The sequence below is a fragment of the Geotrypetes seraphini genome, chromosome 18 (assembly GCF_902459505.1).
Source record: "Geotrypetes seraphini chromosome 18, aGeoSer1.1, whole genome shotgun sequence".
Taxonomy (NCBI): domain Eukaryota; kingdom Metazoa; phylum Chordata; class Amphibia; order Gymnophiona; family Dermophiidae; genus Geotrypetes; species Geotrypetes seraphini.
Genome location: NC_047101.1, coordinates 8,458,871 through 8,519,818, shown reverse-complemented (window position 1 = coordinate 8,519,818; position 60,948 = coordinate 8,458,871). Strand labels below are relative to the sequence as shown.

Here is a 60,948-nt window from a genome sequence, read left to right as displayed (position 1 = left end):
CACTCCATTGCTGAGGGCTTTGCACTGGCTTCCAATTTATTGGAGAGTTCTGTTTAAATGTGTAAATGTGAGTTTTTAAAAGTCTATATGGGATCTTTCCCCCACTTTCGTTTAATTCCAATCGTTCTGATTCTATGAGGTGTTGACATAAATTTAAACTACTATTCCCTCCTATCAAGGTATTCAAAAAAATTAAACAGTCTTTCATACTCTTTAGTTTTTTTCAATGGTGAAGATCTTCCTCCAAATATTACAACTCTTACCTCATTGTCTAGTTTTAGAAAAATCTTAAAAACACACTTATTTACGAAATATCTTACAAATAACTGTTAAAATGTTTAGCTGTTCACTTTATGTCGTTATCTATTAATTCTTTCTGCTTTATTGTTCATAGTTAATATTCTGTTAACCGGCTCGAGTCCCCTAGGGCAGGGGTAGGCAATTCCGGTCCTCGAGAGCCGGAGCCAGGTCAGGTTTTCAGGATCTCCACAATAAATATGCATGAGATAGATTTGCATCTCAAGGAGGCAGTGCATGCAAATCCATCTCGTACATATTAATTGTGAATATCCTGAAAACCTGACCTGGCTCTCGAGGACCGGAATTGCCTACCCCTAGGCTAGGGGAACAATCCGGTGTAGAAGCTCAAGGATTAAAGGACTAAAGCCAACTACCCCAAACAAATAACCTTACCCATTTCTTACTCTTTTTGAAAATGACCAATTTTTTATTTTTTTTTTGTAAGTTCTTGTTGTAATACATCTTGGATAATTATTTTGTATTCCGCCTTGAATTGCAAAGTAATGGCGGAATAGAAATCCCTAATGTAATGTAATATAATGTAATTACATTAGGATTATTCTGTAGCTTTAAGCTGGCATCAGTGATAACAGTGAAAGCTGATCTTATCTGCAGTGAACCCTCTAAAATATGGCAATATTTTATGTTTTATATAGTCTTTATTCCAGTATATATCTGTAATTAGTAGTAAAGAAAGTGAAAAATACTGGATATAGATCGTAACTTCCCAAACTCGTGAATAAGTAAATGAAAAAGCCTCAGCCCCACCACTCCACTGCTGTATTGTCTTATTACTGCGGGAAGAAATTACGTGGTGCAAATCATCCCTGGCGATTTAATTCTTCCATTTTTTTCTTTTTTGTTAGTAATTTTTCATAAATAATCTGTTTAAATAAATAAATTAGTATAAATAATGTGTCTTGCAAGTAGTAAATGTTGCTACTCTGGGATTCTAGAATCTTGTTACCCTCTGGGATTCCGGAATCTTGCTATTGTTTAAGATTGCGTATGGAATGTTGCTATTCTTTAGGATTCTGAATGTTGCTACTCCTTGGATTTTGGCCAGATACTATGGTCCTGGATTGGCCACTATGAGAACGGGCTACTGGGCTGGATGGACCATTGGTCTGACCCAGGAAGGCTATTCTTATGACCATCGGGTGACATCCTCGGGGGGGGGGGGGGCAGCTCCAGTAGTCCGATGCCCCCAAACTTCGGAGAGGCCACCGTTTGTGCTGAATTTTCCGCACTAGCAGATGTCAGGGCAACACAAAGTCAGTCCTAATAACCCCCCAATGAAGCCTCGTCTCCAGCCTTTCAACTCGAAGGGTACGCGAGCGCCACCTGCCCGCACAGCGACGTACTGCAGCCAGGTGCTCCTCCCTAGGTGACGCGAGCGCCCGTCCTCCGCCCCTCCCCTCCCCTCCCCTCCCCTCCCTTCCCGGGCTGGCGCGTGAGGATTCGCACGCGCCTGCAGCGCCGAGGGCGGAAATGACGTCGCCGGGCGAGCGGCTGCTGCCACGCCGTTAGGGCTGAGTGGGGAAGAGTCGCGCGACCCGCTCGAGGTAAGGAGGTCGCTTCTGTGCCTGGTTGCTCGGCGACCGTCAGGCCCTCCCCTTGCGCGCGCTCTTGTGCCTGGCTTGCGTTTGTCTTGGGGGGGGGGCGGACCAGCTCTGCTTCTGTCAGTGCGGGGGACCAGCTCTGCTTCTGTCAGTGCGTTTTGGGGCTCGTGCCTGTCTTTGCATGCAGCTCTGTGTGTCAGAGGAGCTCGAGCACCCCCAACATTGAATGCAGGGGAGAGGTAATTTCCATTGGCTTTTGCAAACCCCCCCCCCAGTTGCTGCTATGCTCTCTGTCCCTGGGACATGCGTGTCTGCTACGTGTCAGGGGTCTCGGAGGGGAGGGGTCGTGTCTGTTTGTGCATCTGTGGCTGTCTATTGCATTGCACCTGGTTCCTGATAATGTCAACAGTGTGAGGCTATGGAAGTTGTTGCATTGCTATTACACCAAAGTGGAAACAGGCAAAGCTCAGGAAATAAGTAACTGCTAACCCATAGATGTATGTGTGACTTAATTGTCTGGTGCTCAGAGGTAAGTCTTTTCTTTAAATAGTTCCAAATGTGAATCATTGAGCATAGATAGGACTGTTGTCACTTGTTTAGGGCAGGATGCACAGAGTTCCAGCTACCTGGTGGAAAACAAAGGCTTGGGAGCAATGGGGGGGGGGGGGTTGCTTGGTGATGCTCAGCCCAAATGATATGCACACTATTTGTACTGAGTACTGCAGCGAAAGGGGAAGGAGCTGTGCCTGGTGCTTGCACACGAGAGCTGAGCAGTAGATGCAGCTATTATGCCCAGGCCCGGCGCAGTGCAGGGTTGCGACTGTGGAGCTCAGGTAAGGAGCAGCGAGAGCAAAACGATAAAACCTCCAAACTTCCAGATACAGCTAAATCCTCTTATGCTACAGCAAGTTTGGAAGTCCTCTTTTTTTTTTTTTTTTTGGTTACACGTCAGTTTTAGATGCATCTATTAAACTAAAGCTTAAAAGTTCAAGCAAACTGCTCAAATTGAGTCAAGTTACTGACAGGTCCAGACCTGATGGAAAAATTTGCATGGTAAGAGCTAGGCATTTCTTGCTTGGCATTACATGGAATGCTCATTTTACACTTCTCCCTCCGTGTTCACGGTTTCAAGCTTGCTGGCTCTTCTTCCCCCCGCCCCCCCCCTCCCCAATTACGTCAGCTTGCATAGAGAAATCGCCGATTCCCAGCACTTTCTTCACCGTGTTTTGCCTCTCCTTCAGGAACAGGCCAGGTCTCTCACCCTGTTATTCGCGGTTTCACCATATTCACGATGGTTTTTAATAGGAAAGCACGAATAACATATGAAAAAGTTATTTGCGGTTTTTCTGTATTCGCAGTTCTGTTAATCCCCTATCACAGCGAATACGGAGGGAGAAGTGTAATACGATTGAGCTCCTTGTAATACATTTGCGTAGGATTCTCAGAGGCTGCTACCAAGATTGGCGACCTGCGAACCCTTTTGTGCATGGGAGGCTGAGCTAACTTGAAAGTAAGATGCATCTCACAGCCTTTAAATACTTCCCCTCCAACAGCTAGTAAAATTTATCATCAACCGCTTTTAAGAAGTGACCCCCACTCCTGATGTTATATCCCCCCCTTCCCTGTTCTTTTAACTTTGTTTTTAATGATGTATTTATCAACTCCCCTCAAGTCCAAGTTTGTATTTGTAAATTGTCTTCTAATGTTTACTCTTCCCCCACCTATAATTATTATTTTTTTTTAGCATTTTAAACCAGCTACATGCACGTTGATGGTCGGTATGTTAAAAATGAATAAAACTTGAAACTTGGCTGCAACCAGCCTTGCTTCCAGGGCAAGCTCTTGAGCATGGCGACCTCAGAGTCATGTTTACCATTGTCCTTTACTGAGTACTGATTTTCAGGCCTCTTTGCCAGCATTGTTATATGCATTGTACATAACCAAATAAATATCGTGAACGCCACATTGATTAAAGAATATCTTGAGGGCTTAAGTGGGAGCACTAATGTATGATAATTAAATGGCGAGGAGGGAGGGGTGTTTCAGGTTTCCAGCCAGTGTTGTTTCACTAGATTGTCGGCTTCAGTTATGTTTTCCGCAGTGCATTACACTTTTTCTAGAAAACCATTATTTGAAATGTAGGCGAGGGTTTTAAAGACCTACATTTCAGGCTCCTGTGCTTAGAAGTCTGGGCCAATCAGGTCTTAGGATTAGTGAGATGGGCGGACCCGCTATGCCTAAGGCCTTATTGGTCCAGGCTTCTAGAGCCTGGGCCAATCAGGCTGTAGACTTAGCGGAGATGGGTCGGGAAGGGGCGGGCCCGCCTCATTTCGACGAGGCGGGCCTGCCAGCTGGACGGCAGCAAGACCCATCCGGCCAGCCAACAATTTAGAGGTTAGCTGGAGGAGAGGTTAGGGGGGAGTCATCAAGGGGTTGTTAGCATGGGGGGTCTGGAGGGGGTCTGGATTTCCAGCAGGAGGGGTTGGGCACCCTCTTGCTGGCGATCAAGAGTTTCGGGGCAGTGGGGGCAGCGTTAGCGTTCCGGCAGGAGGGGTTGGGCACCCTTCTGCCGGCGATTTGGAGTTTGGGGGGATTGTTCCGGCAGGAGGGGTTCGCACCCTCCTGCCGGCGATCGGACAGGCGGCCGCTATACTTATCCCTTGCCGCGATAAGTGTAGCGGCTGTGTCTACTCTAACCCGATTCTCTAACTGGCGTCTGTAACAGGGACGCCGGTTACAGAATCGGGGTTAGTGTAGGCCCGATTCTGTATAGGACACCCCTCCCAGGCATCCTATACAGAATCAGAGCCAGAATGTCCCGCTTAGCGCACAGCTGCTTTTTTTTTTTTTGCTATCCTTAATATCCTCTAATTAGTAGCAGAAGCGCTTAATAATTTTGGCAGTTAAATGGGTGATGCAGGCATGTTTGAGATATGTGTCATTTGAGGCGATTGAGAATTGCCAGACAAGCTAGAAATATAAAAACGCTTTTTGTAGAAGCAAGTTGATGCTCATAGAAACATTGTCATCATACAAGTCAGTAATTAGGGATATTAAAGAGCCGGGGGACCCAGTTTCCTTTCTCAGCATACAGTGTGGTTTTTCAGGCTGTGCCCCACAGCTATATAAATATCATTTAAATGGATATTTAAATTACAGTAGTTCAATTGTGCTTTTAAGCAATATTTTTTTGCGGTAATTTAGGGCTCCGTCCTCCTTAAAATCTTCTATCGTATCCAGCAGCCTTATGGGGCAAAGACCTAGAAAAATTAATTACACACACAAACAAATATGGAGAATTTAGGAAACACCTAAAAACTTACCTTTCTTTAGCACTCTCCAGACCAGTAGAGGTTAACTTTACGAATGGGTATATATCTAATCATGACCAGCAGGTGGAGACTGAAAACAAAACTTTGGGACAGTATATCCTAGCCCCTCCTCTCTATTTCCCTCAGTCTTCTTTCAGTCTCCAGCAGGTGTTGATGTGATCTGTACCCATCTCTCTTGGTAGGGCTGTTGGAATTTGTTTAGGGGGTTTATTGTCCCTGTTTTTAGCCGGACGGAGCTTGGGCGGACTCTGTTTGGGGGTTCGTCCGACCTCGGGGGTGTCAAACCCGGCGGGTCACGAGCGGGGTCCCTCCCCCCACTTCCTCCACCTCCCCACATTTTTTTAGAGGAGCCTCAGCAGTAAGCCTTGCCCCCTAAGTCAAGCAAGGCATATTGCTTCGAGAGCCTGTGGAGTCTGTTCTGTAAAAAAAAAAAAAAAAAAATCCTGAGGTAGTGCTGGTCTGAAGGGTTGTTTCCCTTTAAGAAAACTGTATTTTACTGTATTTTTTCATGTAACCAGCACTTTTTTATAGCTAGGTCGCGTATGGAGCAATTGTGCCCTTCTCCGGGGGAGTAGGCCACAATTTTAGTCCAGCCGCGAGGCACTCGCGGCCGGCCTGAACTCGGCGGTTTGGGTCGGTGAGGTGGTGGAGCTCCGTCGGCAGCGGCTGCAGGCGCCCAGAGCTCCCCGCCGATGGTGCCTCGCGAGTCGGCTTGGAGCAGTGGGGAAGCCCGGTCTTCCACAACCGCCCACGGAGGGATTCCCCGAAGGATTCCCTCTCAGCTGATTTTTTGACAGCTGATGCCGGCTTGCCTGCTTTAGCGGCTGAGACTATTCAGGTTTCTCAGCCGCTTCAGGCTATGGAGGGAGCTTTTTTGGCGGGAAAACCGCCATCTTCTCTGTCTGGCCCCTCCATTTTGTCTTCCACCTCAGGTGACCTTCCCCCTGTTTTGACTATGCAGGGGCAAGGTTCTGCTGGGTCCCCTGCTGTGGCAGGGAGTCCCTTGGGACCCTCGGGGGGTTTTTCTCCTGAATTTTTCTTTTCTTTATGCAGAGCCTATTTTCAGGCGGCTGGGGGTCCCGGTTGCGCCCAGGGGGTTTCGGGGGGTGGGTTTTCCTCCGCGCTCCCTGCGGCTTTGCCTCTTTCGTCTGGCGTGACGTCCCCTCCGCCGCCTCCCTTGTCCAAGCGTCCGCGGGTGTCGTGGGACGAGAATTTGTGGTCGGAGGAACGGGTCGGTCTGGAGGAGGACCTGGACCCTTCTGAGGAGTTCCAGGACTCTCTGGAGGGGACGGAAGCTGGCGGCGGGTTGTCGGATTTCCCGTTCTCCAGTGACGAGGCGTCCGTGGTGCGCCTTTTTCAGAAAGATGAGCTGCCTGACCTTATTCAACAGGTTTCTACGGTTTTGCGTTTTGAGGACGCGCCGCCGGAGACTCCGCGTGTGGGGGACCCCCTGTTACGGGGGATCCGTTCCGTTTCCCGCTCTTTTCCTATGCATCAGGATATTCGGGATATTATTCTGGAGCAGTGGAAAACGCCGGAGGCGCCGTTTCGGCTGGCGCGCAGCATGGCTCGCCTGTATCCCATTCCTGAAGGGGATCGGGCTACGTTAGCTTCGCCAGTCGTGGATGCGGTGGTCTCGGCAATTTCCAAGCGGCATACCGTGCCTGTTGAGGGCGGTTCTGCCTTGCGGGACCCTGAGGAGCGCAAATTGGAGAGCATCCTTAAGCAAAATTTTCAGGTCTCTGCCTTTGGGGTCCAGGCGGCTATTTGTGGGGGACTGGTCGCTCGCGCCGTGTTTCGGTGGGCGGAGCGGGTCTTGGATCGAGAGTCTGACGACTGGTCTCTGGTGGATCAGGAGGTTGCGAAGATTGAGATGGCGGCCTCATTCCTCTCAGATGCTCTATATGACTTGGTGCGGATATCGGCTAAGTCTATGGCTTTTGGCGTGGCCGCAAGGCGTGTGTTGTGGCTGCGCGCTTGGGCGGCGGATGCTGCGTCCAAAGCTAAGCTTACTAAATTTCCCTTTCGGGGGTCGTTTTTGTTTGGAGAGGACTTGGATAAGTTGATTCAGACTCTGTCGGACTCGAAAGTTCCCCGTCTGCCGGAGGACCGTGCCCGCCCGGCGTCTCGGGGGGGTGCGGCCCGGGGGCGTTTGCGGGATTTTCGCAAGTATCGCCCTGGGCGTGGGGCTGCTTCTTTCCAGTCTCCGGGATTTTCCCGGGGTCGGTTCTTCCAGCGCATGCAGCCCTTTCGGGGGGCCCGTCGGGGGGCAGGGAATCCCTCCGCCGGTTCCCCCGCTTCCCGTCCTGCACAATGACGCCTTGCCGGCGCCCCCTTTGGTTCCGGTGGGGGCTCGGCTGCGTGAATTTTTCCCCAAATGGGCCGAGATCACGTCCGATCAGTGGGTCCTGGAGGTGGTGCGGGACGGTTATGCCCTGGAGTTCGCCCGCTCTCTGCCGGATTTTTTCCTCGCTTCTCCGTGTCAGACTCCGGGGAAGACGCAGGCTTTTCGCCAGACCCTTCAGCGCTTGCTAGATCTCAGGGCAGTTGTTCCGGTGCCCCCTCCGGAGTGGGGCACGGGCAGGTACTCCATTTACTTTGTGGTGCCCAAAAAGGAGGGGACTTTTCGGCCCATCCTCGATTTAAAAGGGGTCAACAGGGCTCTCAAGATTCCCTCTTTCCGTATGGAAACTCTGCGGTCGGTCATTCTGGCGGTTCAGCCGGGGGAGTTTCTCACTTCTCTCGATCTGACGGAGGCCTACTTGCATGTTCCCATTCGGGCCTCTCATCAGCGTTTCCTGCGCTTTGCGATCTTGGGTCGGCACTTTCAGTTCTGTGCGCTTCCCTTTGGGCTGGCCACGGCTCCTCGGACGTTCACCAAGGTGATGGTGGTCGTCGCGGCAGCCTTGCGGTCGGAGGGTATCCTGGTACACCCCTACCTGGACGACTGGTTAATTCGGGCAAAGTCGTTGCAGGAAAGCTCCCGGGTTACTGCTCGGGTGGTGGAGTTTCTCCGGTCGCTGGGCTGGGTGGTCAACCTTTCCAAGAGTCGGTTGGTCCCGGCTCAGCATCTGGAGTACCTAGGGGTGCTGTTCGACACCTCCTTGGGGAAGGTCTTCCTCCCAGAGGACCGGGTGAGCAAATTGCAATCTCAGATTCGCCTGCTTTTGGCGTCCCGGTGTCCTCGGGCGCGAGATTTCCTCCAGGTCTTGGGGTCGATGGCGGCGTCCCTGGACGTGGTGAGGTGGGCGCGGGCCCACATGCGTCCTCTCCAGTATGCTCTGCTCCGGAGGTGGTCTCCCCAGAGGCACGGGATGGATGTTCCGGTTCCCCTGATAGGCTTGGCGCGCTGCAGTCTGCGTTGGTGGCTCCAGACCCCTCACCTAGTTCAGGGGGTGGGTCTGGATCTCCCGCAGTGGACGGTGCTCCTGACGGATGCGAGTCTCCTGGGTTGGGGGGCTCAGTGTTTGGGTCACTCAGCTCAGGGCACCTGGTCCGCGGAGGAGGCCGCCTGGTCGATCAACGTGTTGGAGACCAGAGCGGTCCGTCTGGCGCTGTTGGCTTTCCACTCCCTGTTGCTGGGCAAGTCGGTCAGAGTGCTGTCGGACAATGCCACGGCGGTGGCTTATGTCAATCGTCAGGGGGGCACCAAGAGCACTCAGGTGGCGCAGGAGGTGGCTCTGCTCATGGTTTGGGCGGAATCCCATCTGCTGGACCTCTCGGCCTCTCATATAGCCGGGGTAGAAAATGTTCAGGCAGACTTCCTCAGTCGTCACTTCCTAGATCCAGGAGAGTGGTGTATCGGCGCCGAGGCGTTTCAGTTGATAGTGCAGGCTTGGGGGCAGCCCCTGATGGACCTGATGGCCACGGGTGGCAACGCCAAAGTGCCCCGCTTCTTCAGTCGTCGCAGGGACGGTCTGGCCGAGGGTCTGGATGCTCTGGTCCAGCAGTGGCCAATGGAGGGGCTGTTGTATGTGTTCCCTCCTTGGCCGCTGGTGGGCAGGGTGCTTCTTCGCATTGTTCACCATCCGGGTTTGGTGGTGCTGGTGGCGCCGGATTGGCCTCGCCGTCCGTGGTATGCGGATCTGGTGAGGCACCTGGTAGCGGATCCTCTTCCTCTGCCTCTCTCGGACGACCTTCTGATGCAGGGTCCCATTCCCATGTTCGACCCGTCTCCCTTCTGTCTTACGGCGTGGCTCTTGAAAGGGGTCGCCTTAGCAAGAAGGGATATTCAGACAAGGTGATCTCTACACTGTTGGGGTCCCGGAGGCTTTCTACCTCTCGGGCTTATGTGCGGGTTTGGCGTCTCTTTGAGGAATGGTGTCGGGCGCGGGGAGTGACCTCTTTTCGCGCTTCTCTGCCTAACATTCTGGAGTTCTTGCAGGATGGCCTGGATAGAGGCCTGGCTTGGTCTTCTCTCCGGGTTCATCTTGCGGCCCTGTCGGCTTTTCGAGGGTTGGTGTCAGGTCAGCGTTTATCGGCTCTTCCTGATGTGATTCGGTTTTTGCGGGCGGCCAAGTTGCTTAGGCCTCCCCTACGGCCCTCGGTTCCCTCTTGGGATCTTAATCTGGTTCTCTCTGTTTTGGTGCGTCCGCCTTTCGAGCCCTTGGACGACTGTTCTTTGAAGGACCTTACTTTGAAGGCGGTCTTTTTGGTGGCCATTACTTCTGCTAGGCGTGTTTCTGAGCTGCAGGCTTTCTCTTGTAGGGCTCCCTTCTTGGAGTTTTCTAGGGAGCGGGTCGTCTTGCGGCCTGTTCCTTCCTTTCTGCCGAAGGTTGTTTCTCCTTTTCATGTCAATCAATCGGTGGTTCTCCCGGTCTTGGGTGGTCAGGAGGGCTCTTCTGAGCAACGGCAGCTGCGCAAGTTGGATGTCGGTCGGGTCCTTCGCTCTTATGTGCAGCGGACCCAGGAATTCCGGAAGTCCGATCATCTCTTTGTCCTCCTGGCGGGTCCTCGTCGGGGAGCTGGCGCTTCTAAGGCTACTATTGCGCGCTGGATCAAGGAGACGATTGGTTCCGCTTATCTTCTGAAACAGCAGCCTGTTCCGGAGTTTCTCAAGGCTCATTCCACTCGGGGTCAGGCGGCTTCTTGGGCTGAGTCGTCGCTCGTGCCTCCAGTGGATATTTGTAAGGCTGCGGTTTGGTCCTCCTTGCATTCCTTTGTTCGTCATTATCGGGTTGATGTGCAGGCGCGTCGGGACGCGGTGTTCGGTGAGCGTGTACTGGTATCGGCCCTTCGGGGGTCCCGCCCGTGAGAGGGACTGCTTTGGTACGTCCCATTCGTAAAGTTAACCTCTACTGGTCTGGAGAGTGCTAAAGAAGGAGAAATTAGGTTCTTACCTGCTAATTTACTTTCTTTTAGCTTCTCCAGACCAGTAGAGGTCCCCACCCTGTCTGTTGTTGTTGTTGTTGGGGCTGTTGCGCGGGCAGTTTTTGGTTTTTGCTGCGGGTTCTAGTATTTTTCTAGGGCCGGGGAGAAGTGAAGAACAGCGGCTGTGGCTCGGCTGGCTTAGCTGGCGAGCTGTGGGGACATTCTTCCTTCGGGAATTTCTCCTCTGCATTTTCCAACAGCATTTTGGGTATGTTATTTGTTACTCCTTTTGGAGTATTGTTTTTTCTCTCTGTTGTTTTCCAGTTCTTGGTTCTGCTTGGCTATTCGGCAGACTGAGGGAAATAGAGAGGAGGGGCTAGGATATACTGTCCCAAAGTTTTGTTTTCAGTCTCCACCTGCTGGTCATGATTAGATATATACCCATTCGTAAAGTTAACCTCTACTGGTCTGGAGAAGCTAAAAGAAAGTAAATTAGCAGGTAAGAACCTAATTTCTCCGTTCTCGAAATACCTAGGGAACGAACCAGGACAATAGCCCCCCTTCGTAATACCATCCCAAACTGTTAGCCCCTAATCACTAACTATGAATACTCCATTCAATTTACGGAATTTTTCTAATTCTTTGTAAGCCGCATGGCCCTGCAGCATACGAACTGTTGTTATCACGATTAATGTTGTTATAATCAGATGAACACTGCCATACTCTGTAATTCGCTGTCTGTACAGTTTCTCTTTATTGTAAACCGCCTAGAAGTCGCAAGATTGTTGGCGGTATATAAGAATAAAGTTATTATTATTATTATTATTAAAATGTTAATAATTGAGAAATTATGGTGAAATGCCTTGATAGACTAAAGTAGCAAATCCTTGCACAGTATTTCTTCACAGAAAGGGTTGTAGATCACTGGAACAAGCTTCCAGAGCAAGTGATCAAGGCCACCAGCGTTATTGACTTTAAGAATAAATGGGATGCCCTAGTAGGATCCTTACGAGGGTCGAGTTAAGGAACTAGGTCATTAGTACTCAGACTTAATGGGGTGGGTCAGTAGAGTGGGCAGACTTGATGGGCTATAGCCCTTTTCTGCCGTCATCTTTCTATGTTTCTAAGTTGATGCCACGGGATGAAGGGTTGGTATAGGATACACCACTCTGTATGCATGTGTTCTTGCGTGAATACCGACAGTAGAGGTAAGGCCGGTCCTGGTCAGACTTGCACGGTCTGTGTCTGTATATGGCCTTTTGGTGGAGGATGGGCTGGGGAGGGCTTCAAAGGCTGGGAGGGTGTAAGATGGGCTGGAGGGAGGTTTGACGGCGACTTCGGCAGTTTGAACCCAAGCACAGCACCGGGTGGAGCTTTGGATTCTTGCCCAGAAATAGCTAAGAAGAAAACATTTAATTGAATCAGGTTGGGCAGACTGGACGGACCATTCAGGTCTTTATCTGCCGTCATCTACTGGGTTACGTTACTATGACAGAAGTAGCCACAGACTTATGCTTCACCATTTGGAACTTCATAACTCATGTAAATGGAAATTTTAGTGGGAAAGAAACACCCAGTTGTACTTCAAGTAGCTTCTGCCTTTCCAGTTGTAATTCAAGGTCTTGATTCTTGTTGATTCAGCTGTCTGGATGTGCCCCAAAGTTTGGGGTAAGAACCACTAGATTGCCTCTTGTTCCCACAAATAACAGGTTTGAATAAACTTTGAAGAACAGTCACTTACTTTTAAAGGAAACATTATCCTAAAACCAAAAGAACATCAGTGTTTTGTTGTATATATTATTTCTAAATCTGAAGATCAAAGATACAGGTATAGACTGAGTGTTGCACAGAAATGCTACAGGCCGCTCTATAATCCTTCTGAGAGAATATTTCATGTCGTGTGGTCTTATTTTCTTTATCGTACATTGTTTTCCCGGAAGATAGTATAAGATGGTAATTTCAAGCATAAATCTTTTTTCCTGGTAATAGGCCATGCGTGCCTCTGTCCTTCCCACCCACAGAGTCAAATTGAACACCTGAAGGCAACGTGAGATTGAGGTACTTATAGGAATCGTATCTCGCCTTGTCCGATAGCGAGTCACCACATTAACGAAGTAGGCTTTGGTATACATGTCTTTCTCGTCTGAGTAACCAAGAATGTGGCACTGGTGCCCCTTCTGCTCATCCCCTCAGGGGCTGGTAGCAACAACCATAGTAGGGGCAGGCATGTTGCCTCCCTGTCCAAGCAGCAGCATCTTCTCAGGCCTCATTGAGGAGAGTGTGGCGCCGTGGTTAAAGATACAGCCTTGGCACCCTGAGGTTGTGGGTTCAAACCCATGCTTCTCCTTGCGACCCTGGGCAAGTCACTTAATCCCCCCCCCATTGCCCTAGGCATATTAGATAAGAGAGTGAGTCCGCCAGGATAGACAGGGAAAAATACTTGGGTACCTGAATAAATTCATGTAAACCGTTCTGAGCTCCTCTGGGAGAACAGTATAGAAAAAATTGAATAAATAAATAGTATGAAAAGTTTCAGCCTCTGATAACCCGAGCTGGTATTGTGACATCATAATGCCTCATTCCACCAATAAGAGCCAACCTCATCAGTGATGTCACAGTGGCTTGATTGTCCTTTACTTGGCTCACTTTTACTACATTTTGATTTCTAGAGTGGCGCAGTGGTTAAAGCTACAGCTTCAGCACCCTGGGGTTGTGGGTTCAAATCCCACGCTGCTCCTTGTGACCCTGGGCAAGTCACTTGATCCTCCCATTACCCCAGATTGTGAACCTGCCGGGGCAAATGCTTGAGTACCTGAATGTAAACCACTTAGGCTATAAATTGTATATAAATACTAAAATAAATAAATAGCTCCTGATGGACCCAGCCTGAGCCTTAAGAGCGCATAGCTGTAAATGGAGCAGACTTAAGGATTTTCATTGAAACAGTTTGAGTATGTCAAGCTTTTTATCCCCCCAAATATCAAACGGACTGCTATTGTAATTGTACTAAGGGATAATATCAAATGCCTGAAGGAGAGAAGACGTGGACATGTTCTCTGAAACTTGAACTTTTTTTTTTTTTTGTAGGTGCCAAGCCCAGTCGAGGTCATCCGAAAGCCAGTGGGAGGAGAGCTAGTCCTTGATCGTCCGTGCAGTATGTTAAGAGCTCTTTCAAAGGGGGAAATCCTGTTTTCTCTGTGTTTGTTTGTTTTTTAAGAGGCCAAAGCCTGACCCTTTGACCGAGCCCTGGTAGGAATTTGTTCTGCGGCCTAGAGCGCTAAATGCTTCAAAGCTCAAAGAATTCCTATGAGCGTCGGAGCAGTAGAAACTTCTACTGTGGCTTAGTAGAAGGGGGCCTTAAATATAGATTCAGTAAATGGTACCGAAATTTGGGCACGAGGAAAAATCATCCCTCGGTGCTATTCTGTAAAGGGCTCTCTGGGATGGATGCCCTTTGCATAGACTAGCAGGTAGCACTGATTCCTTTGACTAACACCTACCGAAATCTGGTGTAAATCCTGGTGCACGAGCCCCCCGATTCTGTAACACTGTATGTAAGTTTGGGGACTGTCCATGTCCCGTGCAATGACATTACCTTACATTACATTAATGACTTCTATTCCGCCCGTACTTTGCAGTTCTAGGCGGATTACAAAAGAGACTAACTAGACATTTCCTGGAAAAATACAATTTAGGAGTTTTGGATTACAAAAATGATAACTGGACATTTCCAGGGGAATTAAATTTAGGGAGTTGGTTACATGGTTGAGTCTTTGGAGATGAAGAAATAGCAGAATAGGAAGAGACTTTTGGGGAGGGAGGGGTCAGGAGAGCTGTATAAATTTTTTGAAGAGCAGGGTTTTGATTTCTTTTCGGAATGTTTTAAAGCAATGCTATGTCTCCCGTTTGGGTTATGCACCAGAGAATATAGGCATGGTGCTTTATAGAATTATTCAAATCAAAAAACCTCAGACTCAGAGGAGATATGATAGAGACCTTCAAGATCCTGAGGGGCATCGAAAAGGTTGACAAAGACAGATTTTTCAATTTGAAAGAAACCACAAGAACAAGGGGTCACTCGATGAAATTGAAGGGGGACAGGTTTAAAACAAACGCAAGGAAGTACTTTTTCACACAGAGGGTGGTGGACACATGGAACACCCTTCCGGAGGCCGTGATAAGGAATAGCACAGTACAGGGTTTCAAGGATGACCTGGATAGGTTCCTGGAAGACAAAGGGATTGAGGGGTACAGATAAGAGCAGTGGAAGGTTTAGAGATAACTGTAGAGGTAGGCAATAAAATTAGTCAGGGACCGCTGACCAGGCAATATGCCTGATGGGCCGCCGCGTGAGCGGACCGCTGGGCTGGATGGACCTCTGGTCTGCCCCGGCGGAGGCGACTACTTATGTACTTATGTACTTATACCACAACTTTAAAGTTACGTTGATGTTGAGAGGAAAAGTCTCAGATATCCTGCTTCATTCAATGAATGAACATTGGATTAACACATGCAGGGTGGATTATCATTCATCAACCAAACCCTCTCATTCATTCATTTAAAGCTTTTGTACATGTATCAATAAAAATCAGGAAAAAAGAATTACACACACACAGTTGCGTGCATAGTGCCGAATTAGAGCCAATTAACATCAGTAATTGATCATTAGCAGCCACTTACTGAGTATTAATGGCTCACTTAACTCATTTAGTTGTACAAGCAACTTGGGATGCACACAAATTTGGTACCTGTATTTGTAATTTGACTAATTAATGTTTACACCTCCCCTCCCCCCTTTTTCTAATGATTTATTTTTAAGCTTTCATTTTTAACATTGTAAACCGACCAGCTGCCCGTCGATAGTCGGTATATTAAAACTTAATAAACTTGAAACTACCTTTGTAGCATTCAGAGGTAAATGCATTTCTAATTCATCTGAACCTCTTGTATAATTTGATCTAGGCCTTTGGAAAGGATTGCTGGTCAATTCATAACAATATGATGGTTTCCCAGTTTCTATCTTTGCGAATCCTCCAATAGGTCTGATGATTTTTCATGGTACCTATTAGAGAATTTGTCCCCGTCCCTGTGAGCCTTGTCGCTGTCCCTGCCCCATTCCTGTAAGCTCTGCCTTAGCTGCACAAGCCTCGAACACTTATGATTTTAAAGTGTTTGAGGCTTGTGCAGATGAGGACGGAGCTTAGGCATTGGTGGAATGAGGCATTATGACATCACAATCTGAGCTCTAGAATGTTGCTACTTAGGATTTTAAAGGGTCTGAGGCTTGTGCTGATGAGGACGGAGCTTAGGCATTGGTGGAATGAGGCATTATGACATCACAATCTCAGCTCTAGAATGTTGCTACTTAGGATTTTAAAGCGTTTGAGGCTTGTGCAGATGACGGAGCTTAGGCATTGGTGGAATGAAGTATTATGACATCACAATCTCAGCTCTAGAATGTTGCTACTTATGATTTGAAAGTGTTTCAGGCTTGTGCAGACGAGGACGGAGCTCAGGCATTGGCGGAATGAGGCATTATGACATCACAATCTGAGCTCTAGAATGTTGCTACTTAGGACAGGAAAAAATTTGTCCTCGTGCCATTCTCTAGTACCTATAATAAAAATTTGCTTGGATTTGTTTATTTTGAGAACAATTTGGAGATTCTTGAGCATTAGAATTTCTGGATGGATTTTATTAAGAGCGGCAAAATAAAAAAGCGGAAGTGGTGGGTACAAAATTCAATGACAGAATTCAAAAAAGTTTGCGATAAAACCTAGAGAATCCTTGTACAGCAAAAGGATGGAATCAAAGCAAGACTTAAACGACTTTTGCACTTAAAAAAACGAATAAATGGATATAACCTGCGCAGAGCGGCAGGAGCAACTGTAAACATAGAGGGGTTTGCCCTAAACAAGGGCATAGAGCAGTAGTTCCCAAATCTGGCAATGAATAGTCATGAGAAACATTTGCATGCAGTGAAGGAGGGGCATGCGAGTCTCTCTCCAGGGTATTCATTATGAGTATCCTGAAAATTTGATCAGCTGGGGGTTCCCCCAGGACAGGTTTGGGAACCACTGGCGTAGAGGGATGTGGCTTGTACGATTCTAGCCACTTCACTGGACTTTTGCATCATTCACAGTGCTGCTATTTGAAAATGCGTAATGGGTGAACGAATGTAAAACACGAATACTCTTTGTTTTCAGCATCCAAAGGATATAGGCCAGTGGTTCCCAACTCTGTCCTGGAGGACCTCCAGCCAGCCCTAATGAATATACAGGGGACAGATTAGCATGCCTGCCACCTCCATTATATGCAAATGTCTTTCATGCATATTCATTAGGGCTATCCCGAAAACTTGAATGGCTGATGGTCCTCCAGGACAGGGTGAAGCTTTGTGAATCTACCCTTCATTCTAAAAGTGTATGGTGTTATTGTTAACAATGGACTCTTTTCCTAGTTCACTGATTGGTAGTATCTCCAGTGTCATCTTTTTAAAGAGGTGGAGACTTAGCTAGTTAGCATTTAAGCATTGCATATATCTAATGCAGGGATCTCAAAGTCCCTCCTCGAGGGCCGCAATCCAGTCGGGTTTTCAGGATTTCCCCAATGAATATGCATTGAAAGCAGTGCATGCACATAGATCTCATGCATATTCATTGGGGAAATCCTGAAAACCCGACTGGATGGCGGCCCTCGAGGAGGGACTTTGAGACCCCTGATCTAATGTAACATAAAGAATATTTAATGCCTCCTTATTGAGGTGAATCCTATCTTTAAAAATGTTCATCTAACAGCTGGGGTTTGTAAGGGGCTAACCAACAGCCTTGTAATCTCCAAATGACAAAAGTCGAAATAAACAAAGCAAACTGATATCTGCCATTAAAAAAAAGAAAGTACACACACCCAACCAAGTCATTTCTGTTTTGTTTGCCAAATTCTCTTTGCACAGCTGGAAAAACTAAAGAATCATTGAATATGTGCCCTAAAGCTTCAACATTATCTTCCTCTCATTCAGTCATCCTCCACCCTTTCTGTGTCAATCTCATCCGTTCGCACACCTCCTCCCCCCCCCCCACTCCAAAATCTTTCCTTTTCTGTATTCTCTTGCTTCTTCTTTTCCTCTCTGCCTGAGACATTAATCCCAGTCCTGGTCTTCCTAATTAACTCTCACCCATCTCGTGGCTGGATGCGTGCAAATTTTTTCTCGTGTGGGCGACAAGTTCTAAAACCAACAATTTTCTAGATTTTTGCGAGTAACGCTCCTAGAATGTATGAGCGATTGCTCATGTGCTCAGCTTAGGGAGCATAAGTCACACCACAGTGTTTCCAATCTCGTTTCTGTTCTTCTCCTTCCCCCTTGCCCCCTTTCTCTACCGTTCTCATGTGCCCTGTGGAATGCTTGCTCTGTCTTCAACAAGCTTGCCTACATTCACGAGCTCTTTATCTCTTGAACCCTCCATCTGCTTGCACTAACTAAGACTTGGCTCTGCCCTGAAGACTCCTGCTTCAGCCGCTGCCCTGTGCCATGGAGGTTAGAGAATGACATGGAGACAAATTTTTCCCCTTCCCCGCAGGAACTCATTTTCCCTTCCCTTCCCAGAGAGTTATTTTCCTGTCCCTGCCCCATTCCTGCAAGCTCTGCCTCAATATTTATACTTTGGAGGAAAGGCGGGAGAGGGAAGATATAATAGAGACGTTTTAAATACTTACGTGATGTAAATGCACGAGTCGAGTTTCTTTCATTTGAAAGGAAGTTCTGGAACGAGAGGACATAGGATGAAGTTAAAAGTAATCTAAGGAAATACTTTTTTACAGAAAGGCTGGTAAATGGCTTGGAACAGTCTCCCGGAAGAGGTGGTGGAGACAGAGACTGTGTCTGAATTCAAGAAGGCGTGGGATCTCTTAGAGAGAGAAAGAGATAATGGTTACCTCGGATGGGCAGACTGGATGGGCCACTTGGCCTTTATCTGCCATCATGTTTCTGTGTTTCTATAATCATAAAGTTCTATGACCTCACAATGCAAGTATAAAGAGCCTTAGCCAATAGGGAGAGGAGATGCAAATGTTAAGAGCCAATAGAGAGAGGAGTGCGGATGGGCCATTTGGCCTTTATCTGCCATCATGTTTCTATGTTTGTATCTGGGAGAAAGGAGGGTCATAAGAAGCTGCCCAGTTCCTCTGATTCTCAGCCCACTGCACTGACTATTAGGCTAATCATGAATGCATGTAGTTTTAACATGAACGTAAATAGCTGAAGGGCCTCGAGGCTTTAAACTAATCTGTCGGCTTACTTCAGGCTAATGTTTTGGATGTTAAACTGTTTCTAACATTTCACAGGTTTCTGAAGATGAGACTCTTGGCGCTGCCAGTGCTGCTGTTCAGCAGATTCTTTGTCTGGTATGCACGAGCAGAGTTCTTCACCTCCATAGGTATGGGAGAATAACAGATTTCTAACGAATGAGGAATTAACTTGTCCACCGAGTTCTGTCAGATTGATAAAAGGTTCCTAGTTATCTTCAGCTTGCGCTTGCTGCTTTTCAGTGGGGCTTGCAACGTCTGTGTTTGATTTAAAATATGAATTAAATACCTGCCATGGCCTTTTGTTTTCACTCACTTCACTATATATTAGATCTGCTCATGGTAAACATTTCTAGTGAAATATATACACACACATACACAAAAAGCAATTTAATACATGGTAAGTTTATATACAGGCATCATGGGCTCACTTACTGCCTTATATCTGCAACACTGATAGTGCACAGCTGATGGCTCTTCAAATCACTGATTTGGTTCTCACCTTTCCTATAGAGCAGAGGTTTCAACGCGCATACTCCAGGGGTTACGTGTACCATTGTTAGGGGGTACACGGCGCCAGTGCTGTATGTCTCCCAACTTCCTTCTGCCTTCGTGCATCTCCCGCCTTCCTCGTCTTCTCTCCCCAGCCTCCCCCGGACCAGCAGTGGCAGCTCACTGTGTTCTTTTAACTGCCCCACACAGCTACCGCTAGTGTTAGTTTAGCTGGCGATTCCATCAGGCAGCCTCGGGGCCTTTGCTAGGCCGGCCTCCTTCCGATTATGCCACTTTCTCTTTCGTCAAGAGGCAGGCCAGCCTAGCAAAGACCCCGAGGCTGCCCAATAGAATCGTGATTAAACTAACACTAGCGGCAGCTGTGTGGAGAAGTTAAACTCATGCAGTGAGCTGCCACTAGGGAGAGGAGAGATACTGCTGGACTGGAGATGAGGGAAAGGGAAAGGAGAAGAGGGTACTGCTGGACATGGGGATGGGAGAAGGAGTACTGCTGGACCTGGCAGAAGGGGAAGGGAAAAGTGCTCCTGGACTTGAAGGGGAGGGAAAAGAAAGGTGCTGCACTTTGGAGGGGAGGGTGAGTTGGTGCATGCGGAGAGAGCATATTAGTTGTGAATGAGGTTAGGGGGAAGGAAGGAAGGAAGGAAGGAAAATCTGTTGCAGGAGGAGTGAGAGCAATGAGAGAGGGAGAAATGGACATGGGGTGGAGGAGAGGGAGAAATGGTGCATGGTGAGATAGCAGATTGTGAGTGGGTTTGGGGAGCAATAGACTGGGGGTAAGGAGGGATGTCACACTTGAGGAAAGGGGCGAGGAGAAAGAGAGAAAGCGTGCAGTAGGCAGAAAGTGTTGGACTCATGGAGAGATGAATGGGGAGGGCAGAAAGAAAGGAAGGATAAATGTCAATTTTGGGGGGAAGAGGGAGAGGGCAGAGAGTGAAAAGTTGGACTCGTGGAAGGAGAGAGAGATGTTGGTTGGGAAGGGAATGAGGCTCGGAGGAGAGGAAGCATGCAGGAGGCAGAGAAAGAAGTGTTGGACTAGTGGAAGGGAGGGAGAAATGTTGGACTGGGAGGGGGGCAGGAAAAAAGGAAGGGAGGGGAGATGTTGGACTTCAGGGGGCAGAAAGGAAGAAGGGAGAGATAAATTTTACACTGGGGAGAGGAGAAGAGATGTCTCAAGGAAGGGAGAGATGCCAGACTAATAAATGGAAGATGAGGGAAGTCTGGTAGTGCTATAGTAATAATAATAATAATAGTAGTAGAGAGAGATGCCAGACTGTGGGAAGGGGGGGAAGGAGAGAGATGTCAGACCACTGGGAGGAGAGAGGGAAGGGGAGAGATGTCGGACCATGGAAATGGGAAAGGGAGGAGAGAGAGATAGGAAAGGAAGACACGGAAAAGTAGATTTTGAGAAGAAAGCAGAAAAATTGAAAAAACTTGAATGTTAAAAGTTAATGCCAAAGATGGATGCAGGGCAGTAAATGAAGAAGGAGAGAAAAACAGTCGGTGGATAAGAAGGCCCTGGAAACAAAGTTAAGAGCACAGACAGAAGGAAATGCAACCAGAGACTGGGAGAAAATGATCAGAAAAATAAAATCACCAGACAACAAAGGTAGGGAAAATGATTTTAATTTTCAATATAGTGATTGAAATGTGTCAGTTCTGAGATTTTGTATTTGCTGTGTATATTGTGTGTATGTGAAAAAATGAATGGAAGAAATTGCATTACAATTAGTAATGGGATGGGGTCTGGGGCAGAGCTTGGGACAGTCAGTGGTTGGGGTACTCAGTTGATATTTGTTAGACTTAGGGGGTACTTGGCTTGAAGAAGTTGAGAAGCACTACTATAGAGCATAGCATTTCTCTGTAGGGACAACTACTATGAAGTTTGTGAATGTAAAAATGTATTTGGATTATGATTTTTAGAAACATCAGTGGGCTGTGTGGTATTGTTGTCCCCTTGTGTGCAAAGATAGCTCACCAGTAACTTATTATCTTGCTCTCTTTTAGGGCAGATGTCGGATCTGATTTACAAAGAAAAAGATCTGGTCCAGTCTTTAAAAGAGTATATAAGGGCAGAAGAATTTCGGATTTCCAAAATCAAACGGTAATTGTGATTCTTGAAATACTGAGCAGTGAAATATCTTGGTAGGAAGTTTGTAGAATCATGAGCTTTATGCTTTCCCGTATAAATGATGTTTCCCAGACAAGAATATTACCCAAAGAGCACGTTAAGAGGGCTTTCATTGTTTTGAGAAAGCCGACCTGTATAGATTTTGTCTAGCTAAAACTTTGCTCTGATGCACTTTGATAAGTTTTTTTGTGGCGTCCCCTCGTAAAATTATTTCTGAACCCTCCATTAGTAGAAATTCAACTTCATATACAATCCATCCAACAATTTAAAATATTAGGAGTTGTTTTAGATCAGCACCTTAAGAAGGATATGGTGATGCTCGAGAGGGTCCAGAAAAGAGCAACAACAATGATTAAGGGCATGGAAAACCTTGCATATACCGAAAGGCTGGAGAAGCTGGGGCTCTTTACCCTGGAAAAGCGGAGACTTAGAGGGGACATGATAGAGACCTATAAAATCATGAAAAGGTATAGAGAAGGTGGAGAGGGACATATTCTTCAGGCTAGCGGGGACATCAAAAACAAGAGGGAATTCAGAAAAACTGAAAGGAGACAGATTCAAGACGAATGCTAGGAAGTTCTTCTTCACTCAGAGGGTGGTGGATACCTGGAATGCGCTTCCAGGAGAGGTGATAGGACAGAGTACAATAATGGGTTTCAAAAAGGGCCTGGATGACTTCTTGAAGGAGAAAGGGATTACAGGGTATAGATAGAGGGGTACTATACAGGGTGCTTCAGGATTAGGGCATAAACAATTCAAGTGGTGGGAACTTACAGGTCAAGGACCGGGAGGGCCGCCGCGGGAGCGGGCTCCTGGGCACGATGGACCCCTGGTCTGACCCGGCAGAGGCAATACTTATGTTTAATCATTTATCTTATTAAATGCTGTTAACTGCCTCTCCCAACATGATCATGTTTCAATCAACCTTCATCAGGGTCGAGACTCTATAAAAAAAATCATTAAAAAACTATCTTACTGAGATTATCAATTATTTTTTATTTTAAACTGCTAACTCCAGAGTAATTTGAATTATTTTAAACTTTATACATATAAAAAAAAAGGTCCAATGACGATAATGGCCCATGCATATAACATTTATAATGCATGAAGGAGGAGCCAGCTGACGATCGAGTGAATATATATAGTACTTAATTATTAAGGGGTTATTTTGTTTGTAAGTATTTGCACTAATCCCCTTATGGAATAGCCGGAAGTACTGATCTGTGTACGTTTTCTTGATTCCGTGTACTTCTGCAAGTCCCATCTATGTGAGTTATTTGTCTTTCAGTACTGGTGTCCTTCAGATGCCTGAATATAGTTCTTTTAGTCAGAATTGGGAATGGCTAAGTAGGAGTTTCCAGTATGTTACTGAGGGTGTTTTAAGGATGTCACAACTGCTAAATGTAAGCATGTAATTTTGCTCATCCAACCACTTTAAAATTTCAACACGTTTGTGCTTCGATGATTTTCAAGATGGGCGGAAGAAGCAGACGAATTGACCAAGAAATCTACTTCTGATCCAGAGGGGTTTCTTGCCCACCCGGTGAACGCTTACAAGCTGGTAAAACGTCTGAACTCAGAGTGGGCAACACTGGAGAATCTGGTCCTTGAAGATAGCACACATGGTAAGAGTATTATCCAAAGGATAGGTGGAACGCCGTCGTGGTCTTTGGTCTTTCTCCACAGCAAAGAGGACAAAAACCAAACGCCCATGATCACTACAGCAAACAACACTAATGATGATTGTAAACCCATATCAAAATGTCTAAAGTCTACTTATCGCTCAGTCCCTGTTAACTATAAATTTTACTGCACCATTAATTTTGTCATTGCACTCGGCACTAATTCATCTCCAGCACAATTTAAAGTTTTCCATTTTTGTGCCAAATATTCCAAAGTGAAACACAAACGTTTGTACATTTCCACAGCCCACGTATTCCTTTGACCTTCTTTTTCTTCCTCGGTTTATTTTGTATTTGTACTTTCTGTTGAAAAAGAATCGCAGTACTTGGAGTGGTTTCGGATTGAAATTCAGTAAACAAAGCAAGCGAGGAGATTGGCGAGTGTCCTATGTTCATTAGCCCCAATATAACAACTGGGTGAAATTCAAACAAAAAAAGTTCCCAAAGGACTGTGAACTAACAAAAACGAAAAAGGAAACAAAAAACAAAACGAAATTGCTTTTAAACCTCGAAGGTGCTCAGAACCAACATATGGTAAGAAAGTGACCAAACCGGGGCAAAAAACCCCTATAAGGGCTTTCAAAGAGTCTATCATTGCACCATCCTCAAACGGTAGAAAGGTATTTAAATTTTGATGAATATCTTTTTTTTACTTTTTCTATAGTAACATAGTAGATGACGGCAGATAAAGACCCGGATGGTCCATCCAGTCTGCCCAACCCGATTCAATTTAAATTTTTTTTTTTTTTTTCTTCTTAGCTATTTCTGGGCAAGAATCCAAAGCTTTACCCGGTACTGTGCTTGGGTTCCAACTGCCGAAATCTCTGTTAAGACTTACTCCAGCCCATCTACACCCTCCCAGCCATTGAAGCCCTCCCCTGCCCATCCTCCACCAAACGGCCATACCCAGATACAGACTGTGCAAGTCTGCCCAGTACTGGCCTTAGTTCAATTTTTAATCTTATTTTCTGATTCTAAATCTTCTGTGTTCATCCCACACTACTTTGAACTCAGTCACCGTTTTACTCTCCACCACCTCTCTCGGGAGCGCATTCCAGGCATCCACCACCCTCTCCGTAAAGTAGAATTTCCTAACATTGCCCCTGAATCTATCACCCCTCAACCTCAAATTATGTCCTCTGGTTTTACCATTTTCCTTTCTTTGGAAAAGATTTTGTTCTACGTTAATACCCTTCAAGTATTTGAACGTCTGAATCATATCTCCCCTGTCTCTCCTTTCCTCTAGGGTATACATATTCAAAGTAGGCAAAACTTAACTGAGAGTCTTTAGGAAACCAACTTGCCGCCGCACCGCTCTAAATTACAGTTTTTAGGGGCTCCAACGGAGGGTTTTGTTGGGGAACCCCCCCATTTTACTTCATAGACATCGCGCCGGCATTATGGGGGGTTTGGGGGGTTATAACCCTCCACATTTTACTGTAAACTTAATTTTTTCCCTAAAAAGTGAAGTTTTCAGTAAAATGTGGGGGGTTACAACCCCCCAAACCCCTCACAACGCCCCCACAACGCGGCGCGATGTCTATTAAGTAAAGGGGGGGTTCCCCCCACACACACCCCCGTCGGAGCCCTAAAAACAGTAATTTAGAGCAGCGCGCGCTTCCGTGCTGCGCTCAATTGTCTGGGCGCGCCTTTGTCCCGGCGCGCTTTTGACCTGACACCGTGCTGTATACTGTTTATGAACCGTTTTGACAAATGCACTACTTCAGGATTGTACTGAGGGTTAAATGGCCAAACACTTGACAGAATGAACGGAGAATCCGTGTAGATAATTGGAGTACAGAGGATTCAAATTTTACACTGCCCTGAGATTTTTTTGTTTTTTTTTTATATTATAAAGGTTTTATTGCAAATCTCACACTTCAGCGGCAGTTCTTTCCAAGCGAGGAGGATGAGAAAGGGGCAGCCAAAGCTTTAATGCGCCTGCAGGACACATACAGACTTGATTCAGAGACCATTTCCAGAGGCAGGTTCCCAGGTAAGGGTGCAAAGTGGCCAGTTCAGTTCTTCATTTTCCTAAGGCAGCCAGAGACTCTTGAAGCAACAGTGAAACAACCAGAGGGTAAAATGAGTCAGATAACAGAAATGAAAAAGTCCATTTATCGTAAAACCTAACATGGCTGCGTTTCAGCATCAGGGGTGTGATATTATTTCCACTCATTTTACTCCAGCCTGAGATTGTGACCTTGTAAGCATTTATTTGTGGGTTATACCGAGTTACAGTTTTTAAATATTCAGTCTGATGCCTTGCTTCAAACGGTGACTTTAATGAGGGATCTTCAGACTGGAAAACTATCGGCAACTTTTTTTAACTACACTTTGCAAACTGCAATGGATGACGAGACCAGGAAGCCCCAGAATGGGGAAGGGAAAGTGAACATTTAATAACTGTCCGTCATATATGCTTTTTCTCTTTTAACATGAGAGCTTTTTAAAGAATGATATGAAGATTTGAAACTGCTGACAGGCAATCCCCGGGTTAAGAATGAGTTATGTTTTTAAAGCTGTTCTTAAGTCGAATTTATATGTAACTCAGAACTTGTAGATTTTAAGATTCTTGCTGCTTAACCTCTGCTCCCAGGTGACACAAGGGCCAACTGTCCCTACCAGTGTTCCCTCTAAGGTACAGCACGCACAACCACACACTGTTCTTAATGCGGCCATGCATCGTTCCTGGACCTGCTGAGTCTATGCCACTGGAAATGCTGCTCAGTGAAATCAAATGAAGCCACCAGCAACATTCCAGAACTGATATTGTGATGTCATAATGCCTCATTCCACCAATGCCTAAGAGCCAAACTCTTCAGTGATGTCACAAAGGCTTGATTATTCCTACACAGGCAGTCCCCGGGTTAAGAATGAGTTATGTTTTTAAACCAGTTCTTAAGCCGGATTTGTATGTAACTCAGAACTTGTAGATTTTAAGATTCTTGCTGCTTAACCTTTGCTCCCAGCTGACAAAAGGTCCAACTGTCCCTACCAGTGTTCTCTCTAAGGTACAGCACGCACAACCACACACTGTTCTTAATGCGGCCAGGCATCATTCCTGAATCTGCTGCAGGAGAAATGGAGTTTATGCTACTGGAAATGGTGCTCAGTGAAATCAATGAAACCGCAACTGTGTTCTTAAGTATGAGTCGTACTTAACTTCGGCATCTGTAATTCAGGAACTGCCTGTATTTCTTTTTAATTGTATATATAAAAATTGTATTATTTTTCATGGCACATATTAACAGTTCCTGATACGTTCACTGAAATGCATTTGAATTTGTGTGTCTAGATATTCTTATAAATTTTTGCATTTGGAAGCATTGGCACGTTCTCAAAGCACAGAATGCTCATTCCAAGTTACTTCCCTCCTTTATTGGAAAGATATGAGGGGTCTGTGTTACCAGTATTATAAAAAATAAAACAAAAGACCTGCAGAATTGATGTTTGGGCCTTTCATCCTTACATTTTGAGATTCCATAACTTTTTTTGTTTCTTAAATTATTTTGTAAAATAAAACAGCCATGATGTGGCTCACATGATTGAAACATACTTTTCAAGAAATTCCTGAAACAGCCCTAACCTCACGTACTCTCGACAACACTAAAATAGACAAAGGATCTACCCTTTACTATCATAGCAAGGACAATTGTAGTTTATAAATCTTCTGTTAAGCCTCCCTGTTCTTAACTACCAAAGAAATGTCAAAAGATCTACTCTCTACCACTCTAGCAATTCTATTGTTATCCCATTGGAACCCTGTTTATAAATCTTTTGTAAGCCGCCTTGAACCGCAAGGTAATGGCGGAATAGAAATCCCTAATGTAATGTAATGTAACAATACTGCAAGGAGTGATTATGATTGTTTTTATTGGTATTTGCCTAGAAACAATCGCAGTAACGCAGTAAATGATGGCAGAAAAAGACCTTCATTGTCTATCCAGCCCAACAAAGTGATCAGAGGCTCACCCACCCCTCTCTGTAGGCCTGGGCCACCCATTTTTAAATGCTAGTTTTAAAGTCGGCATCATACCAACCAGTCAAAATACCTTCCTCTCCCTCCAAAGCTACACAGTTCCCAATCAAACAAACTAAAAACCATAAAATGATGCGACGGCCTAACAAATACACACAGATGAGTTGTTCTTCAGTCACCAGTCTATAAATCTGTGAATCTAGCCAGCAAAAGCTTTCTCAAATAAAAGTGCCTTTAGTTGTTTACAGAACTGGAAAGTGTTAATGTTTTCAGAAGTCCAATGAAAATGTATTCCGTAACATCAGCCCTGCAATGTAGAGGATGGTAAAACAATATTCTTCCAAACTGACCTGGTGAAAAAATGGTGCATTTTAGCAGTAATTGAAATGGGAACAGCTTGTTTGTTTCCTGCAGAAGGACTGCATTTAATCTGGTCTGCTGATTGTTGGCAAATTTTAATTTTGGCGTGAAACACGAGGCCTGCTTACTTTGAAATTGGAGAAAATCAAAACAGTTTGATTTGAAAGTTTGTAGGTCTCTTTTTTGGGGGGTTGCATTCCTGCCATTTCATTACCAAATTTTGCGTTCTTATTTTTTCAAAGGAACAAAGTACCTTTCTTCCCTGTCAGCCGATGACTGTTTTGACATGGGGAAGATTGCGTACAACGACGGTGATTATTATCACACCGTGCTGTGGATGGAGCAGGCGCTGAAACAGCTCGAGGAGGGGGAGGAAGCAGTCAATAGTAAAGTCTCTGCGCTGGATTACCTCAGTTACGCTGTTTTCCAGTTTGGCGATTTGCGCAGGGCAGTGGAGCTCACCAGGCAGCTCGTCGCACTTGGTAAGAATAGAAAATGTTGAGATCTTTTATTGCTCATTATCTCTAGTCTTTCATTTAGGTTTTGATTTGTTTTTCAGTTATATCTTTATGAAGCCAGGTTGGGCTTTTTTATCGCCGGCTGCGGCGATGATAGCTCCGACGCTCATCGGAATTATATGAGCGTTGGAGCCAGAACCGCCGCGGATTCGTAAAAGGAGCCTTTAGAGCTGTGTCTCTCAAACTGTGTGCCAAGGCACAGTGGTGTGCCCCGAAGAGATTCCAGAATTTTATTTTAATTTTAAAAATACCCTTAAGTATACACTAGAATATTCGCTATGCAGGCAAACTGGGAAAATCCCTTCTCTTCAGAATCGCAGGTCTTTGGAACGACCTTACTACCTCGCTGCGGAACCTGGGCTTCCTCCAATTATTCCGCAAGCAACTGAAAACCTGGCTTTTCACTAAAATGTAATTCTATCCCCCCCTTACTCTTCTCTTCTATATATAAGTTCATGTAAATCTTTTTTTTTCCTTCTCTTCCTATATTTTAAGTTCTTGTAAACCGTGCCGAGCTCCACATCCGTGGAGATGATGCGGTATATAAACTTAAGGTTTAGTTTAGAATAGATGACATGTACGTCACGTACGCAAGAGTCTGTCAATGTTAGGAGCATCTGTGTACCTAAGGATACAACTGCCCAGACAAGCATCACTCTTTGAAGCGATGGGTCCTTGAAAGCTAATGGCAAGTAATTTTATTTTTACTGTTAAGCTGTAGTTATCCTAACTCGAGCAACAAAGCAGTCAAGGCTCGGTTACCGTTTGGATCTTGTTATCTTTGTGAACTTGGATTTTCAGCTCTGACAGAAAGTAAAAGAAAGAGAGCGACTGCAGATGGTGGGTGATGAAATGCATGTTTGCATGTCGACTATCGAGCCGCATTTTGAGTTAATTTGCCCTCAAAAACAAGCACATCCATCGCATTGATTAGCAATTCGATTCTCTCTATTTTAGTTTCACCGTTGTTACAATTACTCATACATAGCTTAAAGAACTTAAAATAAATAACGCTCAAATTTAATATTTTGTTGGTTTTGCAATGTTATAATTTCAATTATAATGTGCCACAAAAATCATTTGCTTCATTTAGTGTGCCAGAGCTAATAAAGTTTGAGAGACATTGCCTTAGACTCTGACCACTTAGTTTAACTTTTAATTTGATCCTTACAGGATTTGTGCAGCATTACAAAAGTAGCTCATATATCTTTCTCTTTGTACTTGCAAAGGTTCTACAGAGGTAAATAAAAGGTTTGTGACTTTTTCCCTAAGTTGGTTTGATGTTCTCTCTCATTTATTTTATTTGAATTATTTAGTATACTTCCATACAAACAGAGGCATCCTAGTAGTTCACAGTACAATTATGAATAGCCACACTAAACAAGCAACTAAACGTCATAACATAGCACAATAAAATGATAAGAGAGGGCTGAATAGCAGATATCCAGGGACACTGGCCAGCCAGTTGGGACAGAAAGGGAGAACAAAGGATGGTAGGGGAGATGGTTTACAGCCAACTATTAGCCCAGAAAAGCGTTGGGAGAAGAGCCAGATCTTTCAAAGCAGATTTTAAATTTTGAATAGAGATCCTCTAAACAGAGGAATACCAGTAACAGGGGCCTAGGCCGCAAAAGAGATGGTAGACTGTGGGAGAAGACCAGTCCTATCTTCATCACAGAATGTGTAACTAGGAGGGGCAGTCAGGGGCCTAGGCCGCAAAAGAGATGGTAGACTGTGGGAGAAGACCAGTCTTATCTTCATCACAGAATGTGTAACTAGGAGGGGGCAGTCAGGGGCCTAGGCCGCAAAAGAGATAGTAGACAGTGGGAGAAGACCAGTCCTATCTTCATCACAGAATGTATAACTAGGAGGGGCAGTCAGGGGCCTAGGCCGCAAAAGAGATGGTAGACTGTGGGAGAAGACCAGTCCTATCTTCATCACAGAATGTGTAACTAGGAGGGGCAGTCAGGGGCCTAGGCCGCAAAAGAGATGGTAGACTGTGGGAGAAGACCAGTCCTATCTTCATCACAGAATGTATAACTAGGAGGGGCAGTCAGGGGCCTAGGCCGCAAAAGAGATGGTAGACTGTGGGAGAAGACCAGTCCTATCTTCATCACAGAATGTGTAACTAGGAGGGGCAGTCAGGGGCCTAGGCCGCAAAAGAGATGGTAGACTGTGGGAGAAGACCAGTCCTATCTTCATCACAGAATGTGTAACTAGGAGGGGCAGTCAGGGGCCTAGGCCGCAAAAGAGATGGTAGACTGTGGGAGAAGACCAGTCCTATCTTCATCACAGAATGTGTAACTAGGAGGGGCAGTCAGGGGTCTAGGCCGCAAAAGAGATGGTAGACTGTGGGAGAAGACCAGTCCTATCTTCATCACAGAATGTGTAACTAGGAGGGGTAGTCAGGGGCCTAGGCCACAAAAGAGATAGTAGACTGTGGGAGAAGACCAGTCTTATCTTCATCACAGAATGTGTAACTAGGAGGGGCAGTCAGGGGCCTAGGCCTCAAAAGAGATGGTAGACTGTGGGAGAAGACCAGTCTTATCTTCATCACAGAATGTGTAACTAGGAGGGGCAGTCAGGGGCCTAGGCCGCAAAAGAGATGGTAGACTGTGGGAGAAGACCAGTCCTATCTTCATCACAGAATGTGTAACTAGGAGGGGTAGTCAGGGGCCTAGGCCGCAAAAGAGATGGTAGACAGTGGGAGAAGACCAGTCTTATCTTCATCACAGAATGTGTAACTAGGAGGGGCAGTCAGGGGCCTAGGCCGCAAAAGAGATAGTAGAAAGTGGGAGAAGACCAGTCCTATCTTCATCACAGAATGTGTAACTAGGAGGGGCAGTGACTAATTTCCTTTGAACTCGGATAAGTTGGAGTTTCACTTACACTGTTTTTTAACAGTTTATTTTTGGGAGGCTTTTTGAATTTGAGCAGCGAAAGAAAACTGAAGATGGCAGTTTTTAAGAAACTTCTATTTGCCACATGAGGAGAGAATATTGTAAAGTTTTTCTCATTATTATTTTCACTTAGCATCACATTAATTTTTCCACGATAGAGGAGACATGATGATGTACGGGGCGAACTCATTTTGGTTACAGCCTCCGAGATAAGTCGACTGTGAGTTCATCTATTGCAGTTCTCCCAGTACTGAGGCCTTTCTCTTAGGGCTCCTTTTCCGAAGGCGCGCTAAGGCCTAACGGGCCCTAAATTGCCCCACGCGCTAGCCGCTGCCCCATCCTTTTGAGCAGGCGGTAGATTTTTGGCTAGCGTGCACTAGTTTTGTGCGTGCGCTAAAAACACTAGCGCACCTTCATAAAAGCAGCCCTTAGTTTATTGTTTCCTGCGTGTTATTGTATTTATTAAACTTTCCAGCACCCTCTCCCATTTTGGCTAATATAATGAGGGTCTACGGCCCTTGCTATATTTGTTGCCAAATTTTTTTGGAATTCTGTTGTCTTGATTTTGGCACTCTTACGTTTATTTTTTTGGCCTTAACTAGGAGGTTGGCGTGAGGAGACAGCATTGAGGATATTAGGGGATGAGAGAGGAAACGGCTGTGTAATAAGCCTGTTGAGCAAGTATTAACCCTTTCAGGACCATAAGGATCGTAGGCCAATTTTTGTGGTTTTGACGACATTTTTATGGTAAAAAGGGCTTGCAGATGCCAAAAAATTGATTTTTTTTGTGAAATATCATTATTTTTATTTAAAAAATCACACTTCTGGCTTATGGACAGTGTGGCAAGTGAATCTTCTCGTCAATCTGGCAACAACGCTAATGAATGAATGTCGGAACCAGTTTGTTTACATAAAGGCAGTATCATATGGAATCCGTACATATCAAATTTAGAACTGTAGACTATCCCAATCAAAATTGATAGGATTTTAAAGTTATGGGACAAATATGTCCCTTGGTCCTGAAAGGGTTAACACGCAAGCCGAAGCCTCTTTTAAATCCTGCCAACGCTGTTTCTTTGTGCTGATGTCGGACCTCCCCGAGCTTTCTGTGGTATCCACGTCTGAAAGTGTTTAAATGGAATTGTAGCTATGTCCCCGAGCTCCCCAGCCATAGGGATGATATGGTATCTGTCCATCCACTCTCCCTTCAGGGCACAAAGGCAGTCGCCATATACACAGTTTTACCACACCACCGCATTGTGTCTTCTTTCAAAACCGACATTTGCTTCTTGTGTAGCTGGCCCTGTGGCACCCTTGTTCTTTCTCTGCACGCCAGCTAAATAATCGGACACAAGCCTCTGCCAGTAATTGGCTTTTCCCACAGTATTGCTATTTGGAAAGCATTCATAGATGACGTTGCACATTTAGCAGTGGACTGACGCTCTCGGAGGCAGCCATGTCCAGTTCACCCAATGTGATGTTTGCTACCTCTTTCCTTCAGATTCCAGTCACGAGAGGGCGGGAAACAATTTGCAATATTTTGAGAAGTTACTTGAAGAGGAAAAGGAAAAAAGCCCCAATAATACGGTTTCGGAACCTGAGCCAGATACGAACTTGGGCGGGACCTACGTAAGACCCCTTGATTATCTACCGGAACGTGATGTCTACGAGGCCCTCTGCAGAGGTGAAGGCGTAAGAATGGTGAGGGCGATAACGGCTTTATTAGCACAGACCAGTGCATTGGAAGATGAAGGGCTTAGGTGAACTCCCGTATTATTATTGCTAAGTTTGAAAAATGACCTTCCATTGAACTTCTGGCTTTCTGGTTTTTTTTCCCCCCTACTTCTCAAAGACTCCTCGGAGGAAGAAGAGATTGTTCTGCAGGTACCATGATGCCAATATGAATCCCCAGCTGCTTATTTCACCTGTTAAGGAAGAAGATGAATGGGACAGCCCTCGCATTGTTAGATACCATGACGTTTTATCCGACGAAGAAATTGATAAAATCAGAGAGCTAGCAAAACCAAAGGTGGGTATCCTTAGACTCATCTTCATAGAGATTGTGTTCCGTTTTACAGAATATTTCATTTTCATGCAATAAATCCTGTTTTCTGAGCGGCGTTGCTTGTGAAGCTTTCCTTCGGTGGATAGTTACCGTATTTTCACGCATATAACGTGCGCGTTATACACGATTTTACAAACCGTGCATAACCTTGCGCGTTATATGCGTGAGCGCGTTTTACAACTTTTTTTTTTCAATCCGATTGGCATCCTCCCCCCCCGCTTGCGTCACCCCCCCTCCCCCGCGATCCTACATCCCCCCAGCACCAAACATCTCTTACCCGATTGGGCACCAGCACCAATGCACAGGACGTGCCAGTGCCCGAAGATCCTCCCTTGTTGGTTTGGGCTGGGCTGGGCGGTGCAGTGCAGGAGAGATCCTCCTTCTTCCTGCGCCAGGCTGGACTAGGCTTTGAGCATTTGCGCATGCTCAAAGCAGAGCGAGACCAAAAGGCTTTGAGCATGCGCAAATGCTCAAAGCCTAGTCCAGCCTGGCGCAGGAAGAAGGAGGATCTCTCCTGCACCGCACCGCCCAGCCCAGCCCAGCCCAAACCAACGAGGGAGGATCTTCGGGCACTGGCACGTCCTGTGCATTGGTGCTGGTGCCGGTGCCCAATCGGGTAAGAAATGTTTGGTGCTGGGGGGATGTAGGATCGCGGGGGAGGGGGGGAGGATGCCGGTTCACAGGGGGGATGCCGGATCAGATTAAAAAAAAAAATTTTGTAAAACGCGGGTAAGCGAGGGGGGGGGGAGGATGCCGGTTCGGAGTAGGCGGGAGGAGGTTTTAGCATGCGCGGTATACGCGTGTGCACGCTATATTAAATTTTTTAAACATAAATTTGTGTTTCCCGCGCGCTATACCCGTGTTAGCATTTTACACGGGTGCGCGTTATCTACGTGAAAATACGGTAATTCTTGTGACAGATGTACATAACCTGGTGTTCTAGGCTGGAAATCCTGCTACGCCATAACTCGGCCATTCATCCTTGCTGAGGGTTTTTTAATTCCGTCTCTAAAAATCAGTATTACATGTAACTACATAAGCCCAGTACCTGTTTAAGGATTTGTTTCAGTTGGAACAAATCTTTTAAAGAGGAAACTGAGCTCTGTGCCAGATTTGCAGAATGACACACAGACTCTGGCTGGGTAGTGTGGGAAGTGTTTCAGAGTCTGCAACACGCCCTCCCCTGCAGCTCTCGGCACTGGACCTTCTGTTGCCCGGAAGGGCGGAATAAAGAAGTTGGAGGATCGGCTTTTGAGTGCTGGTTGATTGCAGAAGATAAGCACGAGATAAAGACCTCCTTTTGTGGTTAGAGATGCTGCCTTCTCAGTGTTTGATTTACACTTTTTTTCCGAGTAGTTACACAAGTTAACCCTTTCTCCAAAGAATTTGCAGTTTTAATGAACTGTTCACTGTTATAAAAGTGTAAGAGGACTGCTTTGTGCTGAGAGGAGTTCCGATTTGTTTAATGTACACCTTATATCACTAGATTAATATCTAAAGGTTGTAGAGAATGACAGCTGGTTGAAGATGTTTTTGATCCAACAGTTAGAAATTTCTCAGGGCTTAAAATATGCCTCTTTTTTTTTTTTTTCTTTTTTTCCAGCTGTGAGCTTTTCAGGGAACTGACTATTAGACAAAGTCCTACCTTGTAGTCATTAATTACTGATTAATAACAATTAACGAGCTGCAGAGTGCTAGTACTACTACTAATCATTTCTATAGCACTGTACATCAAAACAGAGACGAGAGGGTCCCTGCTCAAAAGAGCTTACAATCTAGTTAAGTCGGACAAACTGGACAAGAAGGTGCATCGATACATATTTCTCAGGTGGGGGAACCCAATACAGCTGCATTATGATGTCATCCAGAATTCTGGGTATGACCCAGATGCATTGTGATGTCACTGAGCGTTCAGACAGCTTCTACTAATACTACTAATCATTTCTATAGCGTTATAGACATACGCAGCACTGTACATCAAAACGTAGAAGAGACAGTCCCTGCTCTAAAGAGCTTACAGTCTAGTTAAGACAGACAAACTGGACAAGAAGGTGCATCGATACACAGTGCTCAGGTGGGGAAATTACAGAGGGAATGGTAGTACCAGAAAACTACTCATAGCAACGGCAATCGAATGTGACAATGGAATTTCCCACATAAAATTTTTCAGGGCAAGAGCTAGGCCTTGCTGTTAACATGAAGTATATGGCTGGTATATTTAATGAAAAAGTAGTGCCCACCAGATTTTTACCAGCTTCTTTAGACTTCCTGCTTAATTGGCCTATTGCTGATTGGCTAAAGCAAAATTGCATAAAGCTATCCTGGTTAAATTTATTTATCTAATTATATTCAGTGATACACTTATTTGGGTAAGCTCAGATTAATTTCCTGCTCCACAGCCTTTTAAAAAAATATTTAACCTTATAATTTTAATTCTGCTTTTTATCTGGGTCGCTTTGTTGTCCAGCGATTATTATTATTATTATTTTTTTTCAAACAAAACTTAGCCAGTGATTGATTGCATTTAAATCACCAGCGAATTCTAAAGTTTCCCATACGAACGTTTTGAATATCAACCTCTCTAGGTTGGAGCACTGACCTGAGCATAGGGAAACTAGGGCTCCTTGGGATCTTGGACAAGTCACTTCACCTTCTTAAACTGTGAGCCAGTGTTGGGACAGGGAAACGTTTACTCTAGCAATATGTAAAGGCATGGGCTACCTCCAAATAAATATAGACGAGCTAAGCTTTTCAAACTATTCTGAACTCAGTTTAATGTGACATACTTAAAGGGAAACAGCATGAGAAGCGAAGCTTGAGAAAATTGAACTTGCACTTTGGAAATTTCTGCAAAAAGATGTTTGTGGGTAGACAGCCAGCCTCTTGGCATTTGTGAGAACCACAATATGAATCTATTTTTGAAGTCCTCTCTTGACCGGAAGCTTCACTGCCAAGATCAGTGGAGTCCAACATCCCGTCACAAGTACCCAGCACTTAGATCTGTTTCTTAAAGCTCATCTCAAGTTTCAAGTTTATTATTTCTCTTGATTAATCGCTTAATCAAATTCTAAGCGATGAACAATTTAAAATACATTCAATAAAAGACAAAACAATACAAACTTTAAATAATAACATCGGGTAAATGACTAATACATTGTTCTCATTACACAAGGTAAGATAGGGGTATGAAATACAATTGATTAAAGAAAAGCAAAACAAAGGAAAAGTACAATAGGGAAACAAATAACAATAAAATGTAAAATAATAAAATCACTTGCCTTAAAATTATTAATTAAATATTAAAAGCAATGATTTTTCAAGTATGTCCGAGTAGTAATTTTTTAAAGCACTTTTCCTCCAGGAACTTGTGCAACCCTCTTTTGACCACATTCTCTGGCAGTAGATTCCACAGCTTAACTGTGCACTGTGAAAAAAAACTTTTCTACAATTTGTTTTAAGTCTGTTGGTTGATAAGTTTCGTGGAATGTCCTCTTGTTTTCCTGCTTGAAAGATTAAACAATCTATTTATTATTATTATTTATTGAAACAATAAACCACCTGTTACAATTCACAATACATAGCCCAAAAGCCGTACCATCAGGTCCAGGCTACAAACAAAATGGACCTTAAGTAGTGACTCTTTCCTCTTAATAAATATAACAAAATACTGTCATCCCGCTCTCCCCCATTTAGTGCTCAATTACAAATTTAGCAAAAATCATCTTCTATTTAACTGTTCCATCCCACTCGTGATTTATAAAATCCCTATCACATATCCTTTCAGTTGTTTCTTTTGACGGCTGAAGAGCTCTAACGTAGCCTTTCTTTATAAAGGAAGTATATCCATCTGTTGTATCATGTTTATCACGCTTCTCGGAATCTAGTCCTGCTATATTCCTTACGTGATGGAGTGGCTATAACTGCACACCTTACTCAAATTGCTGTTGCAGTATAGAATATGTTGGCGCAGTGGTTAGAGCCACAGCCTCAGCACCCTGAGGATGTGGGTTCAAATCCCACGCTGCCCCTTGTGATCCTGGGCAAGTACCAGGTACCTTAGATAAGAGTGTGAGCCCACCAGGACAGATAGGGAAAAGTGCTTGAGTACCCGAATGTAAACCAGTTAGGCTATAAGTGGTTTATAAATACTTAAAAAAAATGTTGAGGTACTGCAATATTCTCAGTTTTGTTCTCCATTCTTTTCAAACAATCCTAGCATATTTGGGTTTTTTGTTGTTTTTTTTTTTTAGCAGGTGCAGCATACTGGGCTAAAAATTTAACATTTTGCATGTTTAACATTTTGCATCTCAGGCATCTTGTCTCCCATCTAAGTAGATGCGTAGCAACACTTAAACCCACCCAAGGCCGCCTTGGGCGTGCTTGAGTGTCGCTACGCATCTCCATAGACGTGCTCCAGAGGCCTACAATGTGGGTATCCTTCCTCAGGGAGATTTTTTTTTTTAAATGTGCGTTCCGATTGGTTGCCCAACACCGGTAGGACATCACCACCGCCTGCCATTGGGACGTGCGTTTTCGAGAATCGGGCCCAAAATGTTTCCCAGCAACATTTTAATCTTTTCTGGGTCCTATCAGAAATCTTGTCCTACAAGCTGCTTTCGATTTAATACTCCTCAAGAGGCGGTCAATAAAGTAGAGACCATCTTAAAATTCCAAAAACAACACCTTTTTTTTTTTAAGATACCTTGCCAGCTTCAGTGCTGTAAACCCCTTGGAGAAGTGTTCCATTATTAAAGTGGTGCTTTAATTCCTAATGACATTTTTAGAATGAGATAATTTAATTGGTCAGCCAGTGCTTAACAGAGAAACATGACGGCAGACAAAGCCAAATGGCCCATCCAGTCTGCCCATCCACAGTAACCATTATCTCTTTCTCTCTCCGAGAGATCTCACGTGCCTATCCCAGGCCCTCTTGAATTCAGACACAGTCTCTGTTTCCACCACCTCTTCCGGGAAACTGTTCCACGCATCTACCACCCTTTCCGTAAAAAAATATTTCCTCAGATTACTCCTGAGCCTGTCACCTCTTCACTTCATCCGATACCCTCTCGTTGCAGCTTCCTTTCAAATGAAAGAGACTTGACTCATGCGCATGTTATCAGATGACCCTTGTAAATAAAGAATTCCAGTTTACATTGCTGCGATCACCCAGCTGCGTGTCCTTTCATCAGAAAGGGATTTTTTCTTAACTTGTAAAACAGCTGGCTGGTTTGTTAAGTTTTGGCTATGGTGCTCATGAAAAAAATATGACTGGTGTGGGAGTAAAAGGCCCCGAGACAGGGATTTTCTAAGCCTTGAAGAATTCTGTTGGAGTTCAGAGAGAGAAGCTTTTGAGAACATGCCAGATAAGCTTTGTTTTAGCTGAATATGTTTCTTCACCAGGGCAACTGATGACAGCAGAAAGCAGCCAATATTGTTTATTAATTATCCTTGCTAAACCATCTTGCCTGTCATCCAGTTTATATATAATAAAGCAAAAAAGAAGAAAAAAAAAACACCATAAAAAAAGTAGGGCAGTACTCAATAAATTCGGACAGCTTAAAGGAAATATATTCCAGTTTACATTGCCGGGGACAGACGTAAAGATCTCAATTTGTTTACTTTGGAGGAAAGGCGGGAGAGGGGAGATATGATAGAGACTTTTAATACCTATGTGGTGTAAATGCGCTTAAGTCGAATCTCTTTCATTTAAAAGGAAGCTCTGGACTGAGAGGGCATAGGATGAAGTTAAGAGGTGAGAGGCTCAGGAGTAAGGAAATACTTTTTTACAGAAAGGATGGTAGATGTGTGGAACAGTCTCCCGGAAGAGGTGGTGGAGACAAGACTGTGTCTTAATTCAAGAGGGCACGTGGGATCTCTCAGAGAGAAAGAGATAATGGTTACTGCAGATGGGCAGACTGGATGGGCCATTTGGCCTTTATCTGCCAAGTTCTATGACATCACAATGCAGCTGTAAAGAGCCTTAGCCAATAGGAAGACGAGATGCAAATGTTAAGAGCTGTAGCCTATAGGGAGAAGAGGAGATAGTGGATGCTGCAGATGGGTCATTTGGCCTTTATCTGCCATCATCTTACCATGTTTCTATAACCATAAAGTTCTATGACATCACAATATAGCTGTAAAGAGCCTTAGCCAATAGGGAGAGGAGGAGATAGTGGATGCTGCGGATAGGCAGACTGGATGGGCCATTTGGCCTTTATCTACCATCATGTATCTGTTTTATATATAAGCACCCCTCTGTATCATGGGATACAAGGAGAGTAGTCTAAGCCAGGGGTGTCAAAGTCCCTCCTCGAGAGCCGCAATCCAGTTGGGTTTTCAGGATTTCCCCAATGAATATGCATGAGATCTATTAGCATACAATGAAAGCAGTGCATGCAACTAGATCTCATGCATATCCATTGGGGAAATCCTGAAAACCCGACTGGATTGTAGCCCTCGAGGAGGGACTTTGACACCCCTGGTCTAAGCCAATCAGGGCCTGGTTGGCTTAGACTCCTCCTCCTTGTATCCCTCCTGCTGTACCGCTGCCACAGGGGAGGGGGGAAGTCACTTTGGCAGGAGAAAGTAGGCATCCCTTCTGCTGTGGGGGAGGGTCGCAGTGCCCTAACAGCAGTAACAGGAGGCTGCTTCCCCTGGTTGCTGCTGTTAGGGCTCTGCGAAAGTGCCAGTTGCTCATTGAGCGATTGATCTTGTCGAGTTTGCATGCAAATGATTTGCACCTCTGTGCAAATCATTTGTATGCATCCTTGATGGTGCATTGATCACTAGTTCAGAATCGGCCAACAGCGATCCAGTTGGTATTACTTACTATGTCTTTAGTACATCCAGGCCTTTGCTTAGAAGGTCTCTCTTTTCTCCAACTTATTCTTTTGTCTTCTGGCATTTCTCTTGGCACAGTTGGCGCGAGCCACAGTACGTGACCCTAAAACAGGTGTCCTAACAGTAGCCAACTACAGGGTGTCAAAAAGGTAAGCTTAGGCCTTGCTCTGTTGGGGGAAAATAGTTTGACTGGAGCTGAATGGTCTCTCTGAATTCTTGCCAAGTCTGCATGCTCTGGTTCGTGTGTGGCTTCCGGCTTGTGCGCATGCTTCCCATTGAAACCCCCTAAGGCAGTGGACTTTAGTAATTTTTAAGCTGGGGCCACTTTGGAACCAAGGAGCCGAAGGAGAGCTGCCAAATATCTTCCTACACGATGTCCTGACACTGCCAACCAGTGTGTGTCATTGACGACCAGCCCACCTTTATACTGGTTTATTCAGCATATCCTGTAGGAGGTGGCCATTTCTCTTCACCCATTGAGAAATGCCTTGGCCTTCAAGCAGGTGGCTTTTCCTCCCACCCACTTTCCCCTTTCTGTCGTCTGAGAGTATAGGGGAGGGGGGGGAAAGCTAGAATGACGAGAGCCGCCACAGAGGTTTCTGAGGGCTACCAGTGGTCCCCAAGCCTTGCATTGAAGAACACTGCCCTAGGGCATCCCATACCGCATGCACTGTTCTAACCACTTTTAATACATCTTCATATGTATAGGACCGAGTTGATTTTGCTTCTTATGTGTTATTGAGTGATGTAGCTGTGCACTCGTAATGGGGCTGGCCTACCATGGAGCTTCTACTAATATGCCTTCCGCAGTCTTATAAAGAATGTTGCTCCTGCATGTAAGAACAGATGGTTTTCACAACTAATCCTTACGCAAGCGATGAGCTAGCAGTGTTGTCCTCTTTCCATCCAAGCAATGGCGTAGCGAAGTTGAGATGCGCCTGGGGTGGTGGGTCCTCGCAACCATGTCTCCTCCCCTGTTCCTACCCCGATCTCGCCTACCGCATGCATCCCCCCACTCCCCATCCCGCCTGCCATGTGCACCCCCCCCTTTCCCTTCCCCCATACCTCTAGTTGAAGTTGTTGCTCATGGCGGTCAACAACGTGCTCTTCGTGACCCCGTAGGCTCTCCCTCTGATGTCAGTTCCTACGTGTGGCGCCCGGAAGGGACATCAGCGGGAGAGACGATGGGGGTCACAAGGAGCATGTTGTTGACTGCCGTGAACAACTTCAACTAGGTGAAGGGGGTGTATGCGTGGAGGGGGGAATGGGAAAAAGCAGGGGGGGCTGAGAGGAGGAGAGGTGCTGGCACCCCACTAACATGGAGCCTGAGGCGGACCGCCCCTCCCTTGCCCCTTCCTTACTACGCCACTGCATCCGAGTTATAAACATTTATCTTGTTGAATAACAAAACCATGGAAAATGCTTCCAAAAGACGTTACACTGAGAATAACTAATTGTTTTAAAGCAGGGGTTCCCAGCTCTTTCCTTGAGACACACCCCGCCATGAAGGTTTTCAGGTATCCACAATGAATATGCATGAGATAGATCTGCAAATTTATTTCATGCATGTTCAACCTTAATGGCTGGGTGGTTGAGAACCCCTGGATTAAAAGACTTCAGTTGGTGATCGAAATGTCATCACAGCGGTGTGTTAAAAATGTGTTCGGTGGTCTGGCTTAGTGGAATTGCTGTGCATTGCCATACAGGTGGGTCCACAGTCTGGTTCCCAGATCAGGTTGGGTGATCTGGGGCCTGGGGATGCTGTGGAGCTGTTACTGTTTGTCGTGTCAAAGTACCTCTGACTGTTCGATTGTAACCACCGTGAGCCTTGGTGTGAAATGCTAACAGCTCTGTGGGGGTGGGGGCACTAAATCATGGCCATCGGTAACAATGATGCCCGATTGCTGAAATGAAGCCTGTGAGCCGGGGTTTCACACTCGGGACTATTGGGTGCAATGACCAGCAGGGGGTTTATTAGAAGAGCAGAAAGGTCTCCTTTTTAATATGAAAACTTGGTACTGATTCTGATTTGAGCTGGTAGAAAAAGAAAGTCACTAGGCTAGTGAAAAGTGTGCCAAATTAGAGGTCTGAACGGGAACGGGGGTCGCGGGGTTCCCGCGGGAATCCCCCCTAACCCACGGGACTCCCACGGGGACCCCCCTCTGACCCACGGGACTCCCACGAGGATGGAAGGCTTTGGAAGCAGGGTTCATCCATATAATATAATGGACACGTCAGCCTTAGTAAAAGAGGGGGTTTATAAGTTAATTATCTGAACAGAAAACAAAAAAAGAGTTCCACCAAAGAGATTCCACAAGGAAAACAGCAGCGCAAACACAAAAGAAACTGTGGAATTGATGATCCTGTCAGAAGTAATTGCTGCTTTTTATGGGGACGGGCAGGGATGGAGATAATTCCTTGCGGGGATGGGTGTGGACGGAGAGGATCCTGGCGGGGACGGGTAGGGACGGAGAGGATCCTGGCGGGGATGGGTGGGATTTCTGTCCCCGTGCAACTGTCTATGCCAAATCTCAGGTGATCTTCCTTATGATGTAAGCTGTCAGCCACTGAGGGGCGAGTGCATGAGAGAAGCTCATTCAGGAGTTGAAGGGAAGTGATGCGGATACCCCTGGTCAAACTATTTGTTTCAATTAAGTTTACAAATGGCTTTTTTTAAAACCTAATAAAGCATTTCCTTGATAGAAAGCTAAATTAAACATCATGCTTTTCACCTAAATAATCATATTGGGGAAATTTGACTCTTTAGTCTCAAATGTGTTTGAAAAAAAAAAAGTAGGTGAACGTCACATGGAATAAAAAGCATTCGCTTGTAATTAAAGCCTGTACGTGGTTCTTTCACATAGTGTTTATATTTGAATTGCACAGTAGAGATGGGAGTGGGGGGGGGCTGATTATTTTTCCCTCTGGTATCTTCATTCCTTGTTGTATAATACCCTATGCATGAGACAGTACATGCATGTAATACATCACGTATGATAATTTGTAATTCTAGCACTATGTAGACAGCTTTGAATGTGGTTATAAAAATTGCAAAAAGGCGCTGTACAAGCCCCAATCCTTTTCCCTGTCGTGGAAGCAGACTCCTTGCAGTGAGAATGTGTTGCACCGTTAGGTGAGAAGAGCTTTTGGGGGGGGGAAAAAGACTTTTCCTGCAGGGATTTTGCAACTTGCTTTTTTTTTCTTTTCTCAGTGCTTGGTTGGAAGAAGAAGACGATCGTGTCATAGCTAGGGTAAATCGACGCATGCAAGCCATCACAGGGTTATCGGCTGATACAGCAGAATTGCTGCAGGTATTTGAGGTTTTCCTTGTTTCCTTCCTGAGGTCAAAGCCCTTTTGGATGCATATTATAGTGCTGTGCCCTCCCCCCCCAACAATTATATAATGTACCTTTGTATGCAAATGTTTGTTTTTTCTTTAGGGAAAGTAAGAACATAAGAAGTTGCCACCACTGGGTCAGACCAGAGGTCCATCGCGCCCAGCGGTCCGCACCCGTGGCAGCCCATCAGGTCCATGACCTGTTAAGTGGTCCCTGACTTTCCTATAACCTATCTCTACTTTCTATCTCTACCCCCTCAATCCCCTTATCCTGCAGGAATTTATCTAAACCTTCCTTGAACCCCTGTAGCGTGCTCTGGCCTATCACAACCTCCGGAAGTGCGTTCCATGTGTCCACCACCCTCTGGGTAAAAAAGAACTTCCTCGCATTTGTTCTAAACCTGTCCCCTCTCAATTTCTCCGAGTGACCCCTTCTACTTGTGGTTCCCCACAGTCTGAAGAATCTGTCCCTGTCCACCTTCTCTATCCCCCTCAGGATTTTGAAGGTTTCTATCATGTCTCCTCTAAGTAGACTACTGTTAAACTTTTGCGTGGGAGTTTTAATTTAAAAATGTATATACCGTATATTACCTCGATGGTTTCCATAGCAACAAGCATAAAATGTTAAACGTTGTTCAAAAAAACAACACTCTTAAAAATGGTCGACAAACATCGGAAATCTTCAAACCCAGTTTGAATGTAAAATTTCAACTCAAAAAAGCCTTCACACACTGTTGGGTTTTTTAACATTTTCTTAGGCCTGTGCATAGATTATGCGTTGCAGCTTTGCAGAAGCAGATAAGAATCACAGGACCAGGATACGTTTATTGCACCACCACAGAAGCCACTTGATTCCCGTCTTTACCCGTGCTTTTCCACCGCTAAAGATTAAGTGCGCTAAGATGGTTACTGATCTTTTGCCCCGTTACCTCAAGATAATGAAGGGAATAGACTTAGTAGATAAAGACAGGTTGATCACCCTCTCCAAGGTAGGGAGAACGAGAGGGCACTCTCTAAAGTTAAAAGGGGACTGCACAGGATCAGGTGCCTTCTTTGATGATCAGCTTTGACGCCAAGAAGGCCTTTGACCAGGTAGATTGGGGCTTTATGTTTGAGGTCCTGCGAGTGTACGGTCTCGGCCCCTGGTTCATTCAGGCGGTGCGGACTCTTTATGAAAACCCGGTGGCCCGTGTGTGGGCCAATGATACCCTTTCGGATCCTTTTCCAATTTGTAGGGGTACTCGCCAGGGATGCCCCCTTTCCCCTTTGTTGTTTGTCCTGACTCTGGATCCTCTCATTCGGGATGTGCAGGGTAACCCGGACATTATGGGAATGGTCGTGGGGGCTCATCATTTTAAACTGGCGGCTTTTGCCGATGACCTCTTGGTTTATTTGACGGATCCTCGGGCCTCCCTCCCTGCTCTTTTGGAATGTTTTCGTGAATATGGGGATTTTTCTGGTTTCCGTTTAAATAAGCAGAAGTCGGAGGCTATGGCGTCTCCGGAATCTTTGCGGGTGGAATGGGGGCCGGACTTTCCGTTACGCTGGGCGGGATCCTCTTTTCGATACCTTGGTATTTTGTTGTCTATGGATGTCTCCGCGCTTTACCGTTTGAATGTTGATCATTTGTTGCAGGGAACTAAGGGGCTTTTACGGCGCTGGTTGAATCTCCCTCTTTCCTTGATGGGCCGTGTTCATCTTTTTCGCATGATTATCTTCCCGAAATGGTTATTTGTCCTGCAAACGCTTCCATTCTTTCTTTTGGAAAAAGATATCTTGGGTCTTCAGAGACTGGTGATTTCATTTTGCTGGGGGGGTAAGAAAGGTAAAATGCATCGTTCTTTCCTTCAGGGGTCCTGGGCACAGGGAGGATTGGGTCTTCCCTCGATTCGTTTATATAATTTGGCATGCTTGCTTCGGCATGTCCGGGATTGGCTTTTTCTTGGCTCTCAGCATACTGATCGGGAGTTGGAGGTTGATTATTTTTTTCCGTGGGCTCTGCCTTATCTGTTACAGTGGGACGGGAAGGTGCGATTGGGGCCGGGGGCCCGTAGCTGCTTGGTGGAGCCGCTTCGTCGGGCTTGGAGATGTGTTTCGCGGATGTGGGGTCACTCGCCTTTTAGTTCTGTTCTGCTGCCCATAGTGGGCAATGCGGCCTTCAGTCCGGGTCAGGACAATGTTGTTTTCAAACGGTGGGCGAGGAAGGGACTCCGAACTTTGGAGCAGTTTCTACAGATGGATGGTAGCGTTGTTCCCTTTTTGACTCTCCAGGCGTCCTGGTCTTTGGGGGCGGCGGATCGGTTTGCTTATATGCAGCTCTCCCATTATGCAGCCTCCTTGCCCAGGGACTCATTGACCCAGTCTTTTGCTATCACTGTACGCGACTTTTTCTTTGATGCTCAGTGGGATTGGCTCTCTATCTCTCAATATCATCGCAGATTGGTGGCTCTGCAGCCTCGGCGGGATTATAAGCGGCTTTTGGCATCTTGGGCCCGGGACCTGGGATGTCGCCCGCGGGTGGCGTCCTTGGCTCCTCTGGTGCGCCGGATACCTCGGGTGGTGCAGAGCGCCGAGCTCCGGGAATGTCACTTTCGGGTTTTACATCGGGGATATGTCTCTCAGCAGCGGGCCTTTTATTTCGGATGTGCCCCTACGGCTCTTTGTCTGAAATGTCACCGGGTTGATAATTCTTTGGCACATGGGGTGTGGCTGTGTACTTCAATTTCTGCCTTTTGGATGGAGGTCCGCTGTTATTTGGAATCTTTGGTAGGTTATCGGCTCCCCTCATCGGTGGAAGGGACTATTTTTTTGGCGGAGGGCTATTTAGGCGGCCTTTCTGCAGGGGATAGCCAGCTCATTCGTAAGGGATATATTGTGGGAATGAAATGTATTCTTACTCATTGGCTTCAGGACTCCCCGCCCACCATCTGGTATTGGCGCAATAAATTGCATCTTTTAATGGTCTGGGAGTCCCTGTCCGCTCGGTTCTCTGGATCTCGGAGCAAGCTTTTTCTGTCTGTCTGGGCTTCTTATTTGGATACTCTGCCCCCTGTGATAAAGAGCCAGGTGGTCAATCGCTTGCGGAAGCCAGTTGCTCCTGTTTTGCCAGTGGGTTGAGGGTGGGGTTTTGGGGGTGGGGGGGGGGTTGGGATGGAGCGGTTGGGGGGTTGTGACTAGTAGGGATTTGGAGGGCTCCAGGCTATAAGAGTACAGGCCTGGACTCTCGCTGATATCTGAGATTTCTAGTTGGGTGTTACCATGTTACTCTGTATTGTGGCATTGTACTGAGAAAATAATTGTGTTCTCTCTACTCTGTGTATATCTTTCATGTTGGTGAATAAAAAAAAGTTTATACTAAAGTTAAAAGGGGATAGATTCCGTACAAATGTAAGGACGTTCTTCACTCAGAGAGTGGTAGAAAACTGGAACGCTGTTCCAGAGGCTGTTATAAGGGAAAACGCCCTCCAGGGATTCAAGACAAAGTTAGACAAGTTCCTGCTGAGCCAGAATGTACACAAGTAAGGCTAATATCAGTTAAATCGACCTAAATAAATCCAGGAAAAATTCCATCTGATAACGAAAGGAATAGACTTAGTAGATAAAGACAGGTTGATCACCCTCTCCAAGGTAGGAAGAACGAGAGGGCACTCTCTAAAGTTAAAAGGGGACAAATTCTGTACAAACGTAAGGAAGTTCTTCTTCACCCAGAGAGTGGTGGAAAACTGGAACGTTCTTCGGAAGGCTGTCATAGGGGAAAACACCCTCCAGGGATTCAAGACAAAGTTAGACAAGTTCCTGCTGAACCAGAACGTATGCAGGTAGGGCTAGTCTCAATTAGAGTGCTGGTCTTTGACCTGGGGGCCGCCGCGTGAGGTGACTGCTGGGCACGATGGACCATTGGTCTGACCCAATGAAAACAAAAAACTGGATTGTTTTCACTGTGGCTCATTGGGTCTTCCCATTTTTCTTTGTTGTGCTCCACTGGTCTGACCCAGCAGCGGCAATTCTTATGGTTTTCATGAAGCATGTTATTTGTTCTTTTTCAGGTTGCAAATTACGGTATGGGAGGTCAGTATGAGCCCCATTTTGATTTTTCACGGGTAAGCATATCACTTCCGTTGCCTATTCAATTTCTAGAGGCACACAAAAATGTCTAAGTATATGCCTTATAGCCAGTTATTCACAGAACAGGGAAACCATATACCAGTATTTCATATCCAGTGAATAAGAGATTGAAAAGAATTTGGAAACCTGAGCTCCTGTTAGCCAAACTAGTTCGACCAGTAGCATCTCTGTACAGTACCTAGCCCTGCTAACATAAATGAATGCCGTCTTGCTGGTTTGCACCTCTTCACAGTGTAAGTAATTTCACCATGTAGGAGCAGTAAAACTGTTTAATGTTTTTGGAAAAAAGTTAAATTTCAATTGTTCCACCAACACAAAAACTAACAGTAAAATTATTTGGTCCGGGGTCGGGAAAGTTTTTTCTTAAAGAGATTATATCAAAAGGTCTATTGTGTGGTTTTTTAACTGGATTAAATTGTTATATAAATTTTTGTAAATTGCAGTGAACTCTTGACGGTATTGCAATAAATACGTTGAAACCAATTAGGACAGTGCAACTTTAACTGCTGTATTATTCCCCCTTGTTGCTTTTTTTTGCTCATTACTTATGGTTATAAAATTAAGGAACACCTCTTGGGCCCTTGACCAGCTTTCTTGGTCACTCATACAGGGTGATTCTGGTGTAATGGAGTAAGAAATGGGTGTGTTCACTATGACAAAACTCTGCTTATCTCCAAGAAGTTCTAATTCTCACCAGCCACCTCTTGGTTTTCCCACACTGGGACTCATATGAGGCTTTGCCATTTTTAGAGCAGCTTTTAATATCGATAGTAACTATTCAGATATAAGTACCTGCCTCAAAGAGGTGCTTTATCTTTGAGAATGGTACCCATCAACAATTGAACCGTCCCATTTGCCAATGTGCATTAATATACATTGATCTTCAATTTCTCAGTCACTCTATGCCTATCTAGGTTCAAGGCAACTTACAAATCAAGAAGTTTACATTACGTTTAGGAGTTAAAACAGTGAAATATAAAGTAAGCAGTATGCTATGAGGTAATTTTTATCTGAGGCGATAGGAGGGAACGGTACAGTTTAGGGGGTGAAATGCACGATGGAAGACTTGGGTGCAATTGTATGTGATGATCTTAAGGTGGCCAAACAGGTAGAAAAGATGATGGCAAAAGTTAGAAGGATGCTGGGGTGCATAGTAGGAAAGAGGAGGTATTGATGCCTCTGTATAAGACTCCGGTGAGACCTCATTTAGAATATTTTGTACAATTCTGGAGATATAAACAGGATGGAGTCGGTCCAGAGGAAGGCTACTAAAATGGTGTGTGGTCTTCGTCATAAAGGTCCCAAGGCAACAAGAGGGCATCCGTTGAAACTCAGGGGTGGAAAATTTCATGGTGACACCAGAAAATATTTCTTCACAGAAAGAGTGGTTGATCGCTGGAATAGCCTTCCACTAGAGGTCATTGAGGCCAGCAGCATGCCAGATTTTAAGAAAAAATGGGATTGGCACATGGGATCTCTTCACGGTGGGACATTGGTATGGGAGTTAGGGGGTGGGACATTGGTATGAGCAGACTAGATGGATCTTGGCCCTTTTCTGCCGTCAGTTTCTATGTAAGGCGTTTGGGAACAAACTTAAAGATCTCAATATGTATACTTTGGAGGGGGAGCTATGATAGAGATGTTTAAATACCTACATGGCATAAATGTGCATGAGGTAAATCTCTTTCATTTGAAATGAAGCTCTGGAATGAGAGGGCATAGTTAAGAGGTGAGAGGCTCCGGAGTAATCTAAGGAACTACTTTTTTACAGAAAGGGTGGTAGATGCGTGGAACAGTCTCCCGGAAGAGGTGGCGGTGACTGAGACTGTGTCTGATTTCAAGAAAGCCTGGGACAGGCACATGGGATCTCATAGAGAGAGGAAGAGATAATGGTTCCTGTGGATGGGCAGATTGGATGAGCCATTTGGCCTTTATCTGCCATCGTGATTCTATGACATGTAAGGGTCATGAGGCATGTTAGTGGAAAAGGTGGGATTTGAACCCTAGCTTCTCTGAATCTCAGCCTGTTACTCTGAGCATCATGCCAGTTTCTCCCTTCCTCTTTACCTTGTGCAGAAGACTACAAACATTCTTGAGAGCCCTATCTCTTCCGATTTTCAACTTTCCTGTGATGTGTTGCTTTTGTGCTGTTTTGGACCTATTTGAATTGCAGTTTGATGATAGTACAGCATCTGTGTACCTGCATTTTGGGATCTGCCACCTTAAATAACTTTCCCTCTGTGAAGTATGTGTAGCTTAGGTTTTGCACAGCTGGAAGCCAAAAGCCATCAACAGGGCAAGACTAAAAACCTTATCTTTTGAAGACAAAGCTGAGTCAGAGATCACAGACTTGAGATATACAGAAAATAAAATTACAAGGTTGCTGTTGTGTTTTGCTTTTACATGAGTGTAATCTGGTTTGGCCAGGGTCCATTTTTTTTTCTTGTCACCCGTGGAGACTGTGTGGCAGGGCAGGCCTCCCTATTCTAGAGAGCTTTTCTTAGCCAAAAGGTCTAGAAGGGGCCATCACATCTTGGAACCAAAAAAGAGTTCAAGACATGAAAAAGAGCACTTGTTTAATACATTATGCACTTTGACATGGTGACTGTGTAGGCGATGCTTAAATATCTTACCATCTTTTGGGTCAGAGTGAGTTTCTGCTCTGCTTGTGTTACTGGCATCTTATTTGCATGCTGTTGGCTTTTCCCCTTCCTTCCCTTCCGTATTCTGCGAGATCGCAATGCTTAATGAGTTGAAGCTGTTAAGGGGTGCATCATATGCCACACTAAGGGAATCTTATTCCATGAATTTAGTGCTCCTTTCTAATGAGATTAAGCCTTCCTTCTGTTTATTCCATTACCTTCAGAAAATAGTAGTTGATACATTCTGATGTATTGGGCATGGCTTTATTTTATAAGATAAAATCTGAAATCTTAGAGTGGAGCTTTTTTGTTTGTTTGTTTGTTTTTTTTGCATAAGGTACTCGCTTGTGCGCATTAACCATGGCTTTTGGCAAAAAAAGTATGACCATGTTTTTGAAATATGGGACTTCCTAAGTCCCTTAAGAGAGAGGCCTTGGACACCATCACATCTCCTGCCTTAGATTTAAATGGAAATGTTTCATGCTAGCTCCCAATGCTGGTTAAACATAGAGACATAATGGCAGATAAAGGCCAAATGGCCCATCCAGTCTGCCCATCCGCAGAAACCATTATCTCTTCCTCTCTCTAAGAGATCCCATGTGCCTGTCCCGGGCTTTCTTGAAATCAGACGCAGTCTCTGTCTCCACCACCTCTTCCGGGAGACTGTTCCACGCATCGACCACCCTTTCTGTAAAACAGTATTTCCTTAGATTACTTCGGAGCCTATCACTTCTCAACTTCATCCTGTGCCCTCTCATTCCAGAGCTTCCTTTCAAATGAGACTCGACTCATGCGCATTTACATCATGTAGGTATTTAAACATCTCCATCATATGTCCTCTCTCCCACCTTTCCTCCAAAGTATACATATTGAGATCTTTAAGTTTATTCCCAAATGCCTTATGACGAAAACCACGCACCATTTTAGTAGCCTTCCTCTGGACCGTTATCAATGAGACTCGGTGACCAGGGCAGGATTAACCAATCGGCCAAGTAGGCACGTGCCTAGGGCCCGAAATGGCCAGGGGGGCCCGATGAAGGAGGGCATCAACATTGTTTTTTCCAAATGGCGATGGACCCCTCCAGCATCGATTGGCAACGCGGGCCCCACCACGATCGGCAATGCAGCCCCCCCCATCGACAGAAAGTAAGACAAGCAAGCAATGCGGGTTAGAAAGGCAACGGGAACTGTAATTGTGCAAGCGGTGCTGCTTGCCCAAAGCCTCCCTCTGACGCAGCTTCCTCTTTCCGCCCGGGCGCATGGTGGGGTGGGGCGGGGCAGGGGTGGCCCAGTGTACTTGGGTGCCTAGGGGCCCTCGACGAATTAATCCTGCCCTGTCGGTGACGCTAACTGGCTAGTGTCACTGAAGATCTCTGGATAGCCCCACACAAGCAATTTTAAATAACCAGGAGCCTCTTGTCTGTGCTGTTTAAATCGCTTTGAATATCTACCCCCTAGTGTGGTTTGAACTGGTCTCTGGTTCTACATTTTATCCTCAAAAAGACAAAGCACAATTAGCATCCAGGAATCTTTATATGAGTTGGGATCAGGTTAGAAATCGATGCTTTTTAACTTTCTTTTGGGTCCTATCGGGTAGTAAAACACACAGCATACTTTTCTTATGTGCATTTGCAAGTTTGCCACGGCCAAATGACTTTTGTTTGCACCTAACTTTTAATTAACTGTCTTGAAGAAAACTTGAAATGGTTTTGGAAACGTTTTAATTGGAGGAACATAGGTGACCTACCAAACTAGTCTTAAAAAAAGATGAGAAGCTTTTTCAGATCTGGCTGGGTTAAAGTTGTTGTCTGTTGCAGCGACCCTTTGACATCAATCTCAAAACAGAGGGGAATAGGCTTGCCACGTATCTGAACTATGTAAGTATCTTGTGTGCTTGTTTACTCTTCACTCTCGTTTTATAGAAAGCGGAAGCTGATGTTTTCAAGCGTTTAGGCACGGGAAATCGAGTGGCCACTTTTTTAAACTATGTAAGTATAGCAGCAAACATGAAAAAATAGAAAAACCCTAAGACAGCCCTGGTCCTCAAGAGTATAATTCTGCCTCTCCTCAGATCGTGTTTCTTGCTTAAACTTGGCAATACTTAACTGCATGTTTAAAATCCTATATCTCTTCAACAAAGCACATTTCATGCAAACATGAATTCCCTCAAAGCTTCAGTTAATAAGGCTGGCCTGTAGAAAGTCCCTTAACAGCTACCGAGTTGACATATAACTATCGCATCATCAGTTATAGCATGAGCTTGTCAAAATTTCATGACCCTTTAATCTGTGGGGCAGGAATGTATTGGAAAACCGATGAGATAAGCCGGGTGGCTCTTGCTGTAATTATTGTGAAAGATGTTTCCAAGATTTCTGATATATTTCCCAGATCCATTGCTTGATTTTGGGGATCTTGTATGTTCTGAGTTGTCGTTTATTAGAACCGGGTAAATAATACATTTTATTCAATGGAGGAATAGCTTCAGGAGCAAACCCCAATATTTGAACCATGTATTTTCTAAATAATTCTACTGAAGAACAATCCGATGTTCTGGGAAAATTTAACATCCTCAAATTTAATCTTCTATTGAAATTTTCTAACGGCTCTATCTTCTTATGAACCATTAATTTATCCTTAATCAAAGCCTCTTTAATGGTTTTTAGAGCAGTTATATCCTCAGTAACTTTGGTGAACTTCAAATCATTATCCGTTTTCATGTCCGATACTGTTTTTGTAAGAGAGTCAACTTTGCTTACCAAAATACTTGTTTCTTCAGCTGTTTCATTCATTCCCTGGAGAATTGTTGTTACTTTTTTGATTTACTAATGCAAGTGTTTTTACTTGTACTGATTTACAAATTACAAATAAATAAATTTTTTTTAAAAAAAGGAATGTATTGATGTCTTGGGCTTTCTAGTAAGGCTGATGCCGGACAGACATCTTCAGTCCGTGACCCACAAAGGGCAAAGACAGTGAACATTCAGCAACTCCAGTATTGTATTTTGCTTTATCATATGCTGTTGTGCAGCTCAAGGGGAAGTGATTGGCATGATGGCAAATTTTGCCAACCAGTGTTTAAGCTTGAATGACTATAACCTGCCATCATTTACTGTATTTCTGGGTGTGCCACGTCTCTTAAGAGAACTGTGATTTCCTAATTCCAGCCTCTCTCTAGTACAGGGTTGTACTTTGTTCAAGAAGGATCCTGACAATCCCCCCTCCCTTCTTTACCAAGGCAGTAGTGGCAGCGCAGTAAAGAGGCTGCTTCCTGCTAGCCCCGGCAGGGCCTTTCCTCTGCCACATCAAATCCGACGCGGAAGAAGAAAGGCCCTGCCAGAGCTGGCCAGAAGCAGCCTGCCTTGGTAAGGGAGGAAGAGGGGGTTGTCAGGATTGGCTGCCGCTGCTGCTTCGGGGCCAAGGGAGGGAGGAGGGGTTGTCAGGATCGACTACCACTGCTGCTTCAGGGCCGAGAGAGGGGGATTGTCATGATTTTCTGGCTCAGAGGGAGGGAGGGAGATTTGTGGCTGCCTGCTGCTTCAGGGGCTGGAGGGAGGGAGATTGTCTGAGGAGCGCGGGAGACTTTTTTTTTTTTTTCCTGGCAATTTTTTCCTGGTTGGTTGACAGTTCCAGATAATTGAATGCCAGTTAGCTGAGATTCTACTGTAAATATGTACCCCATGGCAGTGCACAGATTGTCCATTGAACCAACCGATAAATAAAATTTTAATAGGTAATATTTTAATCCAAATTTCTTTCTTTATTGACACATTTTCTTTCTAGATTCATAACAGCATCTAAAAATTTTTCCCTCTGTTTTGGATTTGATGTGAATATTTGTGTTACCATTTCCAGATGAGTGATGTGGAAGCAGGAGGGGCCACAGTTTTTCCAGATTTGGGGGCTACAATTTGGCCTAAAAAGGTAACATGATTTTTATTTTTTTTTTCTTCAGAAGCTTCTCCTCTAACGCTCAATGCCACCAGCCTGTTGCAGCAAATGGCTATCTTCACCATAATGAAACAGGAATTCCCCCGCCCCTCCTCCCAGGATACCCACTCCCTCCTGCCATGCTGTCCCCACCACCCCTATGAGAAAAAATTGGCAGGAGGGATGCCCACTCCCTCCTGCCAAAACGGAGGCCCCCCCTCGAACCATCCCTTACCCTCCCCCCTTCCTCACAAAAAAATTGGCAGGAGGGATGCCCACTCCCTCCAAACCATCCCTTACCTCCCTCCTTCCTCCTGCCACCAGCCACCAGATGCTAAGCTCTTGAGGTTACATAGTCCCTTTTCAAAAGGTGACTTTTTGTTATTTGTGTATCTGCTTTTTCTTTAGCAGCCCCTAGCATTCGGGACTGTTTCATATCTCAATTAGGAAGGAAACTACTGAAGACAAATATGTTCTCCTGCATTGTTTGGGGGTGGGGAGGCAAGAAGGCTGTAAAAATGGGCTGCTTTTATTTTTATTTATTTATTTTTAAAAAAGGTTTTTCTATTTATATGTGTGGAATATGTAACTACTTGCAAAACAAATCAACTAAGCAACTCAATATTGTAACAAGTGTTCAGCGTTTTGGTTTAGAAGACCTGTTAAATTCCCACGTCTCCTTGTGGTTTCAGGGCACAGCGGTGTTTTGGTACAATCTCTTCCGAAGTGGGGAGGGTGACTACAGAACAAGGCATGCCGCGTGTCCGGTCTTAGTAGGAAGTAAATGGGGTAAGTGGCTGGACTGTCTCTGGTAAGAAACTTTGCATATTTATTAGTTGAAGCTGCCCTTTGAAACCTGCCTTTTATTTTATTGAAGAAAATGTTTTTGTGTTTGGTTTTTTTTTAATTCTTTATTCATTTTCAAAACTACAATTGTGCACAAGAGTTGATGCATTTACATAAAATATTAACATTCCAGCACAATAACCTTAAAAATACTGACAAGACTTATTTTCCTCCACCCCTTTTCCCAATTGAACAACAACTCATAAAAATACCTGTAAAGAAAATGTTTAATTGGGAAAAAGTTGGCATTCCAAAAATATACTGCGGAGCTGTAATTTTTTTTCTTAATCATTTGCAGCATTATAGTAACAGATAAAGAAACCCTCCCCCCCCAAACAGTACTATAAAGATCATAACAAGGGCAGTTTTCAAGCTAGAGAGCCACATCGTCCTACCTCCATCCCTCCCAAGCGAAGCTATAATGTATTTATTTTGTGGTCGAGTGGAGTAGCGCTGAGTTTACCTAAGGGATGAAAGGCCTTTGAAAAAACTTGGTTGTGAAACGTGTTGGCTAAGTTATCCCATTAAGGAAGACCACATTTGAGATAAGTTTTATCTAAATAATTAATGCTAAACTATTTATATATTTACTATAATCGTATCATCACAAATTTGAAATGATCCAGTGAGGAATTAACTTAAAGCCTAGGACAATGAAGTATTTGAGTCCAAGGGGGTGTTTCTGAGGGTCAATTAAACTGATGTATGAAAAAGTTTGAATGAGAGCCACGGGTGGATCAAAAAGTGATTGTTCTACTAATTAAGTTTACAGAATGAGGATGTCGTTTTGTGTTTGGAAAAAACGCTTACCCCACTCTCCTCTTTACTAAGCTGCATCAGAGGCTTATACCGTGGCCCGGAGCACTAAATGTTCTGAAGCTCATAGAATTCCAGTGAGCGTTGGAGCATTTAACGACCCGCACCACTATCGCATCTTAGTAAAAGAAGGCCTTTGTAATAAAGGCCTGACGTAGGGTGGTAAGCAGTGCACACACCAGAGAGAAAAGCCAGAGAGGCCTCTACAACGGGGGCGAACAATCCAGACACAAGAGTCGTGAGGAAAAGATGTCAACCGTACGGCAGTGGGCGATCCAAAGCAAACTTTATTTTGTCAGCAGCGCAGACTCGACACTGACAGTGTTTCGGCAATTCTGCCTTTGTCAAGAGTCTCTCGCCAAAATTTGCAGTGTTGTTTGTGATCGTGAAATTCTGAATTTCAAGATGGCTTTTGAATCTTGTTTGAATTTGCAGTATTTATTTATGGAAGATGCGTGATTGATTTTTGACGCTTCTGTTGACAGTTTCAAACAAATGGTTCCATGAAAGAGGACAGGAGTTCCTGAGGCCCTGCGGATTAACAGAAGTGGACTGAACTCTTGCTCTTCCTCTCTCTCTGTGCTATCTTCCATCTCCTGGCTCTTGAAGAGTGATCCTTCTGCTGAGAAAGAACCCCAGAACAGAGGATGCCATAACTGTCAGAAAACCCAGGAGGTCATAGGCCATGTGCTGCTGCGTGCAACGTGTCTTCGGCGCTTTGGTTTCACTTAAACCCACAATCTCTAGCACAGCGTTGTCCAACCTTATCCTAGAGACATGCCTGACCAGTCTGGTTTTCAGGATGTCTACAATGAATGCACATGATAAAGGTTGGCATACGCAGGCGATCCAGTGTGTGCTAAATCCGTCTACTGCGTATTCATTATCGCCATCCTCTGAACCCGAATAACCAGGTGAGCCTTCGAGAAGACTAGGGAACCTTGCCTTATCAGTCTTTTTACCATTACACTGCAGTCACTGGTGCTGTGTTAAAGATTCGGCACCTCATCTCCTGCCCTTTTGTACCTCAGCTGTTTTCAGCCCTAAAATATTTTTTTTGAACCAAAGTCCTCTTTAACACAATAAATGTTTTTTTTAAATAAAAAGTCTGATTTGTATTTTAAAACAAACTTTTGTTTCTTTATTTGCATGCTATAAAATGCTGAAATACAGATATTTGAAAGAGCTGCTGGTAATTTGCAAAGTACCGGTTACAAGTTGAGGTGTGTCAATGAGAGAAAAATGATTTATTTCTCTCTTGTCCAACATGGGATTTTTTTGCAGGTTTCATGAACCCACATTGTGCTTCCAGTGGTAAGAATGATCTTCCAGTGAAAAAAACAAGCAACTTGAAATTTGTCAGAATAAAAGATTAGTTTAGTTCAGGGGTGTCCAATGTCGGTCCTCGAGGGCCGCAGTCCAGTCGGATTTTCAGGATTTCCCCAATGAATATACATGAGGTCTATTTGCATGCACTGCTTTCATTGTATGCTAATAGATCTCATGCATATTCATTGGGGAAATCCTGAAAACCCGACTGGATTGCGGCCCTCGAGGACCGACATTGGACACCCCTGGTTTAGTTGATTTGTATCCCGCCTTTCCCAAAGTGGGTCACGACTAAATACAGCACAACGAAGGAGTCGGGAGGATAAGATGTCAATAATTCAGCCACTTTAGTAGCTCTGTGAAGACTCGACACTGACAGTGTTTCGGAATCAATACCTTTGTCATGAGTTCTTGGATATGAGCAGAGTCAAAAACTGGTGTCCAAAGCAATGCTAATGGTCACGAGTAAAGGTGAGACAAGGTGAACTTCCTTTAGGGACAAGTGACTACCCAGTCCTGACCCCTTCCAAAAAAGCATTCAGGACAGGAGAGGGAAGAAAAAAATCTTATTTTGGAGCAATGATTGCTATACAAAATTAGTAAATTATTCTCTGCCCATTGTTGTGAATTCTATGAAAATAACTTTAGATGCTTCCTGCAATTATTCTCTGATATTTACAGGGAGTCGCAGAATCTGTTGCTATCTCATTGGCTTTTAAATCTAGTAGATGTTGGCCAATAAGAACCCTCTGGTCTACCTTGTCTACCCCAAGTCATTGTCTGCTATGCTGCTAGCTATAGATTTTTTTTGATCTATGACCTTCAGTTTTCGTTTCCATACAAATGAGTTATAAAGATATATATGTTAGGACTAGGGGGCTTTCAATGAAGCTACTAAGTAGTAAATTTAAAGCAATCGGGAGAACATATTTCTTCACACAACCTGTAATTAAACTCTGGAATTGAAATCAGTGGAGTTTAAAAAAGGTTTGGATAATTTCCAAAAAGAGAAGTCCGTAGGCCATTATTGGGATGTGGAAATCCACTGCTTATTCCTAGGATAAGCAGCATAAAATCTGTTTTACTACTTGGGATCTAGCAAGGTACTTGGGACCTGGATTGGCCACTGTTGGAAACAGGATACTGGACTTGATGGACCTTTGGTCTGTCCCAGTATGGCAATTCTTATGTGAGCCAAGTATAGCACAGTCGAGCCATTGTGACATCACTGATGAGTTTGGTTCTTAGGCATTGGTGGAATGAGGCATTATGACATCACAATCTCAGCTCTGGAATGTTGCTACTCTTTGGGTTTCTGCCAGTTACTTGGGACCTGAGTTGGCCACTGTTGGAAACAGATACTGGGCTTGATGGACCTTTGGTCTGTCCCAGTATAGTAATTCTTCATTCTAATGTTGAGCAATTCAAACAAGAAATCACCTTCCTTTAGAAAAAGCAAATGTATTTCTAAACCATAGGTTCCCAGAAAAACAAGGTCTTTGCATGTAATGTCAATAACGAGGCAATCCCTGTAGGAATTGAGGTTTTTACAAGCATCAATCAAATGGTATCAAAATAACTAAAAAGATTTGCATCTCATTTATCTTGATAGGATACTTTAGAAACCATAACAGTTTGATAGGTTGGAAGGCATTCTTTGCTTCTGTTTCTCTGTAGCATTATAGCTTCGGTAGGATCAGACAGAGCTGCTTGCAACAGTGTCAGCATTTCAACATTCACAGTCACACAGGCTGGTCCTGAAACTTGGACAACAGCGATGGTGGTTGATGATGGTCCACGATGGCGTTCTTTCCAGGCTCTCATATTAGCTTTTAAAAATCTTGAGAAATGCATTGATTTGTGTTGTAATTCTCTTATTGGTTCATTTCCTTTCTTAAAGGTCAGTTCCACCACTTATTGGAGAGAGAGAGAGATGTGTGTGTGTGTGAATAATTGACCAGCCAGACCAGCTGTATGTAGTAAGATGGTGCTTTTCCGTCTTGCACTCTTTGTCCTTGGAAGGTTGCAAATAATTGACTCCATCAAAAATTACAAAGACTAGGGGACACTCAATGAAACTGCAGGGAAATACTTTTAAAACTAATAGGAGAAAATATTTTTTCACTCAGAGAATAGTATTCGCCAGGGCGTGCCTGGCTGAGCCTCCGCGTGTGTGGATCGCCGGACTAGATGGACCCCAGGTCTGATCCGGTGCAGGCATTTCTTATGTTCTTATGTACACTCTGGAATGCGTTGCCAGAGGTTGTGGTAAGAGTGGATAGCGTAGCTGGTTGTAAGAAAGGTTTGGAAAATTCCTGGAGGAAAAGTCCGTGGTCTGTTGTTAAGACATGGGGAAAGCCTCTGCTTGCCCTGGATCAGTAGCATGGAATGTTGCTACTCTTTGGGTTTTGGCCAGGTACTAGGGACTTGGATTGGCCACCATGAGAACGGGCTACTGGGATTGACCCAGTAAGGCTGTTCTTAGAAGTCTGAGTTTCAGAAGCTTTCTGGAGCTGACATTGCTTTTGTTTGCATACAGAGCTCTTATCTGTGAAATTCAAGGCAGTAGTACATTATTGCACTGCCTTCATTTGACTGGTCCAAATGTAAGAGGAGAAGGACAGATTTAGCAGATGCTGGTGCCCTTCTAATTTGGGACAACTGATATTTCCCTAGGTGGTCCACTCTTTTTTGTCACCTCCAGTTTGGACTGCTTCAGCCTTTACAGACCTGACGTTGATCTGGCTTTCTCCACTAGTGTATTGAAATTTCACCTGGGTAATTTTAGCTCCTCTGGTGTCAATATGACCATATCACTTTTTTAATGTTCTACATTGGATCCTCATCCGCTTCCACATTCTTTTCAAACTATTTCTCATCTATAATGAGTCGATAGAGGCGGGAGTGGTACCGGAGGACTGGAGAAGGACAAATGTGATCCCTCTCCACAAAAGTGGAAGTAAGGAAGAAGTAGGAAATTACAGGCCAGTAAGTCTGACTTCTGTGGTAAGTAAATTAATGGAAACGCTTTAAAAAAAAAGAGAATAGTAACATTTCTGTAATCCAGTGGATTACAGAACCCGAGACAGCATGGATTCATTAGAGGCAGTTTTTGTCAGACAAATTGGAGAGGGAGTGAGCTAGATATGCTGTATTTAGATTTTAGCAAAGTCTTTGACATCTAATAAACTGAGTGCCCTCGGGATGGGTCCCAAAGTGATGGGCTGGGTCAAGAACTGATTGAATGAAAGGTGACAGGATAGTGATCAATGGAGATCGCTCTGAGGAAAGGGAGGTTACCAATGGTGTGCCTCAAGGTTCGGTTCTTGGGCCTGTTGTTTTTAACATTTTTATAAGCGATATTGCTGAAGGGTTGTCTGATAAGATTTGCCTCTTTGTGGATGATAAAAATCTGCAATAGAGTAGATACCCCAGATGGTGTGAATAACATGAAGAAAGACCTGGCGAAGCTTGAAGAATGGTCTGAAATTTGGCAGCTAAATTTTAATGCTAAGAAATGCAAGGTCATGCATTTGGTCTGCAAAACCCTGAGGGAACGGTGGGACGCCTCTCACACTCGCTAAGTCACTGATCTGCAGAATCCCTTGTAACTACATAGAGAAGATGCTGTTTACGTGCATTTTCCCCCATCCTTGATGGCTGCTGTATTTATGGTTTCAAGCCTTTTTTAAATTATTATTTTGGTTCTTATCCAGAACATCTGTTTTCTTATTTGCTGCTTATACTGTATATTGTGATCCAAGCAACTATGAGAAAGACTTCATCAATGATGTCAAGAAAAAAAATCCAAAAAGTAATTTCCTCCATGTGTTTTCCTATGGTACATACCAGGAGCTTCTTGTCTTCTCTGTGACAGCTCTGTAAATCCTTAGCAACGTTCAAGTATCCTCTTGGAGGGCGATCTGACTGCAGTCACCCAAAGTCCAGCAAGAACAGAGGTTGCAGGCATTCAAGGCTGAGCATTTCTGCAAATGAGCCAGCTTTGGCTTTGCAATATTCCAGTGCTGTTTTAAGTTCTTCATACGCATCTCGCTCTGCCTGAAAAAATAGTAGTGTTGTCAATAAATAATAAGGTTCCTGAATAATAACTGTATGTAGATCTTCCAAAGCTA

At 44.8% G+C, this 60,948-nt stretch overlaps 1 protein-coding gene across 5 annotated transcripts; it reads left to right on the top strand.

Moving 5' to 3' along the window:
* Window positions 1-1,729: 1,729 nt before the first annotated feature.
* On the top strand, window positions 1,730-56,606 carry P4HA2 (prolyl 4-hydroxylase subunit alpha 2). 5 transcript variants are annotated; one of them, XM_033927271.1, is made up of 16 exons: window positions 1,730-1,865; window positions 13,592-13,658; window positions 18,845-18,936; window positions 21,323-21,419; window positions 22,920-23,071; window positions 24,987-25,124; window positions 27,713-27,952; window positions 32,390-32,589; window positions 32,741-32,917; window positions 39,872-39,942; window positions 43,005-43,104; window positions 47,177-47,230; window positions 51,820-51,885; window positions 53,750-53,818; window positions 54,517-54,613; window positions 55,972-56,606. In XM_033927271.1, the coding sequence occupies exons 3-16, from the start codon at window positions 18,855-18,857 to the stop codon at window positions 56,040-56,042; spliced, it is 1,614 nt and encodes a 537-aa protein (XP_033783162.1). In that variant the 5' UTR covers window positions 1,730-1,865; window positions 13,592-13,658; window positions 18,845-18,854; the 3' UTR covers window positions 56,043-56,606. The 5 variants fall into 5 exon arrangements, with proteins under 5 accessions (XP_033783162.1, XP_033783166.1, XP_033783165.1 ...); XM_033927275.1 differs by lacking the exon at window positions 51,820-51,885 and adding an exon at window positions 51,715-51,774; XM_033927272.1 differs by lacking the exon at window positions 1,730-1,865 and adding an exon at window positions 2,037-2,101.
* Window positions 56,607-60,948: the final 4,342 nt, after the last annotated feature.

What these genes read in the sequence shown, in the direction of transcription:
- P4HA2 (XM_033927271.1), top strand. Translation starts at nt 18,855, where the DNA reads ATGAGACTCTTGGCGCTGCCAGTGCTGCTGTTCAGCAGATTCTTTGTC. An exon ending in GAGAGCTAGCAAAACCAAAG is followed by an intron (nt 32,918 to 39,871) that starts GTGGGTATCCTT and finishes CTCTTGGCACAG; the next exon opens with TTGGCGCGAGCCACAGTACG. An exon ending in ATACAGCAGAATTGCTGCAG is followed by an intron (nt 43,105 to 47,176) that starts GTATTTGAGGTT and finishes GTTCTTTTTCAG; the next exon opens with GTTGCAAATTACGGTATGGG.